This window comes from Ornithodoros turicata, unplaced genomic scaffold, assembly GCF_037126465.1.
Source record: "Ornithodoros turicata isolate Travis unplaced genomic scaffold, ASM3712646v1 Chromosome166, whole genome shotgun sequence".
Lineage (NCBI taxonomy): Eukaryota > Metazoa > Arthropoda > Arachnida > Ixodida > Argasidae > Ornithodoros > Ornithodoros turicata.
This window is the reverse complement of record NW_026999324.1, coordinates 218,451-290,539: the sequence shown is the minus strand read 5'-3', so window position 1 is coordinate 290,539 and position 72,089 is coordinate 218,451. Positions and strand designations below refer to the sequence as shown.

General features: G+C 44.8%; 1 protein-coding gene across 1 annotated transcript; it reads left to right on the top strand.

Annotated features, from left to right (window-relative positions):
• Positions 1-16,612: 16,612 nt before the first annotated feature.
• Positions 16,613-65,290, top strand: LOC135372733 (uncharacterized). The gene is made up of 9 exons (XM_064606220.1): positions 16,613-16,643; positions 17,666-17,817; positions 18,101-18,141; positions 32,713-32,830; positions 40,928-40,999; positions 42,009-42,138; positions 44,813-44,914; positions 49,159-49,191; positions 63,791-65,290. Exons 1-9 carry the CDS (start codon positions 16,620-16,622, stop codon positions 63,908-63,910), a joined length of 792 nt encoding a protein of 263 aa, XP_064462290.1. The 5' UTR covers positions 16,613-16,619; the 3' UTR covers positions 63,911-65,290.
• The last annotated feature ends 6,799 nt before the right edge of the window (positions 65,291-72,089 follow it).

Genomic DNA, 72,089 nt, shown 5'->3' with positions numbered 1-72,089 from the left:
GAAGGAAAAAAAAAAGTCACTAAAATCAAACAAAACAATATGATAAGTCGTAACTTTTGTGCACGGGTTTCGTTGATAGCTGCTGTAATCGCCCTCGCCTTTCTGTCTGTCATGTGGTTAACGCAGAAGCCGTGATGAAGCGGGCAACTCTACAAGATCCAGATAAAATAATTCCGGGCTTGATGCCCCGTACAAGTACTGCTTGCGACATACTTGTTTGATATCTCCAGCCCGTAAAAGCGGGTTACCGAACCAAGTTGCTGTGCTACCGTCGCCTTCGCCTCACTTCCGTTCCCCTGGTGGCGGCGGTAAAGTCCCTCGATCGCTCTTTGAGAAGTAGCGACAACCCTTGCGGCGCCGACAGGGAGCGTTCGTTGGTCGAAGGTGCTCACGTGGTAGTTTGCGCCACTTCCGCCGTGTCGCTTTGCTTCCGTCCGCCATGATCTTCCCAAGTTCGCTCCTCGCTCAGTTCGTGCGTTCGTGCTCTTTGCGCGTAGTTTTTGAAGGCCGAACTATCGCGTTGAATCGCCTATCATAACCGACTGAAAATGACTGGCTGCTGTGCCTTCGGGTGCAATAGTCGTCCTGAAACAGGACAGGCAATGTTTGCCGTTCCAATGGGGAAAAGCAGTAAAGAAGTAGCAAGGCGGAAGGCGTGGCTGCACAAGATTGGAGGAAAAAACTTCAAGTCAACGAAAAGCACAAGTGTCATAGTCTTCATCCTTGTGACCCAAGCCGCCGTCTCTACTTCTCTGCTGACGTTCCCCACGTGTTAAAGAATTCGAGAAACCATTTATCACACGGCCAACAGATATACAGGGTGTCCCAGAAAACGTGTCATTGAATTATGATAAAAAAACTACACCACCTAGAGTCATGCGGTCAACAGCATTTGTTCTTATTAGGTTTTTGTCACCTCCTAATGTGAATGTCATGTAAGTTTAATTATGTAAATATTTGTGAACTGAACTCGGAAATTTGCCAAGTAAAGGTCACTTTTTTAACTCACCAATATGAAGAGCGTGCCAAATTCACTCCAAATCATGATAATTCACAGTGATATTCACGAGCTATCCCATCGGAACAAATAGCCGAATATCATGCTTTTCGGAGCACCGGACCATAGCGCGCGATGGCTTTTTGAGCGCAATCGCTCTGAGTGCGACGAAAGGAGGTTCCGAAGCCAGCCCACAGAGTGATAGTAGAAAAAGTAACAGTTCCTAAAATTGGGAGAGGGAAAGCATTATCCCAGCGAAAGTCGGACGTGATAAGCTGTGCCTGTTAATTTGACTAAATTAGACACGCTCTTCACATTGGTGGGGTAAAAAAGTGACCTTTACTAGGCAAATTTCCGACTTAAGCTCGCAAAAATTACATAATTAAACTAACGTTACACGACATTCACATGAGGAGGTGGCAAAAACCTAATAAGAACACCTATAGATGGTTAAGTTACGTATGAAGACAACCCGATTGTGACAACCTGACAAGAACAACCTTACATGACAACACGCGCTGAAAAAAATACCCTTTTCAGGGCCGTTCCAATTAGTCAGCATGAGGCTTGCAGCTGTGTTAGCAGGAAATCCAAATTGTGTGTTTTTTCCCTTATACTTGAGGGTGGGAAAATTATAGTAGCCAGGCATAGGGACATTAGTGGGAAAAATTACGGTAAACCGAGGCATTACTTGGAACAGCTACCTCCTTACAAGACGCTGTGCAGAAAATGAAAAAAGTTTGGTGTAGTTGAGGTTGAAGTTTGTTTGATTCTGGAAAAAAAAAAAGAAACGAACGAAAAGGCTAAGTTGCAATTCCTAGCAGATGCATTACAGAGAGTCACTATCGGTCATGCTTGTCCAGATGTTTTGTCTTTTTATCTTCCTAACAAGGAAACGGAGTCGTGCAGGACTGGCAAACAGCACTTCCGAGAAATAGATGAGAAGTCTTCCTTCGAAGACGTTTTCGTTTGGTTTTCATTCAAGCGTTTCACTGCACAGCCGAATGGTTCTTCGTCATGCTGTAACACTAAGCGGCATGCTCCTACTTCTGATTTGGGAGTTCAAAAACAAGTCAAGGACGTTTACCATTCAAAACGCACCCACATACACAAAATTTCGGTCTGCTGAAGTGAAATTAACATGCGGCAAGCAAGACAATGTATCAGCGAACCGAACCGGCGTCGATACCTGGGAAGAACATGGCGGGCGGAGGAGTGAAAGGGAGAAAAATAAAGAGGGCGAGGGAAGGGTTGTCGCTACTTCCCAAAGAGCGATCGAGGGACTTTAGGCGGCGGGGCTGCGCAGCGCCACCAGACGGGAGAGATGGCGATCCGATAACCGCGCGTCGTCTGCTAGCTCCAAATGCGTCGACGGGGCAGCGCTTTCCTCCGAATGTGGAGTGCGAATGCATGGACCAGTGAATGGTCAGAACACCTCAGGAAAAACACATCGGGAACAATCGAGAAAGTGTTGATAAGCTTATCAACACTTTCTAGATTGTTCCTAAGGTGTTGTTCCGCCCTCTACGCTTCCCTGCCCAGGCGAATGTGCGCAGTGATTGAGAGTGGAGGGGCACCACCGCGTTACTGAGGTCCCGTGTTCCACAGCGTTTCTTTTCCTCATTTTGTATAAATTTATTATTTCTTTTTTTATCCTAGCCAGCAAGCAAGGCTTGCTTGCTTCACATAACACCAGTAAATAAAATGAGGTAGTCCCTCGCTTGTGCCAGTTTCACGGTGCAGCCGTGGTCCCTTGCATTACTGTGACACCTTTTACAAAAAGTCCTGACGACCGCAGGAACTGCTCAAATGTGGCCTAATTTCGGTGTACTTATGTTTTAAAATCAGTAAACAGGAACAAAAGGAAACAAGGACAATTCCCATTCCACTCCGCATTCCGAGGAAAGCGCTGCCCCGTCGACGCATTTGGAGCTAGCAGACGACGCGTGGTTATCGGATCGTCATCTCTCCCGTCTGGTGGCGCTGCGCAGCCCCGCCGCCACCAGGGGAGCGGAAGTGAGGCGAAGGCGACGGTAGCACAGCAACTTGGTTCGGTAACCGCTTTTACGGGGGCTGGAGATATCAAACAAGTATGTCGCAAGCAGTACATCATGAGCCGTGCAGCAGTGGCCGGTGAGCGGCCACTGTAAGAAAAAAATAAATAAGGAAACAGAGAGAGAGAGAAACTTCAGTAGTTGCGTGGCATCGGCGAGTCCCGCAAAAGAAGCTGATTTATCGCTCTCAAAATTTGTACGCGGAAGGTGGACGGTTGTTGTGCTGTAAGACCTACAGACTAATTTATTTATTTACCCTCGCGGCCATGAGGCAATACAAACGGGAGGTTAACACTTGGTAGAACAATGTTAACAAGCAGCATGCAACATTTACAACCACATCAAAAAATTGCGCAGATACGTGGAGGTAAATAAACAAGTACATGAAACAGTTTGGTCAACTAGAGCAAACAATGACAACACGTACGACGTGGAAATTGAAAAATGACTATGAAGCGCAACAGTCATGTCAGCCAGACGCGTGAGCTTTCCACTTCATCTCCCCCTCTTCGTCCCTTCACCGAGCAAAGTGCCGCCAGTGTAGGCAGGCAGATCGCTCGAATTCCTACGTCACCCCACTCCCCCCCAGCGGTCGCATAAACGTTTCTTAAATCGTTTGGCATCGGTAATGGAATGCATATAAGCTCTTAGGATTAACGATCCTCTTAGGAATTATTATGATAATCAATTTTGTGAAACAAACACTCACAAGTTATTATTCGGCGAGTAGAAAGCCGACGCAGATTGAGGTTATGTATGGTAACATGAAAAACTTAGTGCGGCATCCCCCATTGTTCTTCATAGAACCCCGCTTCATTGTCCCTGATGTTTTGCACATGAAGGTGCGAATAGTCGAGCGGCTTCTTGAAAACCTGCTCTTGGAAATGCAGGACGTATACACTGCTATAAGTAAGTGCCACCCGAAAGGAAAAGACACGTTCGTGAGAAAGCTGGTGGACATTATAAATGGATCTGGTGCGAATGTCAGACTGATCGCGGACAGCAAAACGGAAGTTCCTTAATTCACATCATTAACAGGAAAGAATGCCGATTTACTTCTTGAGAATCTACCACGCCTTGTGACCCTGTCCTCTCCTCGGACACCAGAGATGAACGAGCACAGTTACGCATGGGCGCCGTCAGGGGAGGGGGGGGGGGGCACTTGCCCATCCCTGACTCATGATTTTTCTTTTTTTTCGTTTTGTGACTTTGCCAGAGCCCTGCCTACGTGGCGAAGGCTGCACATCTCTGAAAGTTCCCGCCGTATTTCTCATACTTTTCTTTTTCGCAGCACACGACCTCTCCCAAATGTGCTGCGGTGTCCAAGCACTGAAAGCTCCAGCCACATAATAAGGCATGCGTTGCGTTATCATTAATAAATTTATGAGAATAAATTGCTGATGGCACTGGTGGTACTCGGAATAATTGCTCAAGAGAGCTGTCGAACGGCACCCATCCCGGGGGACTGTGCAGAGGCGATCGGGCCCGAGATTTTTGCCCCTCCCTGAAAAATTGCCTAGCGGCGCCCCTGCAGTTATGGGATCTTTTCAGAGGTGTGGTAAAAGAATTTAAGCAAGATACTGCAGGGAAAGATCTGCGTCAGAAGACGTTAAACGCCCTAACTAAGTTTCTAGATCTGGAACCAAATGCAAGGGGTACGGACAGGAGAGCTTGACCCCGTATATACATGTTTTTTTCGCATCACGCCGCGATGAGCCACATGCAGCAGCGCTGACTAGGATGGTTTTCTAGCCAAGGACTAGAAAAGAAAAACTGTGTCTTAGAGAACCTACATAGTCGGCGAACAAACTAATGGGACGCAACATGGGATAGGCTAAAATATATGTTAAAGGATAGAAGAAAATTCATCAGCGCTACAGGCTAGGAGATATCAGAAACGTGACGTCACGTACTGGGAAGAAGGTGGCATCCAAGAGACAAGAGGAAAGAGGCCATGTTAAGTGTCGAACACGAACTCGAACAGCGCGTGTCACGCATGTTAGATGTGGACTCTATGACGCGAGGTGAGCTAAGAACGGAAATCGGGAACGACGTCCAAAGGTCCAGACGACGACAAGCTGAGGCAAATGTTGCGTCACAGTTTGAGTAAGGTGGTTTGAAGTGCCCCGGTTTATTTTGGCTTCAAAGCTAAAGGAGGACATTGTGATCGCATATGCAGCCATGCGAAGTTTTTCCCAACATGAAGACTCTGATGTGTAAATCAAATGTTCATCGTGCTTCATTCGTATTTATTCGAGTCATATGTACTAGCAACCGATGCTACACAACTGACTTTTACGTGGTGCACGCAGTAGCTTATGAAGCATTCAATATACTGTTCTTCACACACAGAAACTGCTGAAAGCGCGATCTGAAACCGCAGTACCGCTGAAAGCGCGATCATGTACGGCTGGATCAAGATTGTAAATCTTCAGAAGAACGCTGATAAGACAGCACACCTGCTAGCACCCTCTCCACAGACGAAACGAAAAGCCAGGAGTACGGCTCTCGAAAAACACGCGGCATTAGGCTGCAAGAGATTTGATCCACTACGGCGTTAGCTGTATTAAGTATGGATAATAAAAGACAGGAACGCAGACACGAAATTTTTCTTTTTTTCGTTGTCTGAAATTGCGCTTATTATGATGGACTTTGATAGATACATTTTGAGAGGTCACAGCAACGGAAAGTCGTCAGATAATCGCAAATCAAACTCGGACTCAAACAGAAAGTCGTGATTTCTTACGTTTTTTTTTTGTTGTTTGTTGTTGTAGCTTCGAGGTGAACGACAAATCTACATTATCTAAAAAATGCAGATGACATTGACAAAGCAACGAGGATTATTGTGACCAAAAGAGAGCAGAGTAATGTGTTATAATACGAATGGGCCAAGTGTCCCCCTTTTACAATCGCGTTTTCCTCGCTAGAGAGGCTCCTGCGTTCGCGAGGAAGCGTGACATCCTATAGCTGTATCATAAATTGTCTTCAGGTATTAATAAGCCCTCCCCCTCCCCCCCCCCCCCCAAAAAAAAAGAAGAGAAAGGAGAGAGCGAGAAAGAAAACGAAAACGAAGCCTCTCGGATATCTCTCCTAGCCGGTCGTATCAGTGTTCGATGGCCAACTAAAATGGTATACTTAATTAATGATGAAAGATGGAAGTCACTGAAAAGGTTAGCCACCTGTAGGGATCGAACCCACATCTTCTGGATTACCGGTCCAGGGCTCTACCAATTGAGCTAAGCTAACACGCCTCTCCAGCGACTTTCGGGGTGCGTCATCTGAAGGACGACAAACCAGCCACTCACTCTCACTCCTTTCACTCTTACATTTTTTGCTCACTCATACACACATTCATACGACGGAAATCGACGCAAGCGGCACCTGTTGAACGAGAGAGAGAAACTGATGTTCTGAGGCTGGAACAACATGGAAGGGACAGATACAAACAAAGCCTCAAATTGCCTAAGAAATCAACGATGAAAGATGAAAGTCACGGAAAAGGTTAGCCAGCTGTAGGGATCGAACCCACATCTTCTGGATTGCCGGTCCAGGGCTTTACAAATTGAGCTAAGCTAACACGCCTTCCCAGCGACTTCCAGGGTGCGTCATCTGAAGGGCAAGCCAGCAACTCTCTCTCACTCGTCCTCCTTTCACTCTTACATTTCACTCACACACCTCACTCACATGCCGTTGATAAGGTTATCGTGCCTATCGGAACCAATCGCACTAGTGCGTGACTTAGAATCTCATCCACTGATTGGTTCCGGTTGACACGAGTCGACGCAAGCCACGTTACTTGAGTGCGGCCAACAACGGCAAGCTACCTCGACCCCCCCCCCCCCCCACCACCACCACCACGTTACCAACGTTACCAGCGGCCTGCTACAACTCTCTGTTGTCTGCCAAACGTGGACGAATGACTGATTCTTGCCACTAATCTTGTAGTAGATCACCGCTCCAATGCCTATCGAAAGTGCATCCTCCGCCAAGTAGACGGTCTTGCTGGGGTCCAAGTGTGTCGAAGGATCGGTAGGCGGGACATAGCGCCTATTATCCTGAAGCACTTTAGCGAATTTAAGTGAAAGGAAATCTCTTAATTCCTCAAAAACACAATCAAAGCTGAGCACAGATTCGGAAATCTTCACAGTACTCTTCACTATCCGAAGTACCCAACAAAACAAATGGACGCCCAGAGCTCGGTCACGGTTTCCGGGGCTGGCATATTAGCAAAAGTCAAGGCGATCTGCGGTGATGGGTGAAACCTCTTTGCCTGTGCGACTTGTTCTACATGTTCGACCTCTACTGACGCCTTTGAAGCCGTTGAAGAGCGTTTCAAGTTGCAGAGTTGATGAACTAGAGTCTGCTACTTCCACAAACCCTCACATTTCAACGGCATCCAATGATTAGGAAGTGACTTTGTTGAGAGTTATTGAGCAGTGGGATCTAGGCTCAGCTTTCCCAGCTTAAGTCATATATCCCTCCATTATATTACACAGTAATAGTGTGTCGACCATTAGTCGAACCTCTGTCGCGGTGGCGTTTATGCCAATACTTGATCCTCATCTCGAAAAGTCGTCACAGTGTTCGCAACGGATGGACCAATAGAATCTCCGAATCCTCGATTCCCAGTGCCCAAAACGGCGAATAGGAGCATTTCGATCCACCAAGCACATTTATTTGTATATTTTTAAAGGTTGCGCCTCCGGTGTCCACAGAAAACCAAATAGATCTGTGTGGTGTGTGGAATTGTTCTGGACTGAAGGAGTTCAGGAAGGAACTCTCCCATTACACGCTTAAAGGCAATATGATTTCGGTTTTGATCGTTTGTTACTTTTATTGAAACAATGTATACTCGGGAGTTTCTCCTGCAGTCGATGAAACAACGTCATAGTTTACATTTACGAAGTAGATTCTAGAATCGTAGGCGTGGTGGAGTCGCAGAACCGTCTTTGGATTCGGATTGGTAAAATTGTGGATTCGTCCTACTTCTAGTCCTTACCTGTCGACGGCCATAAACGCATGAGAAGTTCCCTTCTGCACACGCGTTGGCTATGTACCATTTAGAAACCAACTGTACAGCTTTCCTTTGTGAAACTACAGGAACACTCGACAATGGAACATTTCTTGTGTTCCCGAATATCGGCACTTGGCACTTTACTTACATGTGTTGATGTGGGTGTTGTTCGCGTTGACGAGGCTCTCGTTCTGCCTGGAGAAAGGCTTCGGCGATACGTAAGGCATTATTGATACCAACGACACTTGTTGAGCAAAGCGAGCTTTGAGTCGCTGATCCTGTAAAGTGGTAATGAAAGCCGTGAAAAGCAAGGAACGTGCAAGAGTCTTATTTTTGTATTCGCTAATGTTACGCCGGACCGCTGCATGCAAAGACATTGGCGTTTCGTCTTCAAAGTTTTACACGTTTTTTTAATGCCCGGTTACGTCTGTTGGAAATATTCGATGGGACTTCTCTCATCACTTGCGGACGGATCAACGAGACTCGAACCGTGACACTCTGTGCTCCCTAGAATCGCTACGAATTGTCCAATCGACAACTGGCGTGTTTCCAAAAATGAAGGAGGCACACGTGAAGGCATCTCTTCCGGCTAAAGGCCAAAAGTCCGTTGCACAAAGAGCCTCGAAGTCCCAGCAGATGCTTGCACAGACTGAGTAGCACACGAACGTCTGCAGTAGCAGATGAAGCAAGGAACTTTGACTGATAGTATTCATTAAAATGAAGTTATTCGCAGTGCGGTTCCAAACTCGAAAATCAGTCGTACTGACTCGTGTCAGATGTAGATGTTCAGCATTGCCCCGCTTTTAGTCTTTGTCATCTAACTCATCATGTAAATCTGTTATCCTGGATCATCTCATTGCTCATAATTGTAGATAGCTTTTAACTGCCGCACTCACTTGTTATCGTCATCCTCCCCTCTCTCTCTTATCCTCATCTCTCACACACTCACCATAGTTATGCACTCTTTTCCCTTTACCGCTTTCGTGCCACTACACCCATACTGTCTCTCTCTTTGACGTGCGCGGGTTGGGAACGCGCACCATTCAGTATCGCCGGCTAGCACACTCCACCCGTTATGCGCCTTTAGACGCAAAACATACCGATCACTTGGTAAGACGATGGCAAAAAGTGAATGAACTGAAAAATTACTATTTGGCAATAGAAATCGATATCGATTAGCTGTAGTCCGTTCCATCAAATTAACGCATCAATGTAACTCATACCAAATTTTATTTTAACTCATAATTCACTTCCGGTCATAAAAATCCTAATATCTGCATAAGAACGAATCCTGCACCAATGGCGGGAGAGTACAAATGTTGTGCTGCTGTACAACTGTTTATGCACGTTGGCCCCACACAGTTCCCATTGAATCCATTTCACGAGGCGCACTTAACCTTCAACATGACAAACAAATAGGAGCTAGAGTAACACGTAAATATGAGCAGAGTGCCACTGATGCTTTCATATTCAATTACAGCTACAAGGCGTCCCCTGACCGACGAAGAACTGACTAAACTGGCTGAAACGCGTCCATCACAGTCCTCTTCGTCGGTGACCGCAGCTACAGTACGATATCGAAGGAACAATTCCTGATATATGCACAAAGCCAGCTTAACATGGTAAGTGTGAAATAGATGTACGTACTGCGTATGGTGGGAATGTGTAGAGAGAAGGTATGTTTCTCACATTGTGGGAGAGGTTGTCTTCATGATAGAGCTTGCTGTGAAAGCTATAGAACTCTGTACTTTTTTTAAGCAAATGGATACGAAATACTTGATTGAGTCCACTTCCTGAGGTTCACCGGACCCCAAACTCAACAAAATGAACTTGTCCCGAATTCATCCACTAGGATGCATTCTACTTGCTGGGTGATTGTCCTGCTTGTCCTACCGTTTCAGGAAAACAACTTGATTTGATCATGATGATGATGGTGATTACCCAGCCAAATACGCGCCCTCCACTATGCAAAAAACACCAGAGTACCTAAAGTCAGGTGTAGCAGGGATGCGTCTGCTCTACAGGGTGTTTAACGAAAGGACCTCGGCTGAATAATTCGTAAACACCAAAGCGGACCTTTCTTTTTGGTTAAGACATCTGCCGTGAACTGAGTTGTGAGCGGCTCATTTGCATACTCTCACGAATAAAATACACATCCCATTTTTCAATTTTATTTCACACACCTACGGTATATCTGTTTTATGTATGGGGACCTTCAGCGAGAAACATTCGTAAAAAAAAAACTCGTCGACGCATAGGACTTTTTCGAGCAATTAATCGGTTTCGGTTTACATATTTCTTGCGCGGAGTAGTGCACCAATGTGCTCTTTCAATCAGCTATCCGGCTGTCTATGTCGTGTTCATCCGATTAGTACATAACACGGGGCGACGGAAGATTAGGAACAGCAGCAAGATACGCATTGCTATGCTTGGCATTGTATATGAACGTGACACGTTTGTTTTTTGTTTCTTTGAATATGTTTCGCTGAAGGTGCCGATACGGGAAACAGTTGTCTTGAATGCGTGCAAAGTAAACTTTAAAAATTAGGATGATTGACTACTTAGTGAGCGTGTCCATATGATCCGCTCACGACTCAGTTGATGACCCATGTCCCAAGCATGTTTACGAAAAAGAAATTTCTTCGATGGCCCCACCTCTTTACGAACTATCAAGCCTGGAGACCTTCGTGAAACAACCGGTATATGCCGCACTGCAAGAATGCCGTCTACTCTACACCCTTTCTCCTGTAGGACGATATATGTGCAACTGACTTCCCGCTGTCTTAATGACCGGCTTCCTGACCATAAACGAAGCGAGAAATGCAGAAACTCCGATGTCTACCTTCATCATCTAAGTTTCCGGTCATGTAGACTAACACGAGTACTGTTTGCCATGAGACCATCGACAAACAAACAAAAACTCTTGCATTTAATAAGTTCTTTGCTTCTGTATTTACGCGTGAGGACGCGTCTTCTGTGCCGTCTCTCCCTCCTCTTACTCATGAAATGATGCCACCCGTCGTGATTAATGCTGATGGAATAGTGAATATCATTGACAGATTAAAGCCCTCTGCCGCAGGTATTGACGACATTAACGCAAAAGTACTCAACAGCATTAAAAACCCCTGCAGTAGCTTCCTGTCCCTCATTTTCTCCCAATCATTACTAACTGAAGCCGTGCCCAGCGACTGCAAGGTAGGCAAGCTCGCCCCGATCTTTAAATCTGGCGAACGTAACCAGCTGACGAACTATCGTCCCATTCGCCTTACTAATGTCTGTTCAAAAATAATGAAACACGTCCTATTTTCAAACCTAATATCATTCTTGGAAACTAATAACCTTCTCTCACCATTCCAACACGGATTCCGCAAAAATTTCTCGTGTGAGACACAATTATCTAGCTTTTCTAATAATCTACTTTCCAACATGGATCATAACTGCCTAACTGACGCCATTTTTATAGACTTTTTCAAGGCCTTTGATCGTGTGCCTCATGAACGATTACTTTACACGTTAGCCCGCCTACGTATAAACCCGCCCGTCGTTGCTTGGATTCGCGATTTCCATGACAGACATGAATACACATCTGTCAATAATTGCTCTTCCCCTGGGTCACGCGTTATCTCAGGCGTCCCACGGAACTGTCTTGGGCCCACTCCTCTTTTTGATCTTCATTAACGATCTACCTGATGGTCTGTCTATTTGCCGACGACTGTGTCATTTACAGAAAAATATCTTAACTCCTCCGATCAATCACTGCTTCAGGACGACCTTCGCCGCGTTCAGAACTGGTGTTCCGGATGGCAAATGAAACTAAACAGCTCGAAGTGCAAGGTCGTTCATTTTACGAGAAAACGTTCCTAGCTTTGCTTATTACATTAACGACCTCCCCATTGAGTCCGTAACCTCCTTAACTTATCTTGGAATCACCTTCACCTCTGATATGTCCTGGAAGGAACACATAACCAAGCTCACCGCCAACGCTAACAGAACCCTCGGCGATCTCAGGCGCAATCTTAAACATGCTCCCATCACAGTAAAGAAAGTGGCTTACGAATCACTCATCCGCAGTAAGTTAGAATATGCCTCATCCATCTGGAACCCTCACCAAGACTATCTTTCGCGTGAGCTCGAGAGTGTTCAAAACCATGCCTGTCGCTTCATATGCTCTAATTATTCTCGTCATTCCAGCATAACAGAAATGAAATCTAGTCTTCAGTTATCTCTACTTAACATCCGTCGCAAGGTCGCACGTCTCACACTACTGCACAGAATTTACCATCACCTTCCATTCCTTAAGGACATCCTCATAACACCGCCTGACTACGTGTCATCTCGCATTGATCATCCATACAAAATAAGACGTCCTCAATGCAGAACATTAGCTTACTCTAACTCATTTCTGTCTCTCGCAATAAGCGAATGGAATGGTCTACCCGAATCACTATTAAACATATCAGGACAGTGCTTCATTTGGCACAGTTGTCATCATATCTCCTTTGCTAATGTGTTTTTACTACGATGTTCACTTTTGGATTCATATTTTTTTTGCATTAATGGCTTATTATGTACGGTGTACTTTTTGTGGCTCTCATTTATTTTGAATTATTATTTTTCTTTTTTCATGTAAATTCAGGTTTGCATCATGTTTGTAAATGTTCATATTTTGTCAATTTATCCACTCCCTTATGTAAAGCCCGCATGGGCATTTAAGGTGAAATAAATGAAATGAAATGAAAAAAAATTCCGCATAGCATTGGCGATTGTGTCGACGGCAGGTTGTGTCAGGCAGGTTGTGTCAGTCTCTCTGTGGTCCTCGCCCCGGGTGCTTCGCGACTTCGTTTGTCTTTTTATTCTGTCCTAATTGAATGTTCCGCAGATTTCCCTCTCTGCACTAGATTATTCTTTCTACTTCAACATTCGGGGAATAACTGTACCATAAGGGAAGCGAAAAACAAAACCGTAAAACAACCTTGTCTGGTGCGGAGTTTTCTTCCGTGTTTTGTTCATTTCTAACAGTTCAATGAATCACATATCGGCCGACATATTCTCTTCTGAAGAGCTGTCTATGCGACTTCCTCTCCCCGCTCCATATCTCTTGACCATTTTTGCAGACATATTTGCAGGGGTATGATTTCTGAGCCGATTGCGCATTTTTGCGCCCGGGCGATGTCCTCCCACATCCTGTTAAAAAAGTCAAAATATTTAATTTCCTGCGCCGCTGTGCACCAATTATCCCCCCATATTGAACAGCAACAATACTAAAACAGAAGTGCGTGCTTGCACTTGCGATACCCTAGCTCACGCGTCCACCTAACAACAGTGGCTTTGTCGACTATCGAGTCAGTTCAAGCCATACTACGCTATTTATCTAATCCAATCCGAGTCCACATGGTTCCGGTTGTGCTTCTGGTGATACACGGTCTGCGGGCGCGCTCAAACACGTATTGCGGTACCTACATGGCTTTGGTATTGTCGAAAGTAACAGGTAACACAGCCCTGGAAGCTGATATTACAGTCGTACCCACTGGAGAGAGACTCCTTCATTAACACATGCCGTTGATCTTCACCCGCCATCCTCTCGGTTCTCTGAGAAATATTTCTACTTCTAACGAATCGTGTACGTAATACGTTTCTAACAAACGCTAGAGAGTCGTTGAGAACGCTGAAGGTCATACAACAATCCGGCTCACAGGTGCAGCGGCACAGTGAACTACGCAATGGCCAGACTGGGCCGACCGAACCCCAAGCGCATGCTCTCTTAATCTGTCATTCACCCACCTCGCAGCGGGCCAATATGGCATCATCCACACGACAGTTGTATCTAGTACACTACTACTGTTCTGCACTAAACAAAATCCCCTGCATGCTTCTTCCCGCAACACGGGCGTTAAAAACTCGACACCGTCTATGAAGCCTGCACCACTGACGCGTCCTGCTCCTGACTAATCTTCTTAGGTTTATGGGATAACGCATGCACTACGGTAACCTACCATCTCCTCTCCCAGGCTCACGCTACGCTCTCCTCCCTTCCCTTAACAGATTGTAGTAACCTCTCGCTCACACAATTCAAAAATTCATGAGTGTCACCCGAACGAGACATGTCCTTCTGTCGAATAAAATAAAAAGGAATAAGGTGCAAAAAGTGCTGCAAAGTTTTACAGGACGGGCAGCAAGGAGTCACACAGAAACAAGCGCCAAGTGGTGTTTTCAGTGTTATTCTCTTCCGAAGCCAAAACAGATCCTATTAATTGCTTAGAACTCGACCAACCGTAAATTCGAGTGCCTGCTCGCCTGCGACACAAAACCAAGGGTGAGCTGTACATGTTTCTTTCGATTACGAAAAGAAAAAAGAAATACTCGAAGCGAGGAATTGATCGAAGTATTAGCTCTGGATCACTATGTCTATGTTTCTTGCAGTGCAACATAACCGCGCGTTGCTGTACTTTCCACGATAAATGCTCCATGTATCCTCAGTCATCCTTTTTGAAGCCAGAGAGTTGTACGTTGGAATACTCTTTATTTAAGAGAAATGTCTATCATGTCTCAGGATCGGCCGGAAAAAGCAAAACAGAACAAATGTGTTAGGGAGTCTGAGCATGTAAATTAAACGAAGTATCATTACTCGCCCCGCTATCCACCTATAGGGGCGGGCACAGGACGAATCTGAATTACTCTTCAAGAACAGTCCACGAGCGTTATCCCTAGGACGTTCTGGGGATACAGCTCGATACATGATGACACTGTGAGGACGTCATGAGGATCGTGCGTGTTCTCGGGCATAGCATCTGCTGTAGCAACCGGAAAATGGTGATTTAGGGCATCTGGGATAAACCACAGGATAAAAATGACCACTTACTTGGTTTCCCGGTTGAAGGTGAACAGTTGCCGTATTATGCAACCTTGAAATGCATTCATTGATTTATTAGTTGCCTAAGAACGACTACATGAATGACAATGGGATGAGGTGATTCGCCGCAACAAGTCTAAGAGCGATGACGGAATACATAGGGAAATGTTTAACCTTAGTAATTTAATAACAGTACAATATTAACAAGAGCAGGAACAAAGATTTACAGAGACCACATGAACAAAGAAATCAACGATGAAAGTTGAAACTCGCTGAAAAGGTTAGCCAGCTGTTCAGCTGGTGTTTCGAAGGCATCTATCCGGCTGTCACGCACCGCTATTTTTTTTTTTTTTTTGCCTGGTAACTGCGCCTCCATTGTACTGAATACGGGTAAATGTCGATCGTGTCGTACGATAGTTATGGATCATGAGAACGATTTCCTGCGAGTACTTAGATTTCGCGTTAACCATTTCATGGCCTCTTTAATGCCAAACCCGCAGCGCGTTATCCTCTCTAGTAAGCTCCTACATTTGACCCATATTGGCAAAGCATTACACGCAATTTCAAGGTGTCCTCGCATTTTATTTGTTTTGTTTTGTTGAAGTTCAAGGATTGCCATCGCGTTAGTCCTGGGTGCCCCGTATTTTCCATATTATGAAGTAGATGAGGTACACCTCGGTTCACCCGGAAAAATCAGGTCAACTAGTAGAGGACAATTCAAAAATGATAACGGGCATTCCAAAACGTAATTAAAAGCTTTCTCGTGGTCAACACGCGAAAGTTCAAGCTTCAAAAGGAAGCTTCATTGCTGTTTTTCAGTTATGTGCTTTGCAGAAAGTCGCTGAGAGAGCCCACAGCTACCCATATTTGCAGCGGAAAATGTTGCAACGTTGCGAGATCTCTACTCACAAACTGAACACAGAGCCACCACTGTATATGTCCATGTCCGGTACTGCCATGTACAGCTTGAGACAATAGTTGACATGCACGGCACTGGCGCATGTCTTCATCGCAGAGGTCGTCTGCATTATACCAGGAAGAGGTCGAATATGAAACTTTTTTGTTGTTCCGTGTTAGCGCCGCGAAGCAACTGTGGCTATGAGCGGCGTACAGATGTGGACCGGTGAACAGGGAATAGCATAAAGAAGTTGGGGGCAGGGGAGTTACTATGCGTGCTGGGCCGACTTCAGGGGGAACTGGAAAGTCTCAGGAAAACCCCGGGAAAACCTCAGACAGAACAGTCGGCGGTAGGATTTGACCCCAACACCTCCCAGTCAAAAACGGGTGACTGACTATTCTATTCATGTATCAGTATGTGTGTCCGCCCTTGTTTCCTGTTTTGATGTCACTGCAATGTAGACATGCGGCACGGTGCTGTCCCGTGCACTCTTTTCCCCAAGCTGTACAACACTGCTTAAACCCCACCCAATGGTTGGAAAAATGATTTTCGCTCTGCGTGGAACTCGCCATTAGCCACACTATACGATGTTGTTGGAACTTATTCTTGGACGAAGGTAATTCTTTTCTGTAATTTTTACCGCTATGTAATCTACGAAGCTCGAATCTACGAATTTCGACGCGTATGACAAAATTCGACGGGTATGGCAAAAACACTGCATAATATACGAATTAACGGACACTGTCTATCTCTCTTCCTATGTTCCAGATCAATGCAGCCTTTGCAGAAAATACATCAAGCTGAAGATGAAAGTATACGACACCTATGTGGTACGATTTTATACTCGGCTTCCAGACATGCATTAGCATTAGTGGGCCTATTCATACAGAGGGCAACCACTGAGCCAAGGTCCTGTCATGAAACCAGGTTGAGGGCAAGGCAATTTCATAGCAGCAACAAATTATTGGAACATGTTTGCAAGGGGCGTTGATATCGCAGTGTTCTGTGTTTCAAATTCAGTACATCATTAATGGGCAAAAATAAGGCTACTTTCGTTTCCGACCCGTGTTTCGCTCCGACAGAGAACCCACCCAGTTTCAGACAGTCCTTCCCCTTTGGTATTACTTTCGCAGACACTACAGGGCCGCATTTACAAATGTTGCTGATGAGCTACATTTCGTTTCAAGTCTCGCCTTCCGTCGACACGCTATCGGTTTTCTTGTTTTACAGCAGGGCCTTGTAGGTCATTATTGGCTCAAGCAGGACCACTGCCTCATCTGTTATGGCGTATTAGTGTTCATGTTGCTACATTTGACAGCATACACCGAGTGGATATAGCTTGGGTATCCTTACTACGTGAAAGTTAACACGTGTCAAAGTCATCGAAAATGAAACACAATCGGCAATTCTGTCTTTCTCAGTTCAATAAGCTCCCATGGCGCAACGCGTGCTTCATTCAGCACTCTGATTTCTTGCAATCGTCCATTCTCAAACCCATGTAGTGCAATTCTAAACATTTTTAGGTTCAAAATATAGGACGATGGCTTGTCTTTAAGCCGCGGTTAGTAAAGTTATGCTCTGTACTCTTGCAATCAGACTCACTGCTGGAAGCAGTTCAGAAAAACTGAAGCCGAGTTCAACTAGGTAAAGAAGACTACCTTCTGTCGAGAGTAGCTTTGTGGGTTCCTCAGGAAAAAAACGAAAGCAGCGGAAGGACAGTCCCATTAAAAAATCTGAGCCTAAGTCACGGAGCGACCACACTGGCGGCACTGATGATGATAAATATTGAAAGCAACGGAATTTCATGACATAGGGACACATGCATGACTTTGTTAACCGTGTGTATTTCCAGCTGAATGAGGAACAGGAAAGAAACCACCTCGTGGAAATTCCTGGGAGACAGTTTCAGTCAATTGACTCAGAGAGAACCTCTGAGAGACTTAAGGGAAGAATAGTTGAATACCCTGGGGTCAACGAGTCCGACATCGTCTACGTATTTACGAGGTGAGTTCGAGGGAATAACACACGACGCAAGATGCCTCTCCTAGATCGCAGACCCCTTACAAGAAAATTCAATGCAAGTCGTTTCACGCCGAATGCAAGAGAATGTGTTTTAGCATAAACAGTTGCCCATTGTTCAACGTGCTTACTATCTAGGTTTTCACCAAAGCTATAGTTCTGTTTATATATTCTGCTGGTGTGCTGCTATAGTTCCGATCTTCAGTGCGAAAGTCAGCTAATGGTCATCAAAATGGCTCCATCGAAACTTAACGTGTGTCGTTTTCAGAAAGCTCCTCAGCAAGGAAGGTTCTAAACAGACTAGTTGGGGTAAGTATACAAGGCAGAGCAAGTAATAACCACACCTTAGCAGGGACAATATTGGGCCAATTATGTTACATGTAGGGCTTGGCGGCCTATAATACGGCGACATATTGGGCATCCCGACCTCCGACGCATGGTGCTATAGGCAGTGAGAACTAATAATTATTGCAACCAATTAACTATACAACAATTAATTATACAACCCAAGTTTTACACAGAAAATCCGCGGCAAGTTTTGCACTTTTTACTTTAAATGATTTTAAATTTAAAATTTTGAATATTTTTAAATTGTGCAAAATCTAACTCAATGCAATACTTGACGTGGATTTTCTATGTAAAACTCGGGTTGTAGAAAAAAAAACTAGATAGAAAGGAAGCAGACAGTGAGAACTAATTTATTTGAAAATCAACAACGCCATTTTGAAGAAACCACGCCAGTGCGGGCGACTGAGCCATGACGGTTGCAGAGGCAGGTAGCCACCTAGTTGCAAGGCGTCACACCAGATGGTGCCAGCATCGTCGCTCTATGCGAGAAAGACAAAACAACAAAGTACTAGCGGCACGTAAAAATGGCAGCACTGCTCAACAAGTCTAGGCATGCGAGGGAAAAGGCCTAACCACAGCGTCACCGCACAACACTACGCGGCTAACACAAGGCGGGAACCACTAGCCACACGACTGTAAACGAGAGTCAACAGGCTTGGTACTGGACACAGCTAAACAAGTCTAAACATGCGCGTAAGGCGAGAAAAGCCTTAACACGAGCACGTTAAAAGAACTCTCAAACATCGGTAAATCACTGACCTTTTTCCCCTGCGGCGATGATGAGAGAGCCATCCATCCGAGAGCCAGGCAGAAACTGAGCGGGCGCGGCGACTGCGGAGCAACCGAGCGAACGTCTCCTCTCCGCGAGAGCCAACGAGCAACTGACTGGGACGCCGCGCCGCGGCAGCTACGCATACCCGCGCGACCTTAGCGCCCTCCGCGGTGACCACCTACGAGAGGCTAAGAGCGAAGAGCATTCCTGCGCCCTCTTCTTGCGTTGCTCATTGGTCGTGACGTCATCCTATTGTCTCAGGGCTACACTGTTTTTTTTTCAGTAATACTACTCTGGACAAGGTCCACCTGAAACAATAGTGTCGCGGTATTACGTCTTGTCGCGTTGCTCATTGGTCGTGACGTCATCCTATTGTCTCAGGGCTACACTGTTTTTTTTTCAGTAATACTACTCTGGACAAGGTCCACCTGAAACAATAGTGTCGCGGTATTACGCGGTAACGTACGCGTGCCTTGAGCCACGCAGCTGCGTGGCTCAAGGACGCGTACGTTCTAGACGGAACCTGTTATTTATTGAATCACTAGCCCAAGATTATGTCCTTTATTCTACTATAACGATTGCATAGGGAACTGTTGCAGAAAAACACAATACATAAGAGGTGATTGTAGGAATTCCAAAGTCTAACTAAATTAGACTTGCAAAAGAAGAAAATATCCTAAAACGTAACTCCATCAATGGCTAAGAAGAGGACTAGACACTCAACAAATCAACACAGAGTACGGGTAACAAGGAGCGCATAACTATGCGCCTACTCCATCCGACAGCCAAGCACGGAACTGAATCGTAATGCTTTTTCTCCTCTAAAAGTCATGCATCTGTCCCTCTTGCGGTTGATTTCTGAACTAATTTAATCGCAAAATTATTAAGAATAGCACTATTCCCATTCAGCCTAGCACTATCGACATCGTCAAGACTAGAATGTTCCTTGTCAAAAAGAAAAAAATACAAAGCGTCAACAAAGGAAAGCATGCATGTCGGGGCATATCAGGACAAATCGCACAACTGCCGGGCAACAGAGGAAAGCAAACACAGAAAAACACTTGAACAGAGTGAACACTCACCACCATCGGACACGTACACTACATTCCCTCATTGTAAATCCGTTCGACACAAAATGCACGATTCAGCAGTGATGAACAACACATCGGCACCCCATCTGAAGCAGACAGAACCCCACCGAAGCTACGCCCTTCCACTAACGGCCAACGAATTGCTAGGAACATAATTAATGCGTCCACACCCGTCAGTGTCGAAGAGTGAATCCCTGCACCCCCTGCAGGCTATGCTCATTGGTCGTGACGTCATCCTATTGTCTCAGGCCTACACTGTTTTTTTTTCACTAATGCTCCTCTGAACGGGGTCCACGTGAAGCAATAGTGCTGCGGTATACGTCATCATGCAGCTGCGTGGCTCGAGGACGCGTACGCTCTAGACAGGGGACCTGTTATTTATTGAATCACTATCCCAATTTCCTTTATTCTACCATAATGATTGCATTGGGATCTATCGCAGAAAAACACCATACATGAGAGGTGATTGTAGGAATTAAGCATTTCATTACCAAAGTCTTACTAAATTAGACTTGCAAAAGAACAAAATATCCTAACACCTACAATGGCTACATACAATGAGCTAATCGAGACATGTCCATCCTTTCCGAGAGCCAGGCAGCTAACTGAATAATGTCGCTTTGTTCCTCGACTGGATAAAGCCATGCACCTGTCCCCCGTCTGGTTACTCTCTGAACTAAATGAATCGCAAAATTATTTAGGATAGCACTACTCCCATTCAAGACAGCACTATCGACATGGTCAAGAATGTTCGTTCTGAAAAAAACTACATGTAGAAGGAAAACATGACAGAACAGGTCAGGGCATGTCAGCGCATGTTTGTCAAACAACAAGGGGGGGGAAGCAAAGAGAAACACTTGAACAAAGAAGAAAACCAGCATCAAAGTATTTCTAAGCACACGGACTCCTCTTATTCAAAAACAGTGCTGATCATAAATCCGTCCAGGACAACACACACCATTTTTCGATTGCTACACTTTTTTCCAGTAACGGTCAATGCATTGCTACAGACTGCATGACATCATCACATCCTGCCTGAAGAAGACAGTGGCAAAGACAAACACTCCTATTCTTTATTGAATCGCAAGGTTATTTCCTTTGTCCGACTGTTAAACGTTCATTTTCACAACAAAATTCAACACAAAAAAAACACCATGCATATTAGCGATTTTCACCCCCAAAGGCTCATCATGGTCATTAGAATCACAACACCAGTAAACTACCACTGCCCTTTTAAAATAATAAGTGAGACCACTCAATATCATAACCAGGTTTGTGTAATACATGACCCTTTCTATGGTCACACATTCGTTGTCTGAGGCTACACCTGCGAGCAAAAAGGCGCGAAAGCCGGGGGCAAAGTCCTATTCGCGCTCGACGGAGGACTAGACACAACGCCTTTACGGGAACATGATTGCATTCCCACCATATTAATGATCATTTCATTGCAGTTTAGAAAAACTACAACAAAACTATAATTTTAGGAGCCTATTAAAATTCTACTTTCTATGGAAACTATAATTGGCCTATTAGGTGCATCGCTATTAATGAAGCACTCCAATTTTTTCTCTCTTCCCATTTCAGCCTTGTCATGCAGTGAAACAGACTCACATCCAAAATAATTAATTTACACTGAGGGTGCCGTGCTTCAGGAATTCCTATCCTGCGCTCAGATGCAAGCGTTTCTGCACGAATACCTATAACAGCTTACTACTTCAACATACCGAGCTCCTAACAACATCTAACAAACAAGCAGAGAAACGCACTACTCAGCTTTAGCATGCGACTTTCTTCTGCGCAAAAGCAGTGATTTGAGGAAAGAGCAGCAAAAATTGCGCACACTTGTGCTTGGCTTCAAAAACTGAAGCATATGCTAATAAACTAAAAAAAAGACACTCATGTCTGGTATCAGATAATTCTTGCATAATGCTACATACACAGCCTCATTGTCCCTTCGTAAAGAAAGCACAGGACGAGGGCACACAAATTCCTTTAAGCGGGAAGGGAAAAGGCTTAAGACGGAGTGCTCAGGAATAATAGCAGAGTCACCGGACATCGCTAAGCGGCTAACACAATATAACAAGATCATAGCGGCGGGTAAAATTGCAACACTGCTAAAGAAGCCCCAACATGCCATGATGACGTCGTAAACCAGGAAAAAAAGCACGCCCGCACACACAGCAGCTCAGGAATGCACAAGGAGTGGTGCTTTATTGGAATTTCTCCTCCACGCTCACATACCAGCATTTCTGCGCAAATACTTACTGCATACAGCTTACTCCATCAACATACCAAGCAAAGTGAGTACTGACACTCAAAAACATATAACAAAAAACAAATTTCCTCTGCGAGCGGCTTTCTCCTGCTCTACCTAGATGCTTACTTTTTCCCCTACCTACATCTATATTCTGAGTAAAAGCAGTGAAAGAAGAAAAAAAATGCGAACATTTACACGCATTTGTGTCCCAATAGCTGTAACTGCAAGAAACCGTAGCGCACGCTATTAAACTGAGAGACACCCATTTCTGCCACCAGATAATTCCTGCATAATGCCACATACCCAGTCGCATTACCCTTGTGTAAAGAAAGCACAGGACAGGGATACACAAATTTCCTTAAGTGAGCAGGGAAAAAGCTTAGGTCGAACCGCTCAGGAATATTCGGAGAATCCCCGCTTATTGCTACGCGGCTAGCACAACATGACAGCAAAAAGATATTAGTGAAGGGTAAATATTGCAACACTACTGAACAAGTTCAGACATGCGACATCGCATACAAAATACTGCTCATCGGGAAAAGGGCTTAAGCCTGCGACCGAAAATCATAGAGCATACGGAACTTCATTTTTCTATTTCGCGTAAACTAAACGCGGTCTGCTTGGAAAATGACGCACAAATTTTCTTAGGGAGCAGAGAAACATAGGACTTTTTACTCCGTGCTCAGATACCAGCATTTCTGCTCAAAAAACCATGACTGCAAAATTAAGCACTGCTTACTTCATCAAGATATCGAACACCCAACAAAATCAAACAAACAACCCCACTTCCACTGATAGAACAATATTCAGCTTTTACCAGGAGGCTTTCTTCTGCGTAAACGTAGAGAAAATAAGAAAAGAGCAGCAAAAAATTACACGCACTTCTGCTCGCATAGCTAGAGAAAAGAGAACAAAATAAAATAACGAGGCACAGGCTAATAAACTGTGACAAAGACATTCATTTCTGCTATCAGATAATTATTGCATAATGCTAAATACTCATTTGCATTGTCCCTGCGTGAAGAAAGCACAGAAAAAGGACACACGATTTATCTTAAGCGAGCAGGGAAAGTCACTTCTACTCCGACAGCTTAATACCATAAAGTCAGTCACAGACAGATACATACTAACAAAACTCCAACAACAGGACCGGCGTCGGGCATTCATAAAATACCCTGCCCAAAACAGACTTCACCAGGTTCGCGAGGCAATTCCATTAAAAACGCTCGTCCTATCCTAGATATCCTAGATATAGCAATGCAAACGCGACTGCCCTTATTTTTTAAACAACTATTTCACGCGATAGTACATAAATGTATCACTCGTGTCGCACGAAAAGGCAAACAGATAGCACTTACTTATCAAGTGGGGTCCCAGCACACAGACACACAGACACACACTCACATTTTCACACTCACAAACACAGTCTATTTTCACAACCACATAAATCCATATTATTCCTCAGGTCCTAATAATGATCCTGTCATCAATCCTATCAATAATCATCCTACCATCGTCAAAAGAAGGCACATATATATATGCGAACGCAAAACAATAGGTCTTCGTTCCAGGTGTAATAGGATATCGTCACTCGGCCGGCGCGAACCAAAAAAAAGAAAGGAATGCATGTTCGCTATACATCCACGAAGAAAACGGTGCCGTGCTTCTGCGCAGCGATCATTATACAGGAGTGAATTCACTTCGTTTTCCTTTCATTTTCTTGCACTCATATATTTTGCAAGAATACTATAGAGTAGAACGTGTAAATGTGAACATCATTCGCTACACACTGTAGCTCTCATCATTTTTAAACTAAACCACTTAACATGTGTTCATAGGCTTTCACTAAATAGGTGAGCCAATAATGACTCTAAATAAAATCAAATCAAATAATCATTCACCATCGCTGGCTGCAAGTTTGGGTACCCAACAGAGCAGTGCGCTCCCATCAACGCGCCTTGGACTGGCCTTACACACACACACACACACACCCGAAGCCTTTTTGAATACATTCTGCTGTCGCCGGAATATAATATTTATTGCGAGGGTACTACAATGTCAGCTCTGTTGCTGTTTAAGTGATAAAACAGTGCGCTCACTCGAGAGCGAGAACGGGCCCGCGCGCGGCTCGCGTGGGGCGCGGTTCGGGCGCACTGTTTTATCTCTTAAGGCAGCACAGAAGTCATTTTTAACACCCAATTTTCCGCCCAGTTAATTAACACACCAGTTAAGTTAACACCCAGTTTAGTTAACACCCAGTCCCCGCGCCCTCTCAGTTTCTGAGTGGCTCTCGGATAGAGCAGTCGCACCGTCGCCGCAGGAGAAAAAGGTGAGTGATTTACCGACGTTTGCTTGTTTTTTTACCATGCTCGTGTTAAGCCTTTTCTCGCTGTACGCACATGTTTAGACTTGTTTAGTGTAGTGTTGTGTGGTGACGCTGTGGTTAGGCCTTTTCTCTTGCATGCCTAGACTTGTTGAGCAGTGCTGCCATTTTTACTTGCCGCTAGTACTTTGTTGTTCTCTGTCTTTCTCGCAGAGAGCTACGATGCTGGCACCATCTGGTGTGTTGCCTCTGCAACCGTCGTGCCCCAGTCGCCCGCACCGGCGTGATTTCTTCAAGATGGTGTCGTTGATTTTCAAATAACTTTTTTCCCACTGTCTGCTTCCTTTCTATATAGTTTTTTTTCTACAACCCAAGTTATACATATAAAATCCACGTCAAGTATTGCATTGAGTTAGATTTTGCACAATTTAAAAGTTTAAAAAATTTAAGTAAAAAATATTTTAATATAATTGAAAGTAAAAAGTGCAATACTTGCCATGGATTTTCTGTGTAAAGCTTGGGTTGTATAATTACTACTGCAATGTTCCCTCCCCCACATTCCTGCCCCACTCGGCCGGGTTTGAACCAGATCTTGGGCTCAGCCAGTCAACACGTTAGCCTCTGAGCTACCGAGGTGGTCAGCCCAATACTGAAATTCCGAAATTGGCGCTGATGCTCAAACTGTATAGGCTCACACGTTGTCTGTAACTAATTTGAACGGTTGTTGAAAAGGGGTCGAAGCCACATCGCATATTGTGGTCTATGGAGGGTCAGACCATTTGGGATGCTCAGTGGCGGATTTCCAAACCAGCCCATATCGCCGCGGACTCCAGTTCACGCGGCGTCACCGGCGTATAGCGGCCGCAGAACGCCATGAAATGACATTGCGGCCGCTTCTATTGTGTTCAGAGCGTGTTACTGGACGGATGATGAGCGAAAGGTGATCTGTTTAGGTGCCTCTGGTTGATGATAAGGCATGTAGAAGCTTTTATGCGTCTTGCTTTTGGGAACATGATATAGTCGATTGAAGGGACGAGCCTGTAAGGGGGAGAGAACGCCTTTACTGGTCGAAGGCCGAACGTAGGAAAAGGAACTGCAGTCACGTCTCGCGCCTCTGTGGCGCAAACTAAGCGGAGAGGTTCGCGCGAGCGGGGGAATCAAACGTTCGCATAGGACGCAATGTCTTTGGGTATTTCAACGCGGTCAAGCAGTGAACTTTTTTCCCCGCTTTCCATGCTGCTCTAAAGGGGCAGTAAAACAAGGTGTGCATTTCTCTGCATTATATCAGCGCAACTTATGCAGTGAAAGCTCGCTGTACTTATTATCGCTGAAATCCGAAAGGCGCTTGGATGTGGATGACATATTCAATGCACTCTGTCGCTTTTTAGCTCCACCCTGTGATCTCACTTGACGTCATTTTGACTTGGGGCTTTCCTCACCAATTATGAATGAATGAATTTTATTCCCACTTTAAGTCGTGGTTGGAGCCTTGAAAAAAAAAGTCGCAGTAACGACTTGACGGGTTCACAGCTCCCGTACAAAATGACATTGGTTAAGCGAGACGAAAAGCATCCGTGGAAGGTAAACTATAAATGCATGCAATATGAATATCTTTCTTTGACACTGTCAAAATGAATCAATAGGGGCTCGTTCAAGATGCAAGGCAATATATATGAACACTCTGTTCACCATATCTGATTCTCATCGGGGGATATGCCGAAACCTCTTGGCGCGATTATTATAAGAATAACTATGCTCTTTGAGGTCAATTAGTGATAAGATATTATCTAAGGACGTTTTATGAGCAGTACGGTAATAACACAAAAGTTTATATCGATACGGGTTATTAACAATAATCAGCGAGTACCGTTCAAACAAACCAGTTGTGGTGTGGTTATATGGTGGACGATCCAAAGTTCGGGGGAATTTATTTTGCAACACAAGCAACCTATGTAGGTTGGACATTTTCGTTGTTCCCATACCAAGAAGCAGTAGTTAAAATGTGTGTACAATAATGAGTTTTAAAGTAGCATAACTCGTTTGGTTAGATGCTTACGATATCTATACAGAAAACCAAAGAATCGCGATGCCTTGGAATGCACGTCATCAATGACCAAGAAAGTAGTAGTGTAGAAGAAAAAGTTACACCGAGAGTTTTGCATTTCCTACTATGTCGGCAACTGTGTTATCTATTTTAAGATTTACTGAGGGCTGAACTTGTTTTTGCGTTGAAGAAAACCGCCTTAGTTCTACTGGCGTTAGTGTTCAAACAGTTAGGATCAGCCAAATACTTTACCCGTTCCAGTACCTCATTTGCATGTGTGACTATCCCGTCAGGGTCTGAACCGTGAAAAAAGATGCTCGCATCGTCGGCATGTATGATAAACTATATGGTATGATAAACACTAAAGAGCAAAGGACCAAATAAGCTACCTTGCGCTGCAGTGCAGAAGAGTAGCCATTAATGACAACCTTCTGATGCCTATTATCTAAATATGACGAGGACAGCGAAAGTGTCGGGCCCCGGATTCCACAACGCGACAGTTTTAGTAATAGTATCCTGTGTGAAAACGAATCAAATGCTTTGCTGAAATCAATAAAAATTCCCAGAGTAATGAGTTTCTTTTCAGTGTTTTATTAGTACGGTTCCTTCTGTATTAGTACTGTTGTACTAAAACAGCCAGCTCAGTCGATCTGTTCTTTCGGAAACCGAACTGCCATTATAATCAAGGGTTCCACGAATGATTTTACTTCACTTACGGAAATTGACTAGATGAATGTTAATGATATTACATTCAAGCCCTAAACGGTTCAAACATCAAACTGGAAAAGAAATGCATTCAATTTAGCTATCACACTTGCACCACGTTTTCTAGCACGCAGAACACCGCAAGCGCGAATGAATATACGGCGCTACAGTTCCCGAATCTCAGGTAAGCGATGGGTCGTCGTCTTGGTCACCTTCGAATGGTTCGGACGACTGGGCTGACGTACTTTGGATTGAACCACGCGGCATCGCGTCACCATCTCGTGTGGCTCAGTGGTTAGTGTGCTGCCCATGTGACGTTGTATCTGAGAGGTACCGGGTGGGAATCGCGCCAGCCCAACTATTGACGTTCGCCTCGGCATTGGGCGCTTAGTATTGTTTAGTCGAGCCGGAGATGTCAGAGATGTCATGACGCTGAATTTGAGAACGACGGAGGGCGAAATGTACTTCTACAGAAGCAAACGGACCAATCCGCCTCACAGCTGATAATGAAGTCTGTTTATTGGCTGGAAATTTTAAACGTCACGTCCCTCCATAGCGTAGAACTCATCCCGGACTGCAAAAGACCACGTAGTCTGGAGTAGTAGTCTGGAGTAGAGGCAAAAGTCCACGTAGTGGTGGAGAGAAGCGTGCGGGTTACTCATGTTTGAAAGCATTTATATATGTCACTGAGCAGGCAGGAGCTGCTTGGGTATACTGCTTGTACGCGGTGGCCTTGGGAGAGAGAAATGTTTGGGATCACCTCTCAACCTTCCTGTTTCGGATTAATTCCATCCTAATAGAAATAGAATAAAATGAAAGTATGAAATACAGATAGCAACTATTTCACTGACCTCTCGCACTACTCCGTTACTTGAAGGTGTGGCGGCATATCCAGCGCCATCACATCAAGGCGCGAATAATAAATAGCCTTGTCTCGCTCAGCCCGAGCTCTCGCTCTGACCTGGCCTGGTCTCGATAGTGTTCAGTAGCACTACAAAGGTGCTAGTGGCCATCTTCAAGTTCGTTCAGTTCCTAATTTCAATTTGAAATGCAAAAATGTTGCCTACACTCTAAACCCAGTGACGGATAGCTGCCGTGTGATCAACTGGCACATTTTTATTAAAAAAAGGTGCCAGATGTCTTCAAGGGGCACGCGGTGCCTGCGAGAGCTGCGGGTGCCATATGCTCCCTGAAGCAACCGGTACGACATCCCTGCTGACGCCAGGAGCCACAGTGTACCGGACGTATCGAAGGGTTACTTGTACCCCCTAATACGCGAAACACATTGCGCCTCTCGAGTTCCCTAACAGAAAAATGACCTCCACGCTTCGCAAAAAAAGAAAAAGCAGAAAATGCTCCAAGCACATCGAACATGAAACACCAAATTTTATTGGCTTGCACATACCTTTAAATTGCATCCAGTACATAATCCTTTGCCGAATGGAAAGCATACACGGTTCACTAATCCCAACACACACATATGGAGCACACGTTGCACGGGCACACAACCCATCCGATGATCCGATGCACCAGGCAGTCCTCCAAATGCCGAACACACAATCCTCGAAACTTCGAACACGGAACACGACAGTTCCTCAAACGAAATGACCGAGGAACAATTGTCCAACAAGTGGCAACAGACACCAATTCCATGTGAGAAGCAGTTGCAATCTTGAACGCGTATGTGTGACCGTTGAGACAGGAAACAACCTGTAAAGACACCGAAGTGAATATTACGCTGGTATTGTTCCAACGTTAATGCTGGAATAGTATTCCATTTTGTAACTCACCTCCTCGTAATCGATACAGTCCCACGGTCACCTATAACGAAAGGAAAGAAGGTTAGCTTTGCTCAATTGGTAGAGCCCTGGACCGGTAATCCAGAAGATGTGGGTTCGATCCCTACAGCTGGCTAACCTTTTCAGTGACTTTCATCTTTCGTCGTTGATTTCTTAGGCAATTTGAGGCTTTGTTTGTATATGTCCTTTCTGTGTTGTTCCAGCCTCAGAACATCAGTTTATCTGTTGTTCAACAGGTGCCCCTTGCATCGATTTCCGTCGTATGAATGTGTGTATCGGTGAGCAAAAATGTAAGAGTGAAAGGAGGATGAGTGCGAGAGAGTGGCTGGTTTGTCGTCTCTTCAGATGACGCACCCCGAAAGTCGCTGGAGAGGCGTGTTAGCTTAGCTCAATTGGTAGAGCCCTGGACCGGTAATCCCGAAGATGTGGGTTCGATCCCTACAGCTGGCTAACTTTTTCAGTGACTTTCATCTTTCGCCGTTGATTTCTTAGGCAATTTGAGGCTTTGTTTGTATCTGTCCCTTCTATGTTGTTCCAGCCTCAGAACATCAGTTTATCTCTTGTTCAACAGGTGCCGCTGGCGTCGATTTCCGTCGTATGAATATGTGTATCAGTGAGCAAAAATGTAAGAGTGAAAGGAGGATGAGTGAGAGAGAGTGGCTGGTTTGTCGTCCCTTCAGATGACGCACCCCGAAAGTCGCTGGAGAGGCGTGTTAGCTTAGCTCAATAGGGTGAAACGCCTCGGCCAGGTGGCGTGCAAGTTCACTGCGTACAGCGCCACTCGCGGTGGCGGAGTAATTACCGTCTCGCGCCAGCCAGGCCATAGGCGCAGCTGTTTCCAGCGAAAGCAAGTGAACGGCTACTTCTGCGTTGTGCCGCCGTGCTTTCCTAGCTATGGCAATGTTGCGTCTATTTTGTGGATTCGGCAAGGTGGGGAACGTAGAAGCATACTTCACAGGAGCGTTATTTTGAAGATGGTGCGCGATGTTTGGTAGAATATCTAGAGCTGTGTACTGGACAGGTATCACTAAGGAATCAACATTGCTACTACACTCAAATCCAAGTCCAGTTATATGTTCTCAACCTGTCCAGGGGTGTTTTGTTTGTGTACAGTCCGAAGGAGACACAGACTGTGGTAGTCACTCGGGATGACTCGTTTCTTTCAGAATTAATCCCAAAGCTAGACTATTTTTACTTTACATATCTCCTCAATGAGCTCAGTGAGACCGAATAAACTTGTGGCTTATATTATTTGAATATCAACATTTGCTTTATTCTGTAGCAATGTTCTAACAATTGAATAAATGATGCTCAAATGGAAGCCAAAGGTGCGTTACTGACTTCAGTGGTTAAAAGGACAGTCTCGTGCCAACACTGTTGTTTCAAAGCCCCACTGAAATTACGTTCCATAGGGTTTAGAGACATATTCACTGCACTGGGACACATTTTTTGGACTGGAGTGCACGAGTTGATGATAGGACGCTCAGGACTTGTCCTCGCTACAAAAGCTATGCCGCTCCGGGGTTTTCACTGTCAGAACGAAAGACAGGAAGTCGCCCGTGTGGATGAAGTTTGGTGACAGCTTTTTTTGTTGGCCTTTTTCTTTTCTTTTTGTGGTCGTAATACCCTCTACTACAAAAAAATATTTTCTCCTGTATACGAAAAAACACCCTCGAGATTTTTTAGTATGTTGTAGAGCAAGGCTCGTTCTATAAAACTGCGTTGGTTTCAGCCGTATCCTCCAACCTCTTCATTGCGTGTTTTACGCTCGATTGTAGCGAATTTTGGAAAAATCGCATACTTCCTCTTTTTTTCCTACAATGACTGTGAAAGTTACGTGTCTGGCGATTTTTCCTGTTGAAGTATTCCTTGGGGCCTTGGCAGGAAAAAAATATTCATTAAAGTTTAATGGTTTGATTGTCCACAAAAAAATCGCGAAGTAGGAGGAAAATTGCGAAACTTCCGGCCTTTGTATCCCTGCACCGATTACAGCACGACAACCGGGATTTGGATGCTGTGTAGAGCATAGTTTCCTCTATCCGCAAAAGAAAACCACACAGTTCTAGGTGCTTTCTATGAGCCGCACCTGCCGTTCACGCCAGGCACGGTTTTCGCCAGCGCTGCGAACTTTACTCGTGTCTAGCACCCGCCACATTGAGATTTGGGAAGAAATGTTTCGTGGTGTGTCGTTTTGCACTATTAGCGACTGCTAAAAAATTTTTTCGTAAAAATTCGGGATCGTTTTGTGGGGGCCGACCAGGTCAGCTGGATCATTTCGCGTGGAATCGTCCAGCAGCACACTCCGGCATACACGGGACGGTAGTTTTCGCCTTCCGTCGACAGGGGAGAAATTGGCGCTGGCGTCGTTCCGCTAAACTCCAGGCGCGCGCCCCTATTGGTAGAGCCCTGGACCGGTAATCCAGAAGATGTGGGTTCGATCCCTACAGCTGGTTAACCTTTTCAGTGACTTTCATCTTTCGTCGTTGATTTCTTAGGCAATTTGAGGCTTTGTATCTGTCCCTTCTATGTTGTTCCAGTCTCAGAACATCATTTATCTCTTGTTCAACAGGTGCCGCTTGCGTCGATTTCCGTCGTATGAATGTGTATCAGTGAGCAAAAATGTAATAGTGAAAGGATGAGTGAGAGAGTGGCTGGTTTGTCGTCCCTTCAGATGACGCACCCCGAAAGTCGCTGGAGAGGCGTGTTAGCTTAGCTCAATTGGTAGAGCCCTGGACCGGTAATCCAGAAGATGTGGGTTCGATCCCTACAGCTGGCTAACCTTTTCAGTGACTTTCATCTTTCGACTATTAACCTCGCTTGTAATGTACATCGTCGCTTCACCGATGCAGTCGATCCTCTCCTGCCGCCATTTGCAATGCGTCCACCGTCTGCAACAGAATGTACTTCGATTGTCAAACACGAGTGAAACGCAGGTGTCGTACGATGCATCACAGCTAGGTTGACTTACCCTGAAAAAACATTAGACCTGTACTTAAAAAGCAAGGTGTCATCCTTCTCAAAAGCGAGGTTGCAACGCAGACAGCGGGCGGGAAGGAACGTACTGCGGGAGAATACGTTGTGCCATGTCACTCCTCACCGGAGGAGCGTGGGGCAACGTAGTACGCTCCATCGAAGTCACGCATATTCAGCCGGCACACGCATTATTCAACAAGCACACCAGTACGAGGTTCAGGTGACGGCTTTGTACCTGCTGAAATTTGGCGATGAGGTTCGCTGGGCTTGCTATTTGATTACCGTTACCGCTGTTTCCAGACGGTTACGGCTGTGTACCCGCTGCACTTTCTGAGGGAGCTTTTTTAACTGGCACATGTCCGTCACAGGATTTAGACTGTAGAGCTTGCAGAGTCTGTCTGGGTCAGGCAAGGTGTGTCTAGCGAAGTGAATTGCTGGCGGAACTGCAACGGCTGTCTCTGCCGGGCCGTTCTAGTACAGAAATATGTGATTCTTCGATTGTGGTCGATAGAGTATCATGATATCTTCATTGTGTCCTTCATTGTTTAAGTGTGCTGACTTGTTTCAGACTGGTACGAAGATAAAACAGGACCCTGTGGAGGACGTTTGCTGCCCAACATCTACTACGACCCTCCCTTTTCCTACCTAGCTGTTACACATTGTATGTGGTCCAACACCCTGGTCAGGTACGTCTTTTATGCGGGAATACGCATATTCAGTGGAGTATACACTAAGTACACACTATACACATAAGAGGACATGCGTAGAAAAGCTTGCCCATGGGGTCCATGACGACGAAGCATGACCTTATAGGTAGTGATGAGTGCGGGCACGAAAGTTCGTACCCGCACACGTACCGCAACCGCACAACCCGCATCCGTACCCGAACATCCCGACGCCTATCCGCATACCAGCCGATATACCCGCAGCCCAATGCGTACTCATATATGAATTATATGCCACATGATCGTGACGGCACGAAATGAGTTATTGATACTGAGGACAATGTCCTTCCTTTAGCGAGCCATTTTTCCAACGCGTACGCTGTGGCCACTGCGGACATGGTTGCCAGCTTACTCATGCGAAGTGTACCAGTCTTGGTGTCGAAAGATAGCCGAAGTTAGCCCTATGTGGCAAACAATAACAACAACTTTATTTTGAGATGACGAATTGGATGTGGAACGTCTTGTAAAGTATTTTGGGCCAAATGTTCGAATGAATCGGGTCATACACCCCAATCCAACGGGTTGGTTCTGCGCCTGCTGGTACTGCGGGTATACCTCCGTAATCCGCTGAGGCAGTGCGAGTCTACCGGCACCTTGCCCGCAACCCGCGATGACACGGAATTGTGTACTCGAAAATAACAAACTTGCGCGGGTACCCGCGGCTATCCGCGGGTTTACCCGCACTGCAGTCATCTTTCCTTATAAGCACAACGACAAGGACGCGACGTAACAACACAACGCCAGCCTGTGTTGTGTAGTTACATACATCATTGTACTTGTTACAAAGTTGTTGTTGTGTTTCGTTGTAAAAAACTGTTTTCTCAACGCAATGCGGGCGACAAGAATACGTATCCGTAACGCATGCATTGCCGTCAGCAAAGATATTTCATCTTTGAACTCCAATTGGCCATGCAATGGGAGCACGAACTGCTTCTTGAATAGGTTCATTGATTTTCAGTCCAATGTGTGGCAAAAGCACAACTGATCGAAAATTTGATCCAATTGAAAATTTTCTAATTGGACCCTTTACTTTTTTTCGACTGGGACGATTATCCGAACTGTACTACCAGCATGCTCTGGTATGATGCACCTCCTTAATTTCATCACAAGGAATATAGCGTTTTTGAAACACAGCTGTTACACCCTTGTCTTGTGGCTTACACAGTGCGACTTCCGGTATACACTTCCTTAAAACTTTTCTTTTTTGGCAAGGTAAGACGTCCTGTAATAATGCGGTTCCCAATGTTTCGCTCTACTTGGAGTTCGTCAGCCTGGCGCTGCGCCAGGCTAACGAGCTCCAAGTAGAGCGAAACAGCTGTCCCTGGCTGGGAGTGCACGATCAAATTGTAAACATATGCTCAACGTGCAGCTACAGAGCTTCGGCTATTTTTTGCTATATATATATATATATATATATAAGTGAAATAATAAGACTTGGACTACAGATTACACGAACGTTAACAAAAACTAATTTATTTAATGGGCAATTTAACACATAGATTAAAAAAAGAATGGTCGACGTTTCGACAGACAAAAAGTCTCTCTCTCTCTTCTGTCCTGACTCTTTTTGTCTCTTTTAGTCTCTTTTTGTCCTGATGAAGACAGTGCCACTGTCGAAACGTCGACCATTCTTTTTTTAATCTATGTGTCACATTGCCCATTAAATAAATTAGTTTTTGTTAACGTTCCTGTAATCTGTAGTCCAAGTCTTATTATTTCACTTTTATTCAACTTCATAGCCGTCTGATATATTAACCTATTTGTTCTATATATATATATGCAATACGCTACAAAATTTAGGTTCGAACGACCAGGATGTTGAATATAGATAGGGGAGAAAAGACACCAGAGACTGACGTAGGGAGTAGGGGAAAGTTATTTATTAAGCTGGCATTTAAACTAAGGGTCTGGGGAAGTCTACGTTTCGGCGGAAGCTCCGCCTTCTTCGGGACTGAGAGGAAAATCTCTGTACAAGGTCTTTTAAAAGGTTACAAAAGTGTCGTCACAGTTGGTACAATTCCACTGCGAGGCAGTCGTTAGTGAGTCATGTTCTGGAAGATTCCGGAAGGTTCCTGGGTCATCGGCCGGGGAGATTACGTGCCAGAGCCTTGGGTCGCGCTCGTTGAAAACCTGTTGTCCGGGGTGTTCTTAGAGTCATTGTGTCCAGCTGTAAAGAAAAGAAGAAAAGAGGCAGCGGGCACTCCGAGGACATACAGAAAAAAAGTTATCCGGATATGCTTCTTACAGTTGATAGCACTCCTTTATCCTCATTTATTACAGATTGGAATTTGTAGATCAAGTACCATTCGCGTTGCTCTCTGCAGCGATCGGATGTGAAATTTGACTCTAAAATAAAAAGTGCGACGTTATTAATGGAATGACCGGGTCGACTAAAATGGCGAGAAACCGGGAGGCTACCTTTTTTCGAAACATCTGATCGGTGGTTATTGAATCGAATCCTAAATGAATTTTTACTTTGACCTACATATTGCGCGGAGCATGTTGTACATTGAATGATATAAATAATGTTACTGGAGTTACAGTCAAAGTCGCCATTGATTTTAAGGGAGAAGTTGGAGTTTGTACTCTTGACCGCTGCCGTGCTTTGCATTGATTTGCATATTTGGCATCTTTTACCATTGCATGGATGGCATCCCGCCGTAGGTGTTAATGGTTTGGGAACTTTGGAGTTGACTAGTCTATCTTGGAGGTTGCGGGCACGTCTGTAGGTAACTCGTGGCTTCTCGGCAAATATTTGTCGTGTCCGTTCAGATTGCAGAAGGATGCTATGTTTGCGGTGGAGGATACTGTTAATATTACCCGCGCCTGCACCAAAGGTAAGAACAAGGTTTACGCGATCGCCCTTGGGTTCGTCGTTGCGTTTACCGAATAAGTTCCTCCGGTCTGCTTGTCGTGCTTTGGACAGGGCGTCTCTTACTAGACTGGTTGGAAAATTACGATTAACGAAGGTCTGCTCTAATTCCGCGAGGTTTTTGTTTAGAACATCGTCGTCCGAGCAGATCCTCCTGTATCGGAGTGCCTGGCTATAAGGAATGGCGAGTTTAGTATGGCGCGGGTGGCAACTGTTAAAGGAAAGATACTGCTGAGCATCAGTTGGCTTTCGGTACAGGTCAGTGGAAAAACCCTTCCGGTTAAGGTTACTTTTACATCTAGGAAATTAACAGTCGTTGCCGAGAAGGAGTGGGTGAACTTCATTGCGGGGTGTACCAGGTTGAAATCGCGAATGAATCCTGTGAGATCTTCTTCGGAGTGTGGCCAAAGCATGAATATGTCGTCCAAGAAGCGTTTGTATAGACTAGGTTTTTTGTCGCGCACGGCTAGAAATTTTTCCTCTAGTGCACCCATGAAAATATTTGCGTACGTTGGTGCCATCTTGGTTCCCATAGCTGTGCCATTTATTTGTAGATAGTGGCGGCCGTCAAATTCGAAGTTATTATTTTTGAGGATCAAGTTGAGTAGAGTTGGTAATACAGATGGGTCAACCGCGCGATCGGAGTACTTCAGATACGCCGCCTCCGCTGCTAGCACGCCATCCTCATGTGGGATGTTAGTGTAAAGGGAGGTAACGTCTAGCGTTACAAGCAAGCTTGCATTGGGTGGTTCACATTTGCTAAGTATTTCGAGGAAATGGTTGGTGTCCTTAATATATGAGGGTAATCGGGGAGGTATATCTTTATGGAGGTGGTCAACGAAGCTAGAAATTTTCTCCGTGGCGGTGCCGATTGAGGAAACTATAGGTCGCCCTGGGTTTCCTGGTTTATGGATTTTCGGTAACATGTAGAACCTGCCTGGTTTAGGGTTTTGGGGGGCTAGAAATTCATATAGGCAGGAGTCGATTATTTCACGCGCTTTTAGGGATTTTAGGGTTTTGGTGATTTCGGCAGCTATCTTATCTGTTTTATCACTGTCAAGCGGCTCATAGAACGTGTTACAGCCCAGTTGTCGGAAGCCCTCGTTAAGGTAGTCCTGTTTGTCCATCACTACGATTGCCCCTCCCTTGACTGCCCTTTTGATAATGATATCGCCACAGTTCTGTAAGTCGGAGAGGCTGCGCTGCTCAGCTGCTGTTAAATTTGGTTTAGTTTTGCGGTTAGATGAATTGTTGTATGCGTCAAGTACATCCCTTTGAACAGCCTTGATGTACATATCCAGGGCTTTGTCGCGGTTGGCATCGGGTGTGAAATCAGAAGTTGGTTTAAAGGGATTCGGATTGGAGTTAGGTTTGTCGAAAAAATATTCTTTTAGGCGCATACGTCTTGCGAAATTGTCCAAGTCAAGATGGAGTTGGTATTCATTTAGTTTAGCGTTGTTGGGGCAGAATGACAGACCCCGATTCAAGTGAGAATTCTGAGTCGGTGAGGGTGCGGGATGACAAGTTCACAACGTTTTGTGATACAGTTACACGTTGTTGGACGGAAGAGGCCGCACCGTCCAATTCACCATCATGATCACGTTGAAGTTGGGGCAGTAATAATTGAGTAGAGGTGACCGGGTGTTTATTTACCGAGATACTTTCTGGAGGCGTTTCATTATTATCAGCTAAAATAGGTGAGCAGACTCCGTCCCTGGCAAGTTTTTTGTGTTTAGTTCTCGATACGAGCTGTTCACGGGACCTGCAAAATTTTGACAATTCTTCTTGATGGGCGTCGGATAATGTCACGACATTATCCGACGCCCATCGGGGTCTGTCATTCTGCCCCAAAAACGCTAAACTAAATGAATACCAACTCCATCTTGACTTGGACAATTTCGCAAGACGTATGCGCCTAAAAGAATATTTTTTCGACAAACCTAACTCCAATCCGAATCCCTTTAAACCAACTTCTGATTTCACACCCGATGCCAACCGCGACAAAGCCCTGGATATGTACATCAAGGCTGTTCAAAGGGATGTACTTGACGCATACAACAATTCATCTAACCGCAAAACTAAACCAAATTTAACAGCAGCTGAGCAGCGCAGCCTCTCCGACTTACAGAACTGTGGCGATATCATTATCAAAAGGGCAGTCAAGGGAGGGGCAATCGTAGTGATGGACAAACAGGACTACCTTAACGAGGGCTTCCGACAACTGGGCTGTAACACGTTCTATGAGCCGCTTGACAGTGATCCAACAGATAAGATAGCTGCCGAAATCACCAAAACCCTAAAATCCCTAAAAGCGCGTGAAATAATCGACTCCTGCCTATATGAATTTCTAGCCCCCCAAAACCCTAAACCAGGCAGGTTCTACATGTTACCGAAAATCCATAAACCAGGAAACCCAGGGCGACCTATAGTTTCCTCAATCGGCACCGCCACGGAGAAAATTTCTAGCTTCGTTGACCACCTCCTTAAAGATATACCGCCCCGATTACCCTCATATATTAAGGACACCAACCATTTCCTCGAAATACTTAGCAAATGTGAACCACCCAATGCAAGCTTGCTTGTAACGCTAGACGTTACCTCCCTTTACACTAACATCCCACATGAGGATGGCGTGCTAGCAGCGGAGGCGGCGTATCTGAAGTACTCCGATCGCGCGGTTGACCCATCTGTATTACCAACTCTACTCAACTTGATCCTCAAAAATAATAACTTCGAATTTGACGGCCGCCACTATCTACAAATAAATGGCACAGCTATGGGAACCAAGATGGCACCAACGTACGCAAATATTTTCATGGGTGCACTAGAGGAAAAATTTCTAGCCGTGCGCGACAAAAAACCTAGTCTATACAAACGCTTCTTGGACGACATATTCATGCTTTGGCCACACTCCGAAGAAGATCTCAAAGGATTCATTCGCGATTTCAACCTGGTACACCCCGCCATGAAGTTCACCCACTCCTTCTCGGCAACGACTGTTAATTTCCTAGATGTAAAAGTAACCTTAACCGAGAAGGGTTTTTCCACTGACCTGTACCGAAAGCCAACTGATGCTCAGCAGTACCTTTCCTTTAACAGTTGCCACCCGCGCCATACTAAACTCGCCATTCCTTATAGCCAGGCACTCCGATACAGGAGGATCTGCTCGGACGACGATGTTCTAAACAAAAACCTCGCGGAATTAGAGCAGACCTTCGTTAATCGTAAGTCTAGTAAGAGACGCCCTGTCCAAAGCACGACAAACAGACCGGAGGAACTTATTCGGTAAACGCAACGACGAACCCAAGGGCGACCGCGTAAACCTTGTTCTTACATTTGGTGCAGGCGCGGGTAATATTAACAGTATCCTCCACCGCCACCATAGCATCCTTCTGCAATCTGAACGGACACGACAAATATTTGCCGAGAAGCCACGAGTTACCTACAGACGTGCCCGCAACCTCCAAGATAGACTAGTCAACTCCAAAGTTCCCAAACCATTAACACCTACGGCGGGATGCCATCCATGCAATGGTAAAAGATGCCAAATATGCAAATCAATGCAAAGCACGGCAGCGGTCAAGAGTACAAACTCCAACTTCTCCCTTAAAATCAATGGCGACTTTGACTGTAACTCCAGTAACATTATTTATATCATTCAATGTACAACATGCTCCGCGCAATAGTAGGTCAAAGTAAAAATTCATTTAGGATTCGATTCAATAACCACCGATCAGATGTTTCGAAAAAAGGTAGCCTCCCGGTTTCTCGCCATTTTAGTCGACCCGGTCATTCCATTAATAACGTCGCACTTTTTATTTTAGAGTCAAATTTCACATCCGATCGCTGCAGAGAGCAACGCGAATCGTACTTGATCTACAAATTCCAATCTCTAATAAATGAGGATAAAGGAGTGCTATCAACTGTAAGAAGCATATCCGGATAACTTTTTTTCTGTATGTCCTCGGAGTGCCCGCTGCCTCTTTTCTTCTTTTCTTTACAGCTGGACACAATGACTCTAAGAACACCCCGGACAACAGGTTTTCAACGAGCGCGACCCAAGGCTCTGACACGTAATCTCCCCGGCCGATGACCCAGGAACCTTCCGGAATCTTCCAGAACATGACTCACTAACGACTGCCTCGCAGTGGAATTGTACCAACTGTGACGACACTTTTGTAACCTTTTAAAAGACCTTGTACAGAGATTTTCCTCTCAGTCCCGAAGAAGGCGGAGCTTCCGCCGAAACGTAGACTTCCCCAGACCCTTAGTTTAAATGCCAGCTTAATAAATAACTTTCCCCTACTCCCTACTTCAATCTCTGGTGTCTTTTCTCCCCTATCTCTATATATATGCAATATATATATATGTATATGCGATAGGCATGCTACTTTCACTATTCTCTCTGGGCCGGCGGCGTTCTTGGCCATATGTTGCTCAACCGTCAAGCGACTAATTACCTAAGAATCGTTGAAAAAGCTGCGAAGCTGTCCCAAAAGAGAACATCTGTTCCTTACGGTGACTTCATATCGTTACCATTTTGATAAAGAATCCGTTCGGTACATAGTCCGCGAAAAATTTGTGGAGGAACTCCTTTTTTTCTTGATGTTCTTTCTTTTCTGTTCATTGCGCATCTTCGGAGACGCGTCTTTTCTTCACCCCCAGTGTGAGAGGGTGGAGGAGCACAGTACCGCCTCATGCATCGAAGATGAGCTTTAACTTGCAGAAATAAAACAAAAGCGTGTGTATGGGGTGACTCTATCTGAACTGCCCTTACCTTGGGTTGCATTTTCTGTTTTCTGATAATTTTTTCCAGGACGCAAGAGGCGACAGTGTGGTCTTTCTTCCTCTCACATTGGGGAAAGAAAGAAAGACGGGTCTCCGAAGATCCGAAATGAACAAAATAAAGAAAAGTCAACGTACAGGTGGACGCATCATCACAGTATCATGCGCGCAGGGAAGAATTTGAAAATATTTGAGAAGGAAGAAAACAAATGCACAAAAATATTCCGCTACGCTAAACATTTCGGATTGCCGTTGTTTTCAAGTCATTTTCTTCAGCAAGACGCTCTAAATGTACGTGAAAGTATTGTACGCTTGCAGCAGTTGGAGATTGCCACATGTGCGCCACGAAGTCTCAGAGGCAGTCAATAAGCTCACATGACCATATGACTCTCGTTTTGCAGGATAGTGAACACGAGTGAATGCGATGACATGCATCTTGATCAATGCTACCAACATCTCATCCCTGCATATAAGTAAGGGTCACCTTTCATAATGGCTTCTCTCAGCGGATGAGTCGGTAGCGTATCCAAAGCGCCGATCCAAAGATAGCGGATTCTAAGCAGGCCGATGACGCTGGTTACTTTTTTTGGAAGGGTACAAATCGCTGAGGAACTCCGGTGTGGATGGTTTTTATATGTTGATAGTACGTCCATGGAATATCCAGTGGATTAAAATGGATATCTATTACACGTGCACAATATCCAGGACTACACGTCTTATGGATGTTCATAAGACGTTTCTGGTTATCTGGGAAGATTCAAAGCAGGCCGATGACGATGGTAAGTTCTTTGGAAGGGCACAAGTTGCTGAAGAACGCAGTCTTCCACGACTGACATTAAATCTGGTGTCTCATGTGCCGAGATTTCGGCACATGAAAAAAGCAAAAAAAAAAGTAACGTGTGGACAACGTTAATCCACAGACGCGACCGTCTTCGCGTCGCTCGTGATCGCACTTGTCTGGCGACAAAAAATTTCGAACTATGATTATGATCACGATTACTTACCTTCGCAATGGGACAGTTGGCCTCCATGAAGGGGGAAGGTGCTTACATTAACGTATAAACTACGTGTTTTCTACACTGCGCGTAAGCAATACCGTTCGAAGGTAGACATGGAATGATGGGAATGATGGCATGTAGTCTTGAGTCGGAGTGCCAACATGAAAGGAAGGCTGCTGAATAGCCGCATTGTTTTCATAAAAACTCAGGGCAACAGATGTTGCCTGTCCCAGTCGCAGAGCCCACTGGTGCCCTTGCCTGATGCCCCTCAACGGAGAGCAGAGCATAGACGCTTAGCACGAAGACGCAAATACGGCTCGCATTTACAACTACTAAGAAGTCAGAACAATGTCTCTCAATGGTGATTAGCTCCGAGAGTGTTGAAGATGGCCATCTTAGTTCCTGTTTTGGGACAGCTCTTTTCCAATAGCGTACCTACTCTGCCTGTACGAAAATTTCTGGAAGCTAATTTGTTTATTTACAGGGACGACTTGAATAGAAGTCTATGCTACACAACGACAGACACGCAAAATGCGCCTACATTTTCAGGAGTAGTAGGATTCAACGTAGATAATTTCTGTAAGGCGAGCGCTCTTATAGATGGACTAACAGCGGTAAGCATCACTACGGGAAAAAATCATATATTTCGTATTTTCGTGTTGTTTAAATTGTTGAAATGTAAACGAGGTCGTAGCGCTGGGAAGTAATAGAACGCTTGTTTTTTTCGATTGTGCGAACTTTTTTCTGCGAAAATACTTTGTTTTGAATTTTCCGGTAACTGCATTTCCAAGGAAATTGTTTCGCGCGTGATGAAAAGAAGATACGAGGATTGACGGCATTAACGTTTAATAGCGATGGATCGTATTAATGATTGATTAGTATTGTGCGAGCTCCAAGCGTCTCAGCAGCAGACTATTAGTGATGAGGTACTCTGGTACTACAGACGGACCGCTTCTTGATAGAACCAAAGAATAGATCCGATACTCAGGTTTAAGGAAACCCAGTGTTGCAAACCTAGTGGAGTTATTGCCGTGGTGTCCTTCTTCACATATGATTAGTGATACCAAGCAGCACGCCAATATGGTCCAATATTGGCCCAATGTGGGCTGCCAATATGGGGGTGCACATATTGGCAAGCCCGTTTTGCGCCAATATTGCCAATATTTCTGTAATATCACCAACGGGGAGTTCGTGTAATAATAAAGAATTATCCTGTATAATATTCACCACCGATAATACTTTTCTCTGATCTTTGCTTTTTTATTTCTGCGGATCTAATTGATCCACGTTGCACATGATTGCAAAAAAAGCAGACAAAACACGGCATCGCCCAAAAAGAACGAACAACTACGCCCGCCTTGCTGAAGGCCACAAGCAATCCCACGCAGCTGCCAATGCCAAAGATCCCTCAGAAGCCTTCATTGGGATCGCAATATTCTGTGAACTAAAAATTTCCCACCCGCTCCGAGACTACAAAGGAGCGAAACACTTTCGTGACGGTGACGGACATACGCCAGAGCAATTCACACGGCTTGCAGCAACTTGAAAGCACCTAATTTTACAGAAGAGCCATCCCTTCCTATCAGACATTGTGTTTTTTACTTAAAGGATAGCGAAGGAAGATGGCGGCTATTTCCAGAACGGGGAATGTTGAGTTGTGGAATTCTAGCGAACGTTACATTGGGATTGCCAAGTACGTTGACAGTTTTCGAATAATGTGTATCATCTGCGGGAAGTTGTTGGATGTAACGATGTCCTGAATTGGGTATTTCACACGGTTCAACGTTCAATCTTGACGTGCTGCTTGGGCATTTGTGCAACACGGGTACGTACCATTTTCTATATTTTGAGTCAATATGGGGTGTACGCGGGCAATATGGGGCCCATATCGCCAGGATTTTTCCAGTATTGGCTCAAAGTGGGCATTATGGGGCCTGTATTGCCCATTTTCATCCAATATGGGAAAACTCTTGGCGAAACAGGCCCCATACTGGACCCGTATCGCCAATGACCAGCCAATATGGGCCCAATATTGTGTGCTGCTTGGGTCCACTGACACAATGAATACGTCACTCACAAAGCAAGTCGTCTACCTCAGGCGGATCCTTCGCCTCGCAACCAGAGAAACAAAACTCCTGCATGTATACATCATTTTCTCAACACAACTGTATCTGTGCTATTTCGGATCTCAACAGTAAACAGTACATTATTTACTACACCTGAAGGCACTTCAGGAAAAGCACGCTTCACCGGAGTACTACCGGTTTCAGCTATAACAACACTCTGAAAGATGTGTCCTTCATGTGCGTTTGATAGGAGCCCCGAAAGTGGAGAATACGAGGCCTCTGCTTAGACACCACGTTAGGAAACACGCGTGAAGCAACATTAAGCATGGTGTCAAAGCATAGACATCATTTTGAGGTCATGTCGTTTTAGCGCTTGTCGACATATTCCGATTGGCTTCATGCCAGAAGACGAACGTATTTTGGCAACGTCAACTATACGATGCTTCTTCCGAGACATAGTAGCAGATTTCCCCTCAGCTTAAGCCAATCGCATCGACTCAGTGTGTAATAGTAGGTCGCCATCGCATCTTGAAAGTGGTCAACAGTAGGAGATCTCATGTAGAAAACTGAGTGTTTAGTGCGAGATTATCGGATGAATATAACTACCGAGGTCGAAAGACGCCCGGAACAGTGCACAAAAAGAGTAAACGGACTATTTACAAACGATTTTCGAGCGGATCACGGGTGCGGCCATATTTATGGTCACGTGTAGGTTGACATTTGCTGTGGACGTGCGACCAGGACCTGTCCTAAATGCATTGCCTTCTCCCAGCACGTTTTCGTCTATGGAGCAACATTGGACGCTGCAACTGTGCCGTCGAGGACAGGGGAATTTCCTTGCGTGTCAGGCCGACTTCGGCGAGAACCGTCCTTATATCCATGCCGAAAGTAGAATACTAAAAAACTCCACACAACTGTGCCACATAAGGTGCCGAGTAATAAAGACTCATAGCCGTAGGGATAATCACATGCATTTGATTTCAGGCTTGATCCGAAGCACGCAATTGGCGTCAGGCGCTGCGTGAAGTCCTGGCGCTAGCGTGAAGTAAACTAAAAATAAAACGTTATAGTTCAGTCCAAACCCGGGTCCCGTTAAAATTCATCTAATGCTGTTGATTCTGAAACTTTACTGAAAATGCTCATGGGTGTCATTTTCATGTGTGATGTGTGTGTGTATGATATGGTGAGTGATGAATACACGTCTCGTCTGTCACCGTTCTAGGGCAAAGGCTCTACAGTGAGCAAATCGTGTACCACGCCGTGTGGGGTTTCGGGACACTCGTATGGCACCAACTTCCTTGGTCCATGCAAGGCTCCGCAGACTGTAAGTGCATAGGGCAGAGTCAACACTATCTAGATGGATAAAGCCTTGTCACCCGTGGATGTGGCGTAGCCAATCAGAACAGTGTTTTTCACGGCGGTAGCAAATCCCGGTCGAACCTTCAGCTTCACCGGTCCTGGGGAGCGTCTCCACTCTTTTTTCCAAATTGGATTATGGATGTGCTGTGTACGTCTCAGCACGGCCATCAACACTTAAAATCCTGGGTCCAGTAGGTCTCCAAGGACTACGTTTAGTCAAATCAGTGGTCTTTAGAGCAACGCAGGTTTTAAATGGCTCCTTCATATGCATTAAGAATCAACATATCAATGTGTGAAAGGCACACCGTTCAGACAGCATTTCTTGAACAGGCATTCAGCTGTGTCTTCTTTTAGCGTTCGAATGTCACAACCAGTTCATCACTATGGCTTTCCAGAGTACAACTCTATCATCCTTGAGTCAAGTAAAAAACTCATCCATGGCAGCGCCTCCAAACATGTACCTCTCCAGATACAACAAACTTGAAACTGTGAAACACAATACTGCAACAGGAATTTGAGGTGCGAAAGGATAGCTTTGGCAGCCACATAGAGTACACTGATGGTTCAAAGGGTGTTTCCGAGGTATCATGCGCTATGGTCACTGGCACTGTTACAAGGTCACATCGTGTGAAGGTCACCATGTCTGTCTTCACAGCAGAAGTGTATGCCATAATTTTAGCCCTTAATTATATCTTACAAAATCGTATTAAATCATCAGTCATATACGCAGATTCTTTGACTTCATTACAGACTATATGTAGCATTCATTGCACAAAAGACCCCATTGTCTATCGTGCAAGGAACCTAGCAAGCACACAGTTTATCGGTTACTTTTCTGCTGGGTACCCTGCCATGTTGGGATACCAGAAAATGAAAAGGCCGATCGAGCAGCTGCTGCTGCCCTAACATACGACATAACGCCCTTTGACATTCCATCAAAAGATGTCGGGCTATATGTTTAAAAAGCAGCAGACACTGGCAGAGCTTTTGGGACCAACAGACAAGCAACAAATACGCACTATAAAACCTATTCCTCCATCTGCATCCAATCAACTGTATGAGGTGCTATCCTGTCGGCTCCGCCTGGACGCACCTATTTAACACATGAATATCTCTTACGGGAAGTAGACTGTCCCGAATGCAGTGACTGTGGGGAACAACTCTCAATCTTTCACATCCTCATTGTATGCCCAGCCTACCAGCATCTCCGTGAACGTCATTTTGTTTCGTGCAATAGAAACTTCTTGCCACTGCGCACCCGGCTCTTGAGCTCGGCAATGAAGTTTTGTACCCTTTGAAAAGGTATACATGTTTTTTTAGAGATACCGAGTTTTTAAAGGATCTGTGATTTTAATTACTAACCCAGCACTTAGCACTGGTTTAGTAAGCACAAAAATTGTACCTAGGTAAAACTTAATAACGCCACTAATGCGCCACAAAAAAAAAATCAAATCAAATCAAAGCTTTTAGCTGTCGTAGCCACATAGATGAACCACTGCCGTCCAGGCATAGTAAACAGGAAACTTCAAAATAAAGCTCAAAACTGTCCCATATTTCTATCGTCAGTAACTTTGTGGAAAGTGTTCTTTTTATCTACAGATTCGTGTCTATAGGTTTTCGGAGTTATTCGGATTCGTAACAGGGCGCACCGCAATCAGACGAAGTTACGCTTTGTGTCCACGTAGAGAAGGAGGGAGAGGAGGTAATAAGCAGACCTTCTGTATCTAGGTGGCGTTGGCAGAGGCCGCAATAATGTGAAAATGTTGGAAGAGCGCGATACAGCGTCACCGGTGCGGATTGTTTCCCGGTGCCATTGTTATATGGCGTCTAGTTCCTCTACACCGTTGTCGTCATTAGCGATGCGACGCCTTAGCACCATGTGCGGAACACATGGATTACATATGATCAGTGTTCTCTTGCTGGGTGATAACAATCGTGCCGTTCGTACGAATACGCTGCTGTCTTTTTTGGGTGTTGTCCTGTCAAAATTCCAGAACGCTTTTAGAAAAAACAGAACAAAGTTATTTTATGTGCCGCTAAACATACGAGAGAATGACGTTGGGACGGATTGCACACTTGCAATACAGGGCGATATTAGCGACACTTCCCCGTTAACGGCTCAAACTTCGCAATATGGGGTCCCTATTGCCAAGTCTAATCCAATACGGGGAAACTCCTGGCAAAACCTTATGCGCTGCTGCCGACACTCCCGACATCGGCCTAACATACGCTTGCAACACCGCTCAGAGCTGGGGCCGATGTCGGGTCAGGATATTGGCCCGATATCATTTGGACATGCTGCCGATGTCATTTCGACATGCTACCGATTTGTGACCGATGTTGCGCCAACATAATTTTGTATTTTTATTCGTGTGCTGGCCATCGTAGGGATGAAAACAACGTTAGACTGGTTGTTTGCGAGGAAACTACGTTTTATTTCTACCATTGTCTATTACTCGTTTTATTTTCTGATGGTTTTCTTTATCTCTCGTATTTCCCACGGCGTGCAATGAGCGCGGTATTACTAAAAGCAAGACGAAAAAAAGTTCGAAAGCTCCTTAAAAAACAAAGCGCAAGAAGCTTTCAAAAGGTACCGGCATTTCTTTCGAAACAAAAACATACTATATATTTCATGTCTTACGAGCTTCCGCAAATTCGAGAGCCCTGCTCGTCTCAGAATCAAAATGGTGGAGGTGACGTGTCTGATTTTAGTTCGCTCACGCATACAAACAAGGCTCGAATGAGGTATTGCTTCAAATATTAACTCGACATCAACGTAACGAATGTGTTTCCTACTTGCTTTTGGCGCGGGACACCAAGTAGGTCGATGGAAAGCCAGTGTCTGCGTTATGTCGTTTGTTTCGGTCAACATCTAGCCGACGATGCCAACTTCAGTGGGGTGTTGGTCGCAAGTTGGCAGTGTCGGCGTCTTGTCTCTCGTTTCTGTGATCATCAAGCCGACATTGTCAATCTCTGTGAGATATCAATCGCACGTTGACATTGTCAGCGTCATCTCGCTGGTGTCGGTCAACATCAAGCCGACATTGCCAACTTATATCGGTCGCAAGTTGGCACTGTCGGCTACATGTCGCTTGTTTCGGTCAACACCGAGCCGACATTGCCAACTTCAGCGTGATATCGGTCGCAAGTTGGCAGTGTCGGCTAGATGTCGCGTTTTTCCATCAACATCGAGCCGACATTGCCAACTTCTGTCGTATATCGGTCACAGGTTGGCAGTGTCAGGGGATATGTTGGGCCGACATGCCCAACTTGCTGCCGATATCGGCCCGATGTCGTGTGCTGTCTTGGTTGGTGGTGTGCTGAAAACTGTTCTGGACCATGTCGAACAGTGGGAACACATGTCAGAACGCTTTTTCAGTACAGTCCGGTACACACAATACATCGACGCTGTGCCAGAATATTTTCGCAATATCCCAATACCCCACTATACACCCCCACACATACCCCAATTTAAGCAGGGTACATTTGCTCCGATGTGAACCCAATACGAAGTTTTACATTAAACGGGGTAGCAGGGTGTAAATATGTAGCACGAATACGGAAGCTTACTATGCGAGATATCACGGCCCATGGCCACGGCAGACGTCTACGGATGACGTATCGTCATGCAGCGTAGGGTTACGTAGCGTAGCGTCGTAACGAAAACAAATGCGATGGTCGATACTCTATCTGTTCTCATATCAGGGGTTGGTGCCGAACTTTGTATGATTATAGGAAGGCAGTTGCCTCAGGACAGAAGCCGCCTATATTTCGAACAGAGACTGTTCTTCTTCTGGGCACCGTCCTCATCATTAGCATGGTATTTAAAGGGTTAGGTGTGACGTGTTTAAAGGTTCATGCGAATTGTGGGTCAACAGCCCGGAGGGAAGAAAGGTTCCGTACGGAACACGTCACATCTAACCCTTTAAATACCATGCCAATGATGAGGACGGTGCCCAGAAGAAGAACAGTCTCTGTTCGAAATATCGGCGGCTTCTGTCCTGAGGCAACTCCCTTCCTACATTCCACCGGTTCGCTGGATTTCTACCCATCTTTGTATGATTATGTATCTATCAAACGATGGGGCACAGAAAATGTTTTTCTGTAAAACAGAAAAAACATTTCCTTGGTACCCTTGAGTGTGCTATGAACTGATCCAAATGACGAGAGCGACACAAAACTGATTAACATTTCGTTATTGCCTTTCAGTCCGGACAAGCATGCTTCGACGACGACGATGCGGTACGTACACGTTTATCTTCTAATTGGACAACCAACTTTATTGGCTACGCCATGACTAGATAGATTGACAGAAAGCACCAGAATCTTTCGTGAAAACTGGCTGCATCATTCGACATTCCGTCAAACACTCTTGAATGCTTTATGCTGGCACTATAGGACATTGATCCCAAATTTTTAATCAAAGCCCCAAAAACAATCCAAACGACGCACGCTTAGACACAGGCAGACACGACGCAGACACCTAGCTTCTTTATGTCTAGAGAGAAGTGCCCGTTTCATCTCTGATGACACAGCTTGCAGCTCACGCACCCGTTTCAAGCGTCTGAAAAACGTCGTCCCTTCCAGAGCTCGCTCTGTCCTTCAATCGTCATTCGACTAGTATACCTTCAACTCATATCTAAATATAGAGGTGATGGACATGTAACACAACCCTCAGGATAGCCTAAAATGTCTTGCACTCGTCCGCTACCAATCTCCTGGATCTGTCAACGCGGCTGTCATACGCTAATATGGCAAATACTCGAGCCCTGACTTCGACCTGTTTTGGATCAAACCTCCAGGACGAGAGGGCACTGAAACATCAAGAGAGTCACCACGTCGATAGTCACCACGTAGTTGATACTGAGACAGTTACTGAGTTGACTGAGACCAAGTTGATAGGATGATCTCACAATCACAACTTAGCACGCAGACGCTTCATCGACAGACCGCCGTTCTTTCATCACGCCATCCAGGATACTGCAGGCACCTGTGAAAATAAACAGTAAATACATGAAACAAGTACACTGATGAACAATTTGTGCGCGTGTGTATTTGTGTGTGTGCGTGTGACCACTGTCAGTGTCTCAAACAACTGAACTACGCATGCACTATTTGCACACGCAATTTCTGCTAGAAAATTCTGCTACCCCAGGGAACGGGTTCACTGCCAAAAATCGAAGTACGATTAATTAATGCATGATTGATGCGGTGGAATGCCGGTATTGAATGAGGAAGGGAGCGGAGAGGTTTTTCTCCGGCGCTACGCACATCCATCAGACTGTCACGATTTTCCAACTCGGGAGTTGTAATGCTAAAACATAAAATGGTATTGTACTTTGTTTCGTGTTGAAAGATAGAATAAATAAATTAATTAGCATAGTAAGTGCGAATTTTGGGGTAGCCTTCGTAAGTCCCACTTAGTTCGCACTTAGTATTCCAGTTTGTCCTTCAGTTATTTTCTATTTTATTTATGAATTATATATTTTCGATTCTTTACTAATCCCTTTTTAGTACTCGAAATCAGTCCCAAACGTTCGACCACTTCAGCAACAGCAAAGTCATACGACTGCCACGGTTCTCGGTTCTACATTTGTGGCTGTAAGCGGGTCTGTCTCCAATCCACGTAGCACCCGTGTCGTGTTACTCTCCGTTGGGGAGCGTAGTGGCACGAGGAAATTTATCGCATTAAGTTGTCAGTTGGCAACGCATTCGCAAAATCAACAAGCACAATTACCTGAAGCTCTGCTGTTACATACTAAACACGGACAAAGGGAACGAATTGGGGGAAAAAATTGTAAAAAAAGAAAAAAATATAGCTCTGACTGCTTAGGATTCCTACGGTTGCGAGCCTTGCCAGAGACAACGATATTCCACGATCCACTTTTCCGGTACCCTCTGCATTAAGGCTTCACAGCTGGTTTGAGTCCTGTGTTGTCCTCTTTGTATTATTTGTTGCTCAAATCCAACGAAATGTACCTCTTTGATTAATATCCCTGGAACATCTCTACCTGGTCATGAAAGTCCTGAATATCCGGATATCTTTGTGACATGAAGGGGATATCCCACAAAGCCATTTACCTTGTGATTCTACCCAGTAAACAACACATGTCTCAGCACATGTCTGTGTACAGAATATCACGCTCTGGATGTTTGCATTCCGATGTATAAAGCGCAGTTCATATATCCTGGGGAAGCTCCTGGACTATCCAAGAGACCAGGATATGAACACTCGTTGAACGTCGCGCGAATGTCACCGGGATGTCGTCTGAGATATACGGATCTGTAGGATGTTTATACAATCTATTTTTTTACTGTCAGTCTTATTTTACTGAGTAGTATTTCGATAGCGTTGGGAGCAAGCAAACATACATTGTCTGAGCGTCCGATACAGCGTGAATAAATAGTATTCGCGTGTTGCTCTCTTTGCAAAGCATTTACGTAGCATCCTTCAAGCAACAGATGAATGGCCTTACAGCTCTACGTAGCAGGTAATCACAGTAGAGCTGACATCCTGAATTAAAAACACAGTATTTGACTGGAAATGATGTCGGAATTATTGTTGGCATGGCATTGACTCAATGCAGGTGTAGCGAAATTGCAAAGGCACATCCATCCTCGTCACCGCTACACACTATTTACGCCCCTCTATAATTAGCGCGATTTCGCTGAAACGACGTTTGCAACGCTTCGTTTCATTCTGGGGTTACGACCGATTGTCATCAAGCAAGATGGTGACTCATTACAGCAGGTATACTAGCAGAGTCCAGTGCATATTACAGTGGCATTGCCAGATATGTTGTTTCGAGCAATGTGTATAGTCTGCGGGAAGTTATTGAATGTAACGACGCGCTGAGTAGGGCACTTCACACGCTTCGAATTTCGATATTCCGATATCATTTGGAACAGGTACCAATACGGGTTCGTCCCATTATCTGCATTTTCATTATTAGGGGGTACGCATGGGCTAATATGGGCATGAGTAATATCTTGCTGACATTTTCACCACATTGGTTGAATATTTGCAATATGAGCCCACATTGCCGACCGACATTTTCCCCATTACTGTCTCACACTTGGCAATATGGAGCATAGACAAAATGGCGTCAATGCAGGCTAGCTGGTGAATAAATTCCATGATAGGCAAGCCTGAGCGATGCGCAAGACACGTAAACAAACACAAACACGAGGGCTCAAAACCAGCAACACGTTTAATAGATAATAACGAACTTCATGAACACGTAGACGATGCGTGGGAAGACAGAGAGAGGGGGAATAGGGAATTGAGGACAAAGTGAGTTGAAGGAAGGTTAGAAGAGCCGCTTGAAGGCCGGGTGGATACATACAGACGGCACACTAATACAATTGCCCACACTCTGTATGGCCAATGCTTCTCTCAAAAGACGTTTTCGCCTGTCTGGTTCCCACGCCAGCACCGCTGTCTGCGACCATAGGGGTTGATAATTATTACAGAGCCTTAGGTGGTCCGACAAATTTGAATCAGGGCTGTTTTTATGCTGGCCCAACCTTTGGTTAAAACCTTGAGACGTTTGACCTATGTATACAAAGCCACAAGCTAACGGAATTCTACACACAACATTTTTTGCACGTGGAACAAATTTGATGGTTCTGTGTTCAGCATTACATCCAGGCTCTGGTTTCGAAAAAGGCGTTAAACGATCTAACCTGAAGTTGTTCCTAAAGAGGAGACAGACCCCCATCTCATTCGACATAGCCTTCAAATTATGTGATATCTTGTGGTAGTACGGACCTACTGCCATGTTTTCGTTTTTCTCTTTTTCTTCCGTTAAACCTTTCGGGCGAGCATGAAACTGTGCAAGTAAATTGTGCTGGATTAGCTTAAACTCATATCCTGCTCTTTGTGACTTGGCGGTCTGTAGCTTGAATGCACTGAACACAAAATGCGAGCAAGACTTGGTCAGGGCACTGGTTATCAAGGAATTTATCAAACTATTTTGCACCAACTTAGAATGGCAACTCCTTCTTGGCAGAAGGGTTTTTTTAGTTGAAGCATCATAGTGCCAGCATAACCCACCTTTGAAGTGTAATGTCAAATCTAAAACCTTCAATTTCCCGTCGGCAGGATGCTCTTCCGTAAATGTTAATTTGGGGGCCGATTCACGAGCCACACGTTGCAGTTCTACCAAGCAGGATCGGGAACGAGACATAAATATCAGACCACCAACGTATCTAGCCACCAAAACAGCGTCAGGCAAAGACGAATTTACAAAAGCACGTAAATGAAAGTCGAGGCAGCCTAAATAGATTTCAGATAGGAATGGTGCAAACAGACGAACCTGTGAAAACACCATCCTTTTGGGTGTATAAAACGCCATCTATGTAAGTTACATTAGAATTCAAGTACAAATTCAGCAATTCAAAAAAATCACTTATAGCTATGCCAGCGTGAGACTGGAAACGTACCAAATTTTCGTTCAAAGATCCAAAACGCGTTTCACAGCAAAGGTTTTTTAAGAGAATAGTACAGATCTTTGACATCCAACGACATCGGGAACATTTCAGAACCATGAAATGGCAAAAGCATTTTGACAAATTCTTCGGAGTTTCTCAGAGATAAGGGGTTGGGTACATTTAAAACTGACAATGATTTCTGGATGAACGCTGATACGAACTTCTGCCAAGTGCTATTTTCATTAAGTACAATTCTAAGGGGTAGATTGGGTTTATGGTCCTTCAATAAAAATTTTGAAGAGAACGCGCAAGACGCAGTTCCTTTGATACTCTTTACCAATGTTGACATTTCGTTTTCATTCAAAATATTCGAACATCCCTTTTCAATGTTCGAAGGTTCCCCAATGAAAGGCACTAACAGCTCGTCAATCGCATCCGATCGCTTTTTTAAGAACTCTTCTCTCGGGAGAACACCAAAACGGCCAGATTTGTCAGTTTGAAGCAAGACGAGGTTTTTAGCCTGCAACTCTTCCTGTGCCGCGACCACAGAACGGGATTTGACACAGTAGCCGGGACCCATGCATTGGGAAAGCTTGGCAATCGAATTTTCAATGAAAGCATGTGTTTGGGAACCACATTGCGGCATAGAAGCTATGAGGTCCACGTCGGAGATGAAATCGAACTTTGAAGGTTTCACATTAAGAGGCCATACCAGTCGGGGAGCAACTCCGATTCACGATTTTCTCGATTCTAGATGGTGCCACGGTCGCCGTCCTTATCACGCCGTTCGCCTCCGACTGCGAAATAATCCCCATTGTGCGTGGTTCCGTTCACGTCGCGAGTTTAAGGCGGCGCGCACCCTTTGCGCTCTTTGCCGAGAGGTAAAGTGTCGGACTTTGACACGAAAGGTCCGCAGTTCGATTCGAGACATTCACGTCTTTTTGCGTGTCTCCTATTGCTATATGAGTACTTTATTTTGTTGTTGTTGTTGTGTTTGTTGTCTGTAATTTTTAGTTGCTCTTCGTATTGTTTTACTAGTGCATACTTACTGTATGCCGACGTACAAGTGTGATCGGATAGTACGGATGACAATATGGGCAAAGCTCGCCCAAGATGTTGGTATCTCGGAGGCTCTCAACTGGATGTACCAGCGGCTGTAAATTAGGCCATAAACACACAGCGCTTACAGTGCAAGTCACGAAAATCTAGTGCTCTAAACAGTATTCCCTTCTTTTTTTTTTTTGTACTCGCTTACATGCAATTTACCTTGATAATAACTCTATTATTCATGCAAAAATGACATTTTGGTATGTATATTTCTGGTAAGTAAGCATTATCAAATATTTGAATTCATTTACAGGACGTTGGTGCAAAATACTTTTCAAAATTTTCATCTCAGAATAGACTTCTTTACCCGAAAACTTCAGTATCCGTTCCCCTATGTTCCCTCTTCTGTTTCTTTCACATTACATCGGCTCAGAAAAGTGATGTCAGTCGACAACCCCCAGTAACAGGGGACTCCCTTCTTCTCGCCTTGGTGTGCCAGTTTGCAAAACCGTACAAAGAAGGCGAAGGGCAATAAAGGCTTCGGGTCGACCCAACCAAGGAAGATACGGGAAGGTCGAGCGGCGAGGCCTCCCAGCGGGAGTCGCGATATTCCCAACAGACTTTTTTTTTTTCTGGACGCCAAGAGGAAGGATTCGACAAAAAATAAAAGGACACAGACTAGAAAGATATTAACAATGGTCACCTGACAACATAACAGGTTCTTGTTTGAGTGTTGCACAAAGTGCAGTTCGGTCTCCTTATCACGTGGGACAGGAAAATCACTATTCTTGTAGGGCAACACAGATGCAATTACAAAATTGGCGTTTCCAGAGATGAATATGAGCGCTAGTTGCCAAATGAAGGAATGATCACTGAGAAGTCGTTTCCTATATTCAAAGCTTGCCCGAGATGCCGGATTTTCCTCCCCGGAAAAAAATGTCCCCGGGAAGAACCATCCCCAGGAAAAGCCCCAGAGAAATCTTCTCCGCAAGAACGAAAGCCGTTCGATCGAACGCGGGACATTTCGTCCAAGACAATCTGATCGAACACCGTTTGATCGAAACGGCAGCGGTCGTTTGATTTTTTATTGGTTCGTTTGAAGCAGATGCATACTCTAAACAAGATTGAACTAAAGTATTATATGGCTGTTAATAGAATATCTTTATTTTATACTATGGCGAAATTTCCTTCTTAGCATTCAGACTTCCGGTGCCTTTCGTGTACATATCACTATCATCGTTCCCTGTCGTCAGCAATGAAAAGGGTTCCCAGAAGAAGCACAGGCTATTGGCTGCTCCCAACTTGAAGACATTTTCTATGCGTCCCACTTGTTCGCGGGATACAACAACAACTTGATTTCAGGATGATAGGTGGGGAGTTTCATCGCCGGGCGCGATACTCTACCGCATTGCTGGAGGTGAATGGGTCCCGTTACAATTTCACGGGATACTTCCGCATTGTTCCATTCAATTTAGTTTCCTTTCGGATGGGAGAGAGTAAAAAGCCAGAAGGCTGTGCTGTTCGTGAATGACAAAGGTCCGCAAATAACCAGTGGCCTCCTCTCTTTAGCTGAAAAAAAAAAGCAAGAAACAAGCAAACAAAGAAGCGGAGAACACTTATTGCCTGCTCCGTATGTTCGAGTCAGAAGTTACAGGAAAAGAGGTGCTAAGGACACGCTGCGAGCTTCGAACTCCCTTCGAAGAATCATCTTTCGAACAAACGGCGTCGCTCAACCGCCTTCGATCAAACTGCGTTCGACCAAACGGCGTTCGATCAAATGCTGTTATGCTGTTTTGTTGTTTCTTACTCATGTTTGTACGTTATCAATTACTTTTCTTCAACTAACAGCTCAAGATTTCGGAATATCCAGTTATAATGTGATGAGGAGGATGCGATGGACTGTGGACGGTGGACTGTCAAAAACAAGCCTAAACTAACCAAACCTCTGAAAACTAACCTAGGACCCGGTTCTAAACTAGGTTCCCACTGGGGACGATTTCGCCGTATCCCGGAAATCACAGGAGCGCCGTTGTGAACAGCTGAGGAAACGGATCATAGCCGATCAAGCTTTATCACATTATTTATTTAAGTTGGGAGACGGGATTTTTTAAATTAACATTGATGCTAACGCATAGTAAAACCATTGAACAAGGAACATAAATGCACCCGCTGCGCCGTTGTGCCGACTACATCTGTTCTTTCTGTTCCTCTCTCGCAAATTTTGCTGAGTACTGACAACGCGGTAAGATTAGGAAGCGATTATCCATCAGCAAATAAATCTTGACTATGACACGAGGTGATTCATCACTAGTGATTTTCCAAGGTCCTGCTGCCTTCTACTTATTTCTGGCAGATATGTGCTACAGAATACTGGGCGCAATGACCTTCTGTATTCGTACCAACGAAAGTAAACGCATATGCCCACTATCCTGAGGCTCTGACTTCACGCTCGCTGAACGTGGGTATGGTCGGACTTATTCACAATAAGATTATACTGTGATGTCCAATGAGGTGGTGTCACGAGATTGGAAGCATTTTGAAAAGCTCATACTTTAGAAACGATTCAAGTGTGCCGCTTGGATAGACGCCATGAACTGTAAGAACTTTCGCGATCGTCACGCTAGCCCCCCCCCCCCTCCCCCCATATGTTATTTTCTCCTCGGATTTGCACTATTTGCGTGGGTCGGCTAGTGGCAGTTAGGGGGGGCTCGGGCCCCCCGTAGCCTCCCCGTAGCTACGCCACTGACCGGAATACTAGTATTTTCATATATAGTTCTTTTTTTGTTGGTGGTGGTGGCCAGACAATGATGTTGATGTACAGTATTTTCAGCAGAAGCGGAGTTGTAAGGGCAATGAAACAACTGAATAAGTGGGTGTAGAGCTTTTATAACCCATAAACATCGGCACAGAAAAAGATGTAAGGACAACTGTAAAACCTGTGTCTCACCGACAGTAGAGAAATACAAGCATCCAGCGAACGATATCGCTAGCGCACTAATGCAGCGAACTATATCCATTTAATGTTGTTCGTTGAATGGAATGCAGATTTCATTATTCATTAATACGTGAAAGAAAAAAGAACCCTATGTCTCCCAATTTCAACAAATCCGCAAAGCGAACGATAACACTCGGTCGGCTGTGATGTGCTTCATCGACTATCTAGGTTTCAGTTTTTACTTGCATCTATATTTAATGGGCTTTTAGTGCACAATTATCCGCACTTTACCCACCACACACTTTCTTTCGTAGTAAACAAGTTGTACATTATTGTTTTTCATCTTCGCTGGCTAGTCTATTTGCGAGCACGAAATGCTATGCATTCCAGTTATTTGATTTCTAATACAATAGCCACAAAACTCATAAACTTCATAATCAACACCATCCCATTCAGTGGTCATTCACTAGAGTGCTCACCCCGTGTCTCTTTGGCCTTTCCGTTTTCAGCCTTCTGATTTTCGGCTTTCTGATAGTTCGACGTTATGATTTTCGGCCTTTTGATACGCTCAATACTTACACTCAGTCAGTCTAAATAAATGAATTGCATTTAGCAACAGCTATTCAAAAAAAAAAAAGAAATAAAAAAGGAGAAGGAAGCTCCTAAAACTCTTTGAACTCCGTCTTTATGTACGCGAGGAGGTCTCGGAGCACGAATTCCGTCTCATAATGCGCTTATTATTACCCGGAAACTTATAAAGTACTTAAGTACTCCTTGGTTTCAGTACACCAGACCTTTCGTTCAGCTGGTTCAGCGTAGAGTCACTAGTTCAGTGGCGAATCCCCAGTGACCCGGAGCTTTTCCTGATCTTCCTCAGAAGGCTTTCCTTCGTTTGCGGTGCAAAGAACGACGGGTACAGGTTTTGGGTCATCCAACGCGGAACCAGCAAGAAGTGTCGAAAGATGAAAAATCCAGGGAACCGGTATCGAAAAATTGGCCGTATCTCAAATAACGTGATCGAAGTCCCCGTTGAAAAATAAACAACATGAACATGAAAATGCAAACACCGAACTTTTACTAATCTAATCATCAACTACCTAATGTGCTGTTCCGTCGCGTCCACCCCGCTAAGCCTAAGCAGCCAAAGATGTGGCTCTCGTTCGCTAAAATGACTTGGACAGACCCCGAAAAACTAGGGAACACGAAGGGACAGACACAAACACGAAGTCTCAAAAACAGCTGTTTGTGTCTGTCCCTTCGCGTCCCCTAGTCTCAGGGTTTTACATCATGCATCATCTTCACCAGCTCGCTTGCTTCCTAGCAATTTTTTCATCGAAAGTTGTTGAGTTTGTGTGGTAAATAGTGATGTCGGACTTTTAAACACGGCATATCATCGTACCAAGCAATCGAGCATTGTCGTTGGTTTTCCTTCTTTCGCGAACGTGAATTTGGGTTCCGGAAAAGACTGCTGCCCATTGCGTGGGCGGAAATAATTGTGCAGCGGTCGCTTGATCGATTTTTCTTATTGGTTCACGTGGAGCGTTGACGAAAAAAAAAAGATAAAAATGAAAATAAATCGATCAATAAAAGAAAGAAAGAAAAGAACAAAGAAACCTGGCAGTTCTAAATGCAGTTATCCTGAGGAACATTTATTTGTGTGTAATCCTCTTGATCGCTGTTCCACATTACGAACATTACAGGGCAATGAAAGATGGAAGTCACTGAAAAGGTTAGCCAGCTGTAGGGGTCGAACCCACATCTTCTTCACCCACTCCTACAGCTGGCTAACCTTTTCAGTGACTTCATTCTTTCATCGTTAATTTCATAGGCAAATTGAGGCTTTGTGTGTGTTTGTCCTTACTATGTTGTTCCAGCCTCAGAGCATCAGTTCTCTCATATTACAGGGCAGTCATGTTGAACGTTACTGGAATATTTGTAAAGTCGGCCTTCCACTAATCGTAAATACGGCAGATTCTCGTTAGCCTTATGAGACAGTTGTCTGAGTAAGCACAAACCCGGCAAAATCGGGCAAATTGACGTTTCATGTGAAGCGAATAAACTCATCTCAATTCTCTATACGCGCACCGAAAAAAGAAGACGGTTGTTGGCCTGTGGTTGTTGGCGACAATGCCGGCTCAGACGATAATCCCTTTACGACCAGCTAAGTAAGCTTTTGTTCTGGTCTGCAAGGTCATGCCCTAAGTCAGCGGTCCAGGAAAGTAATGAGGAGAGATGAGCCAGCAGTGCCGTCCGGTGCGCACGCGCACGCTTGCTCGGCGGAAGGATACGGTCCGCGCGGTTTTGCTGTATCGTCAGAATGATGCCGTTCAGTGGACTTTTAGTGGGTGATTTTGCGTACTCACATTTCATGCTTTTTTATAAAAACGATCTATCAATTCCTGAAACATATCGGGAGAAAGTAAATGGAACGTTTTTTTTTTTTCGAAATGGCTATAGAAGTTTAATAAAAACCTGTCCAAAGAGGCAGGGGAAAAATTGTGTATTTTTTTCATGTTCATGACGTCGCCGTAAAGTACATACGACATGTATGAGAAACCTAATAACATTATTCTGTTCATCCCGTCTTCCTCTTTATTGTGAAATCACCCGCGTCAAAATCTGCGCGATAGTTACCGAGAAAAAGCACATGATATGTTCCATAGGAAATACATTGGGACGGAGAGCTGGTGTGCCCTCTTAAGGCAGAACTTTGGCGTTTTGGAGAGAAGGTCTGTGAGGTGCGACGACAGATGCACACTTGCAGGATTGACGGAGAGAGTTGATGAATGGACGTGCTCTTCACGGCGTTTCACAGTAGGTTTGCGAACCGAGCGACGGAGGACTGACCGAAGAGAAGCGAATTCTTCTTCTTGACAACGTTGCCAATCGGAAAATTCTTGGGTATGCCAAAAGTGTGAGCATCCTACCGACGGGAAATTGAAGTTTTTATATTTGACCTTACACTGCTGGCAATATGGTGCTTCAAGTAAAAAAAACCCTTCTGCCAAGAAGGAGTTGCCATTCTAAGTTGGTGAAAAATAGTTTGATAAATTCCTTGATAACCAGTGCCCTGACCAAGTCTTACTCCAAATCGTGTTCAGTGCTGTCATGCTACAGACCGCCAAGTTACAAAGAGCAGGCTACGAGATTAAGCTAATCCAGCACAATTTACTTGCACCGTTTCAAGTTCGCCCGAAATGTTTAATGGAAGAAAAAGGGGAAAAAAATGCAGTAGTTCCGTACTACCACAAGATACCACATAATTTGAAGGCTATGTCGAAGGAGATGGGGGTCCATCTCCTCTCTAGGAACAACTTCAGGTTAGATCGTTTAACGCCTTTGGTCAACCCCTATGGTCCCAGACGGCGGTGCTGGCGTGGGAACGAGACAGGCGAAAACGTCTTTTGAGAGAAGCATTGGCCATACAGAGTGTGGACAATTGTATTAGTGTGTCGTCTGTATCTATCCACCCGGCCTTCAAGCGGCTCCTCTGACCTTCCTTCAACTCACTTTGTCCTCAATTCCATATTCCCCATCTCTCTGTCTTCCCACGCACCATCTACATGTTCATGAAGTTCGTTATTATATATTAAACGTCTTGCTGGTTTTGAGCCCTCGTGTTAGTGTTTGTTTACGTGTCTTGATCGCTCAGGCTTGCCTATCATGACAATATGGAGCCTTTGTGTCAACTTTCAGCCAATATGGGGAAAATCCTGGCAATGCTTCGCCTTTGTGGGTCAATATTCTGTGCTTCCTGAGGACGTTCGTGGGACCTTGGTTGCCTGCTGAGAACACGCGCAATACATGTAACAACACTTTTTCAGTACAGCCTGGTTGCTCAATATATTTAAGAGAAATACTAAGAAGCTGAGGCTGAATATAAAAAAATGAGAGGCTCAGCGAAACTGAAGTTCGAAAATGATCAGCCGAACCATCCACTACCGCCAGAACGCGGTCGAACAAGTTTGAATCTCGATGGGTGGATGCCACATCCCAGACTGCCCCACCACCGCCACACCAACGCAACTGCCTCAACTAGCCTTGGCTACGATCCTCGACTGAAGCACACTGACAAAATCCGTAGCCAACGGAAGCTCGGGAGCAAGCGTTGACAATTGGTTTCGAAATTGCGCCTGCTTTCACCAGCTAAAAATACGCTACGTTCCCTCGACTGATTCGGTATGCCTTCCTGCGGCCACCCACAGAGAAATTAGAGCTCCGTCCAGCTCCTTCCTCAGTTCCTCTTTTGGTCTTCCTCCCCGCCTTTCCTTCTAACCTCTATCCGTATGGTTTAGCTGGCCTTCAAGAAAGCCACCTTTGCCGTTATGTGCAGTGATTGTTACAGAAAAGAACATTGTGTGAGCATCATCATCGTCGTCATCACTGCCTCTGACATTTCATCACTTTCACCGTGGCGTTCATAAAAGCGATGAACTAGGCCACTAGACTTCATAGGCCAGAATCGACGCATCGACATGTACTAGCTCTTTAATTCGACCCTTTACGAACCTAAAGTCTTAATGCTATCTTCTATAACGTCTAACTTGAATAAAAGTCGGCTTTGGTAGCACGCCTGCTGTTCACACCTTTATTCATCGGTATATGACCTGGCCAAATGAAGATATCATCTGGACCACCACTGTGTCATCACGCGACCAGCTGGGCGACACCGTCATTAATTTTTTTTGTGCCTGACATGGCGCGGTCGACAGGAGTTCCACTCTATTACGGGGCAAGATGGTTCCATATTCAGTCGGTTCCGATTCCCTGCGGCATCTATTTTGTACAGTTCAGTACTCACTGTTGTGTTCACCTCCTTTTCGGAGCAGAATAGAATTTTCGCGCGCTTGTCTCCCAAGCTCTCCTAGAGATCAGGAAAGTTCCTTATCTTGTACATTTTTCTCCTCGCCGCGGAACACCATCTAAGGCTGATTAGCAATATATGAGAGTTTAACGTGACGAATTTACGTCATTTTATGGCTTCGATCACGGATGATTGTGTTAACAAGAAGTTAGTTTTCATTTTCTACATTAATCTTACGCAAGTTCGGTGGAACGCTTTGCCACTGAAGTCTCTCAGGAAAATCAGTCGCTCTACCAAGACAAGCTCGTACTACCTATTACCGAGCTAATGCCTTTCATAAAACGCCTGCTGTTCCATACCTTTATCCATCACTATCAATCTTGGTCAAATGTTGGTATAATCTGGACTGCCGCTTTTGTCATTACCGGCCGTCAGCGACTAGCCAGTCTTCCATTTTTTGTCCCTCGAAGTTCCCCGCTTATTGTATTCCTTACTGTTTTCATTCATTGGTGATTAAATATTGGTAACGATTTCCGTTCCTGCAGGATGTATTTCGGTTGTTTTTGTGCCTCAGCTCTTTCGGTGTCGGGCTCCGTTCTCGTTTCTGTTCCCGATTTTGGTAAGACGAATGAAAATACATTTTTGTTTCTGTTTCGGTTTCTGGTGTTAGTAACGAAACCATTATCGTTTCTGTTTTTTGTTTCCGATGAAATTCAGGTAGATACTGTTCATAGTTTCAGCATCTGTTTCCCGTCACAATCCCTGGTTGCGTGGCACGAAACAGAAAAATGTTCGAAGGTTCATGATTCATATAGCCGCGGAGATGCATTTTGTACTCAAATAGCGCACAATACACGACGGGAAAGTCATTGGCTATCCAAGTGAGTTTGGACAACGTCGCATGTCTTCATGTACAGTTCTACGTATATCACATGTATGTTTATTTTTGCCAAGGAAAAAACAGGAATTCGCGTGCCGATGCTTTCATTTCAACGACTCAGCTGAAATGACGATGGGTCTAAAGTTGAATAACTCTCATACGATTCAAGTTATTGGACCGCGATTTGAATTCAGACACAGGCGTTCATCTATGTGTACGTCCATGGTGCGATCTGTTTAATGAACGCAACAACACAGCGCAGCAACCATCGACGACACAACATAGGCGCTGAGTAACAGCTGAAGTTTATGCTGTGCACCGCAGGAAAATAAAAGGGTAATGGGAGGGAACAAGGGAATACAGGGCACATTGGCTACACAGGAGAAGCCTCTAGATAGGCAATCTCCCGTAGTTGAAGCTCAATGCAAAGTGCACTGACAGCTTTCTTTTCTGTCACGCATCGTGAGAGATTCGAATATCGCTCTAGTGCACTGATCTCTCTGTCTGGCGAAAACCCGAGTGCTCCCTAATATAGGTCAGTAGCCAGATGCTCCTGAGTGCAGCGCCAAATTGTTTTCTGTCCCTGATTTTAGAGATGTAGCATGTTACATAAGCCTATCATTAAGGTACCTCCCCGTCTGGCTTCCGCACGAATTGTCACAGGTCACCGGAATGTCATAATGGACAAAGTCGCTCTACTTTCCGTGCTAAACAATAATCGTTTCTCCTTTTTTTCCTACAGCTGTGCTTCTTGAAGAAATGTGAAAAGAAATACAGCGAGATAAAAGCGCTGTCCCGTCGTAACTGGAACCTACCAGACAGCCATTACGACGAAATGGATGCCTGTGCTAAATATCCATGACATGACGTTCATCTGCTCCAGATTACCTGGTCGTGTCGTGCTTGGTACTTCGATTCGACTAAGTGGCTGCTGCCGCTGTCTTGTGTTCAATATTGCTGTTCAATATGTCACTCTATAACAGATTGATGCTCATTTGCCACTTGTGCGATAATTGTTCAAACTGTGCTACAAGAGCTATAACGTGAGGTTGCGTAAAGTTGGAGGCAACTCAAAACGCGGCTGATTCTTGGATGGTTATCCTACATCACGCGCTCTGAGTGCCGTCAAACTACTTTGCAAGTGTAGGTTATCCGGATGGTTTTAAATTTGGTTTGCGAATGTCAAGGCGAACGACAGGACAGAGATAACCATGACACATTACGCGTTTTAAATACGCAATAACACTTGTCACTTGTACACCTGGTTCGGTTGGGTTAGGTTAAAGGGAGACTCCGCAAGGATTTTTTTTTTTTTTGTAAAGGTGAGCATCACACCGAACACGGAGCACTTCTCGATGCCGAATACAACAAACTAATGCTTTTTGCGCTGGTAGTTAATTCGTAAATGATGACAATGACAATGATGATGACCGAAATGCGAAGAGCAAAAGAAAAAAAAACAAAAGTTCCGTACTAGGGTGTTTCGTCCGGAGCAGGATACTATGACGTCACCCACCAGCATTATCGTCCGCTTGGAAACCTGTGTTCTCCTCGGATGACGTCAGCAGTAAGGTGGACTAGTGTTAGTGGTCTATGCGAAGCATTGCAGGCGTGTACCCCTCGATTCAAGCCGGGCACGTGATCTTTGACAAAATGCGATTGCCGCACACAAAGCGTTTTTTTTTTTTTCGAACTACGACGACCTCAGTATTCCAGTGTGTGGCTATTTTCAGTGCAGAAGTTTTTTTTTTTTTTTTTCAAAGCAGCTTGCTTGTGCAGCTCACAAAGCAGTTATTTCATGTGACCGTGTCAGCAGACTCAACGTGCTAGATCGCAGTTTTAATAGTGGAATAGTTTTGCGCCCTGATAACAGGTACCCTTCACAAGCTTATTGAGTGGTTCATTGCACTTTTGCACTTTGTTTTTTCTTCCCCTGAGCTTTTTGCTTCGTCATGGAGGACAAAACGTGTAAGTGTCCCACTTTCCTACGTCCATGCATAGATTATGAACCGTGCACTTATTTATTGAGACTATTTGTGTCAGAGAGTCGAACCCAATCTGAAACGAACACTGTTACTAACAGTCACTCACCCTGACGGGTGGACATCACGTTCCACGTGACCTTCCGACGCCACTCGCTCAAACGTCGCCCACCTACGCATTGCTGATGAAGGCCCAATAAGGCCGAAACAGCTGTCCAATGCTGGTGTGGCGACGTTTGGGACTTATAAACATATGTTCAACGTGCAGCCAATGAGCGTACGCTATTTTTCCTCATTTGATACTTTACTGGCTTCGCACTGGGCTTTCAGAGGTGAGTCACTCACCCTGACGGGAGGACATCACGTTCCACGTGACCTTCCGACGCCACTCGCTCAAACGTCGCCCACCTACGCATTGCTGATGAAGGCCCAATAAGGCCGAAACAGCTGTCCAATGCTGGTGTGGCGACGTTTGGGACTTACAAGCATATGTTCAACGTGCAGCCAAAGAGCGTATGATATTTTTCCTCGACTGTTACTAACCGTTATTTTTGGCCGAGCCGGAACTGCACCAAACCGCAACCGTCAACGCCGTTTTGGAGCTGAACTAGAACTCAACAGTTGCGCGGTTGCGCAACTTTGAAGGTTGCGCGTGAACATAAAAACACATTTTTCTTTTTCTTTTGATTAATTACTGCAGTGACCCACTTCGGCTGGAGATTTTTCTCTAAAAGATGTCCACTGAAGGTGCCAAAGGGGTAGTAGCCACATCGAAAGCGACGGCGCCATGAATGTTTTTGCGTGAAATTCATTTGAATTTTTATTTAAATAATGACCGCCTCCCACTCATTCAGCGCAGCTTGTAGGAGGGGTCGGACAGATACTTAACAAATGAACATTCTTATAAAAAGATAAACATATGTAATTATATAAGAATACAAATATACAAGTTCTTCGATTGGTGCACCGGTTCGCGAAATTAACTGAAACATCCGATATATTGCTCTCCTCGCTGAGGGGGATGGCAGTCCCTCCATGGCACCGTCACTGCTAGCAGATAACAATGTTTATCTTTCGTCACGAAAAGAGTAGACGGCGTCCGCCGCGATGAGCTATTTCTGTCAACGATACTTTAGGTGGTCATGCTTAACCTTCATAGACATAAGTAGTCAGCCATTGAGCCGTTTGTTTGCGATGGGATAATGTATCAATTGTCTCTGTTGTAAATATGATGATCGTTATTGAATGAAGTTATGCGGTGTTAAACTTTGTTAAAGATTGTTTGTGTAACGTTAATGTTATATGCTGATGATCAAAAATATGTGGAGGCCACACTCACACAATCCATCTTCCTTAAATGCGTGATACACGGATGATGAACTGCCAGCTTCCCCGCGCAGACTGAAAAACATCCAAGTTGGCTTCGTGAGCCTTATTCTTGTCATTGAAGCTCGCGCATACCGACATTAACGTACTGGTTGAGACAACATACAGATAATGCACAGAAAACATATTTCAGAAACTGCATGTATGTGTGGCATTTGCGGGGCTCTCTGCCCTGGTCAAGGTGAAACACGGCGCATGCAAGAAAGAATACATACTCTTGAGCTAATGGCTCAGAAGCTGTCACGTGACGATTAGTTCGGCGGAAATCTGGCGATTCAGTCGCGCGCGATCGAGACAGATGTGGAACCATCTAGTAGCGAGAGTACTATCCATCGCTCAGCACACCTCTAATTCTAGTTCACTATATCAGAAGTGTGTTTATCTGAGCGCCCTATAGCTTCACAGAGAAGCTCGCTTTGTAATAAATATATGCAGTTCTGGAACGAGATATTTCCGATATACCACATCCTTTGTTGTGATTTCGTTGCTGAGTCAGGAGAACAGGCGACAAGCCGAGGACAAACGGCAGAGGACAATGAGAATGTACGCGTGTGTGCACTGCCGCGCATTTTAGTATTTCAGATCTGCCGCTCAACGTAAGCAACTACGAAGGAAGTCCACCCTGTAAGCAATGTTTCAAGCTTAGCTGTGTAAACCTGGTGTAGTATTTGGTGCAATTGCCTTGCAATAAAGCTTCGATATCAATCAGAGTTGATGGCTGATTATCACCTTGACTGTTTGGTAGTGCTAGCAAATCAGCAAGTGAGCTGAGGTCAATGCAACCGGCACGTCCCGTGATGATAATGAAAGGGCGCAGACTAGCTGGTTCATACTGACGACTGAGCAGACAACGAGGCGCAAATAACAGATGAGTTCTCAGACAAGGAACAAAATTTTAATGGTACCCAAGGCTTAGTCTCCGGGGAGAAGGAATGTGCAGAAAGGATGGGTTGCTGATTCAATAGCCACGTGTAGCTGTCTTCGAAGATTCCCTAAGTAATCTACGCCATAAGTCATTTTCTTGGTTTTCTGGTTGTTTTCAATGGTATAAATCGGACGTGCAATAACTCGTACCTTTTTTTGCATGAATTTATACCCCCGCCTAAGGCATATACTGTCTATACCTTCATGGAAGTATAACTCTGGTGATATATAAATTATACCTCGACAAAGGTATATATAAATATATAGGGGTATACAAACTATACCTCCGTGAAGGTATACATGAACACCTTAGGGGTGCATAAACTATACCTTTGCAAAGCGATATATGAATACCCGAGGGTATATAAACGATATCTTTGCGAAGGTATATATGCACACCTTAGACGTGCATAAATTATACCTCTTCGAGCGTGTGCATTATTCCCCTTGGGGCGTACAAAATGGTGCGTAACATGCTGTACGTAACATGGGGCGTTCCATTGTGTACATGAGATATGCTTGGGATGTGCCTTGACAACCACTTGTTGTTACGTGCATCAGCGTTGATATATGCTTGTGCAGTACCTTATTTTATACTGTTGCTTGAACACCAAAACGCACGCCCGAACCATGTATCATTGATCGATGGCAAGCACAAACTACAAAACGTATTTGGCAACTTGACAAGAATATTTATTTTGTTGTCATATAATGGTTTCCAAAGGTAATGAATTCCAAACATTTTACCCTTGGTTTTGTTTCGGAGAGCCCAGCAAGCGCTATCTCAATAAATGTTAATGTGTTAAGTGCCTTCATAGGGTAGATTATGTTAATAATCCAAAAGGTAGCAAAAAAGCAGAAACGGCTTGTGCTGCTCCGTCACATGCGCAGACCAGCTGCCTGTCAACATGGAGCTCGTAGCTGCGGTGTTTCTCCAGGATGACTGGATGAAGCGGTAGGACGTCGCTTTGAAATTATTGTATTACACAGCATAGCACAAAGAAAGATATGGTAATGAAAGCAGGTGACATTGTGGGTCTCCATTGCTAAATAAAGTTTGAAATAAATAGCACACACCTTAGTGAATAGTGCATCCATGCTATCTCCACAGCGCAGCGCAATTGCAGCAACTGTGTCATCTGAAAGTCATAAAGCGAGCCGGCAATTGGTTTTACATTTAACGACTTCAGCATAAATATTGTAAGTGCATATACCATGCTATGCGGTCAGAAAAAGAAAGAGTTCAAGTGTCCCAACACACGAATATGCTTGTGTTCGCTGCCGTGACATGACTGTGTGGGGTAAGATCAATTTGTTTGGCACAGAAAACAAAAGGCGAATATAGATAACGCAGCTGGTACTGGGTAGTGTTGAATGTTTCAGAAACTATGTTGTCAGTAGCTATCATGTCAAAACTCAGACGTACATCAGTATATGCGCTGTGCAAGCTAATAGAATACAGCCATGAAAGACGGTGGGCTAGTTGGTATAGGTAACTCATAATCACAAGCGCACAAACACACGGACGAAGGCCAGAAGACAACACTAGCGCACTGTTCTAGTTGTTCGTCTGCGTGCCTTCGTCCGTGTGTGTCTGTGCGCTTCTGACTATGACTTTTTTTGTGGATGTGCTACCGTGAGCATTATGAGCGTGAACACCGAGCGGAGGGTAAATGACTTCGTGCCCGCCATGCAGAAGGTCGCAAATACATAAAAGTAACATTAAAACACGACATCGCCGCTGTCGACCGATTTCATGTTCAAATCGTGCACTGGGCGCCGCCACTAGTCGTGTGCGAGGCCGTTTACCACACACTTGGTGTTCCCTGAATGCTCACGGTAGTACTTATGCAAAACGAATTACGCTTACCTGTATACTGTACACTAGTGATATCCTCTTCTCTTCCATGTTCATTAATGAAGGCTGTTACGGTCGTCAACCCACTCGGGATTGGCATAACCAGTTTCCTCTCTGTATTTCGAACTCCAATAAGGCCTGGAATCAGAGAATACACATTGTTGTAACTGAGGAAAGAGCTCATTGAGGACCCTGTGACAAGGAATACTAACCGCTGTCTGACTCTTGAGGAATGGATAGATGTTTAGCGTCTCCTGGACTGTCAGGGACTTGATATGTTCTTGCCTTGCCTTTGCTGTAACCACCATTCTTTCCTTGTAGCGGTCCGTTTCCTCGGGCGCTGATGTTAGTAACCATTCCTTGTGCTGCTGTATGGTGGTGCCATTTTCACCTTCAATTTCAAGGTTGTCCATGTTCTGAAATAAAGTTATGTGCTTCGTGTGAATTAAAATCAGACTGGTGCGAACGGATCGTATGTGATTTCAATTGGTAACAAGGGAAAACGTATTCAACGATCCTGGAAAGGTCAGCCAGAAGACTGCTTGTTATTTCTTTGAAAAGACGATAGACAAGCAACAGTGTCAGTCGGTGCAATGCAAATGGCAGCGTACAAGTGGTACACTAAAAATTCTGGCCTGAAATTGCATCTACAGAATGTCTTGGTAACAACGTCAGAAAGTTGTAATAAAACGTACACTCGGCAAAGGCCCACGGTCCACGACATTTAATCTTATTACGCTTTTGTCACATCCTGATATGGATTTAATCCGTTTTTTTTTAGCTTTATCCTCATGAAATATCACAGCACAGCCCCGAAATTTGTCCAGTTAAGCTCGCTCTTTTATGCTACCAGATAGAATCTGCCGACGTCACTCCATTTTGCCACATGCAAGTCAGTGTTCACGACCCAGGTGGCAAGAAAAATATCGTTCTTATGTCTTCCTGCTGTCCTACGCGTGTCTAGTTTAGCGCGCCGTTGCTGTCCGTGCAACGAGAGGATGCTCTTAACCACAGCCCAGACAACTTCAGGAGGAGATGGTGGGGGGGAAAATTACAATTCCGCAATTTCAGTAGAAGTGAATAACTGACGGCACAAATAGCTGTACCATACTTCATTGCATGTGGTTATTTATACAAGGTGCCCCGACTAATACTGCCCCAACAGGTTTAAAGGAGCACTAAAGTGACTTTTAGCATGACATTGAATCTAAATTAGCCCTCCAAGAGGAAGTTTATCAAGAGGAACCATGCATTTTTTATTGTTATTTCAGTGAGTCACGTAAGCGCCGCACAATCAAATTTACAAAAGCGCCCGGGGAACGCATCCCGCCGCCCCGTCCCACCCACGGGCCCACGTCGGGCCCGCCGGGTCTGCCGGGCCCACGTCCACGTTATTATGTGAAGTTTTCTGCTGTGCCCCAGTGAAAGAGCAGAGGGCATTGCGAAGGGGACGCCATTCAGAGGCACGCGCCCCCATTTAACCAGCGTACCTCGTTCTTCGCAGCTACGGATTTTATGCATTGCAGAACACTCCGAAGCAACACAACAAAAATGGGGGTTACTATAGCGAAGACAGGACGCTTTACGTGAACCAACACTGCAGGGCAGGGTAATATTACCAGTCGCCTGTCCCAATTTATCTGTAGATGTCATTTGCACAGATCGAGTGAATTCACTATTTTACAGGCGCATGTGAAGGCTCCCTGGGTACCGTGGCGATGTACGTTCTTGTATATCGCGCGCGTTTTCTTTGTCAGCAGGAAAAAACTCCAACCGGGGGCGTACATAGACGGAAACGGTCGCGATGGCGGTTTCTCAACACTCTCTACAACTATCCAATCTACACCTTAGCTCTACAGTGAAAAATTTCAAAGTTTGCAAGTTAGTTATGCGCAATGAGAATATCAGGGGGGTTCGGAAACACAACTTGCGTTTACACCCAGCTGTTTTCATTTACGTGGAGCGCATTGTCTTTTTTTAAACCGCTTGTGCGGGTTGGTTTGGACACCCTGTATATAACACGATGGGAATGAGAGGGTTTGTACACACACATATGCGGGATACTTAGCGCACAATGTTTGGTGCTGGCCCATCTTCTCCTTTTCTGCAGGGATTGGTCTTCTGCTTATGCTTTTCGCGAATGTTCCTCACACCCTCCTCACTTGGATCGAGCTTCGCTCTTTCATTTTTGAATTTTCGCCTCAGGTTCTCTTTCCACAATTGCTAAGATAAACAAAGTTTCGCGAGATACAGGAAGCATAAGTAAAGTTAGTAACTTCTACAGCAGTCAGAATTATCCATCTGACAGAGTCCTATTAAATGTCTCCTCAGTAAGGAACAACAAACGTACCCCTCCAGTTCCAATAGTATCCATCAAGTGGGGGTACTTCAACAAAAGTAGATCAAGCGCCCTGTCGTGCGCATGGAGACGGAAACCTGAACAGAAAAAGGCGTTTTTTTAATGTAAAAAGATATAGATACAAGCAAAAGAAATCCTAATGCTGATAGCATACGAGTAGCACACTTAGCAGCGATGGCAGACTAAGCTGCCGTGGCTTACCATGCAATTTTGGCACACGCTTGAAGCAGCTCTGAAACGATGTGGCGTCTTGCTTTCCCATTTATGGGAGTACCCTTTGACAAGACACTTTCTTGGTTACCAAAGCCGGGAAGGACGAATTTTTTATAATCACCCGGGTCCTGCAGTGGCGTGTGCGCTGTCTCGAGGGAAGCTACAAGCCTGAAAAATGTCAACACTTGGTACTCAAAACAATAAAACTGCCGGAAGTAAGCTTTGTTCTGATACTTAGACAAAAGTTGCACACTTTGATAACCATGCAGTAATTGGTGCATAGCCTTCAGAAATAGTGCTTTACTGTCGACCCGGGACC

Coding starts and splice junctions, on each gene's coding strand:
- LOC135372733 (XM_064606220.1), top strand. CDS start 16,620: ATGAAAGTATACGACACCTATGTG. Junction 41,000..42,008: donor CATCTCATCCCTGCATATAA/GTAAGGGTCACC, acceptor GTTTATTTACAG/GGACGACTTGAATAGAAGTC. Junction 42,139..44,812: donor TTATAGATGGACTAACAGCG/GTAAGCATCACT, acceptor TCACCGTTCTAG/GGCAAAGGCTCTACAGTGAG.